Raw genomic sequence first — 72,089 nt, forward strand, 5'->3', positions numbered from 1 at the left:
TTTGCCATTTGATATTAAAAGGACTTTCAGTTTTTAATTTTCATTGGAGTTCGGTACTTTTGTTATTTTACTTTTCACATAGCCTTTTTGGGTAGGTTCACAAAAGGGTCCATATTGATCTTAAAATTCTGTGAAATTTAACTTTAATGAAAACAATAAAAATTTAATGCCAAAATATGTAAAAATATCTAAGAAATAAAAATTAAACAAGCTCTGACCCATTAGAACGATTGTGATGTCATTACAACCTCATAATTGTGCACTCTGATGAAGAAAATCTTAATTCTGACTATTTTTTCCTTGATTTTAATAGTTTTCTTCGCTTCAAACAACATTGGCCACATGCAAAGGCCACCATAATATTTTGTAAAAATGTGTATCTGATCCACATACACCTTTTTATAACAATTAGAAGGATGTGACCAATGTTTATCAGAAGGAAATAGACCTTCCAAATACATTAAAACAGGCAATTTGGCTAAAAACTGGTAAAATATCATACTTTTGAAGCTGTCAACATTGTTAAAATGAACAGCAGACAACCACAGTGTCTAGTTTATCTAAATTTACATATTTAAGATCATAAATATAGGTTTTTACATATGATATTACAAAGTATGTTTTTTTGGACCAAATTAAGGCCTTTGTGGCCATACTCCTTTCAAAGATATATTATTAAAAAAAAATTAGCAGATAACCTTAAGTATTGATTTGCTTGACCTACCTTTATGAAACATAAGTTTTACTTCACAATATGAGTTTACCTAGAAAAGACCTTGAGCTTAAAATATGATATAGCGATTTCCATTCACATGAAAAATATATATATAAAACAGTTTCCAATTTAGTCATTATTTCGATGTTTAAATCTCATTAATAAAAAATTCATTGCAAAACAATTAATGCATTTTGTAAGGATTATACATGTACAGGGAAAAAGAATTATTGTGAGAAATGAAAGAAAAACTAAATGACAGAATTTTGAAATGAAATAATGGAATATACAAAGTAAAATGTATTTATATGTAGACATTGCTACAATAAACTTGAGGTGCTAAAGAGCCTGGGTCTTCAACAATGGCCACTTTTTAGTAAAAACCATCATTATAGGGGAATAACTCTATTAAGAGCCAACTCACAATTTCAGTCATGTTGATGTATTTATAGATCTTATCCTGCTGATCATTTTCCTTTATAAGTTTCTGTTTATCTATTATAGTTTTCAAGATAATAACTTCAATAAGGAGTCCTCTAATGGTTTCGGTCATGCTGACATACTTGTAGATCTTGTCTTGCTGATCATTTTTGCTATTTAATGTTTTATTTATCTTTTATAATTTTCAAAATATTAGCCAAAATTGAGAAGAAAAATCGTCATTTTAAAAGGGCAATAACTTCTAACAATTTCCGTCATGAGACTTGTTGGAAGATGCTGTCTTGCTTATCATTTTTGATTTTTAAAGTTTCTATCTATCTATGAAAGTTTTTAAGAAAGTAGGCAAAAATGCAAAAAAAAAAAAATGGGAAAAATCGTCATTTAAGGGCAAAAACTTAAATAAAGTGACAAAAAATTGGAAAAATTTGTCTTTTAAAGGTAATAACTCCTATGAGAAGTTGTCTGACAGTTTTGATGTCATTATGTAGATCTCACCATTCTTAACATTTTTGCACCTTTCATATTTTCTATATATATATATGTCATTCTGAAGCAGTTTCCAAGATAATAGACAAAAATTGCTTTTACCTCTATGTTCTATTTTTAGCCATGTTGGCCATCGCAGGGGGGGTCATAAAACACATTTTTTAAAAGTTTGGTTAAATTTGGCCCAGCAGTTTCAGAGGATATGAACTTTGTAAAAGTTAATGGACGACGATGACGAGGGAAGATGAGGGACACCTTTGGGCCATGGGATCTAAAAATAGAAAAAAATAATTGCTTCAACGAGCGCAGCTGGATACAACTGCAGAGGTCCAACCCTGAACAGTTGGGGCAAAAATGGACACAATATTCGCGCTTGATACAGCTCTGAATTTGGATTGTAATTCAATATTTGACACATAATAGGTTTCTGACACAGAATAACTGTAGTCAAAGAACTTAGAATTGGTTATATGATTTGAATTTATATTTAATTTTTTGCTATAGTGCAATACACTATGCTGTTGCGAATTGACCCCCCACCTCCCTTTTAAAAAAAAATTAAAAAAAATTGAAGGATTTTCTTTTTGATTTCTGAAATCGTGAGGAGAAAAAATTGTCCCCCCCACCAAATTTTTTTTTGTACTCCCCCCCCCCCCCTTTTTTCCCAAAAAAATTCTTTCCCTCAGTCATGGTCATAATTTCAATTCAAATTTCCAATGGAGTTTGCAAACATAATAACCCATTTAAATACATCATAAAAGTCTTAAAATAGAAAATGACATACGTAATCATAGCTAAAATTAATTTACCTTAATCAGCATTTTTAAAATTATTAAAATAGTAACTTCTAAAAATGAATTGACAGCTAATCACCTCAAGACAATACAAAAATTCTTTATACATAATTTAAAAGCAGTGTAAGGGAGGTAATTCAAAGTTGTGTTTGAATTACCTCCCTTACACTGTAATATGTACTTAGGTAATTGTCCATTAACCAGGACACCCTTCTTTTTTCTCACTTTTTTTCCCCTAATTCCTAGACGGTTTGAGCCATTACCCCCCCCCCCCCCCCCCCCAAAGCCAATCCTAACCATCCCTTTGTGGTATGGAAACTTGTGGTATAATTTCAGAGAGATCCATACACTGTTCCACAAGTTATTGTCTGGAAACTAGAAAAATGCTTATTTAGGCCCCTTTTTGGCCCCTTATTCCTAACTGTTGGGACCATAACCCCCAAAATCAAATCCCTACCTTCCTTTTTTGGTTATAAACCTTATGTTTAAATTTCATAGATTTCTATTTACTAATACTAAAGTTATTGTCCGGAAACCAAATGTCTTCAGACGACGACGACGTGATACCAATATACGACCTCAAAATTTTTTGCTGTCGTATAAAAACTTACTGAGGTTCCTGAATAAAATAAAATAATGTCAGAGTTATCTCCCCTTATAAGGCTAAATTTATTTGTTTAATCAATCAAAAAATGTTCAGACTTTGTAAAAAGAGTCATAATAGTAAGAATAAACCACATTATTTGCTTCATTTAAATGAAAGTCTTACAATAGTTGGCACTCTAGCCTCAAATTTGTGTTTAGTTCATTAAAAATCTAGACCAGGTGTTTTATGCTCTTTTACAATCAACGATGGCAGACATTGCCTGTACCACCTAAAGCTCTCTAAGTATATGTTTTCAAAATCAAAATTGTCACTACAAATGAATGCAAATTCTTCTGGACACCGGAGACGGTTAAAAATAGGGGTCTGAGTCTTGTATTCTATCTGCAACCATTATGCATGGATGCTTATGCTACACAATAAGAAATACAAGAATGCACACCCTGAAATGTCTCACCTGATTTACTTATCAATGAATTTATTTTGAAAGTCTGTAATATGAAGGTTTAACTACAAGAGAGGTGAAGGATACCAAAGGGACACTTAAACTCAAAAACAAACCGACAATGCCATGGCTAAATAAGACAAAAAACAGCACACAAAACAACATAGAAAACCAAAGACTGAGCAACACAAACCCCATCAAAAACTGGGGGTGATCTCAGGTGCTCTGGAAGGGTGAGCAGATCCTGCTCCACATGTGGCACTCGTTGTGTTGCTCATGTTAATACAAACCCAGTGAGATGGCTAATTCAGTAGGTCAGATTCGGGGGTAGGGGACGAGATTGTAGTTACAACAATTAGAACATATCTGTCGTCATCTGTGAAACAGATATTCCATAACGGTCAACCAACTCGTGATGGCGTCCGTAAAATTTACGAAGGGATGACTTCAACTTCACCACTTAGAACTCTTGGTTTAATAGCTTCCTTGTGAGCAGCTACCCTCTATCAAGGACATCATGATAGGAAACACAAGCCCTGGAATATCATATCAACTGGGAGATATATACTCCGTATGTAGGCACTGTTGGAATGTTGCTTCATAGAAATGGAAAGTTCACAATTGGGAAGCTGAAATCATCTCTTTTGTTGTAAAGTTAAATGTTTTCAACCGACCCTCATTGTCAATTTCTAGATGTAAGTCAAGATATCATCTCTTTTGTCGTAAAGTTTTGTTTTCAGCCAACCCTCATTGTTAAATTCTAGATGTAAGTCAAGATAAGAGGCAAACTTAACTGTATCTGGTGTATCCTTTATCTCAAGTTCGATGGGATAGATGTGTTCAACATAGTCACAAAATTTTGAATTATTTAGTGAGAGAAAATCATCTATATAGCGGAGATGTATACAAGTATCACATAAACTTATTATTATCAATGTTCTATGAAAATGAATTCACAGCAAGATGAACCATGCCAGACAGACATGCACACCTTACAATCATTCCATACACCAAATATAGTGGTCCTATCACTAATAGTATCTGAGAATAAATCGCTTCGCCGAGCGCAGCTGGATACAACCGCAGAGGTCCAACCCTTAACAGTTGGGGCAAAAATGGACACAATATTCACGCTTGATACAGGTCAGAATTTGGATTGTAATTCAATATTTGACACATAATAGGTTTCTGACACAGAATAACTGTAGTCAAAGAACTTAGAATTGGTTATATGATTTGAATTTATATTCAATTTTTTGCTTTATTGCAATACACTATGCTGTTGCGAATTGACCTCTCCCCTCTATTTTTCAAAAAAAAAAAAAAAAAATTTGAAGGATTTTCTTTTTGATTTCTGAAATCTTGAGGGGAAAAATTGTCCCCCCCCCACAATTTTTTTTACCCCCTCCCCCAATTTTGTTTAACCTCCTCCTCCCCCTTTTTCCAAAAAAAATTCTTTCCCTCAGTCATGGTCATAGTTTCAATTAAAATTTCCAATGAAGTTTGCAACCATAATAACCCATTTAAATACATCATAAAAGTCTTAAAATAGAAAATGACATACATAATCATAGCTAAAATTAATTTACCTTAATCAGCATTTTTAAAATTATTAAAATAGTAACTTCTAGAAAGGAATTGACAGCTAATCACCTCAAGACAATACACAAATTCTTTATACATAATTTAAAAGCAGTGTAAGGGAGGTAATTCAAAAATGTGTTTGAATTACCTCCCTTACACTGTAATATGTACTTAAGTAATTGTCCATTAACCAGGACACCCTTGTTTTTTCTCACTTTTTTGCCCCAAATTCGTAAACGGTTTGAGCCATTACCCCCCAAAGCCAATCCTTACCATCCCTTTGTGGTATGGAAACTTGTGGTATAATTTCAGAGAGATCCATACACTGTTCCACAAGTTATTGTCTGGAAACAAGAAAAATGCTTATTTGGGCCCCGTTTTGGCCCCTAATTCCTAAACTGTTGGGACCATAACCCCCAAAATCAAATCCCAACCTTCATTTTGTGGTTATAAACCTTATGTTTAAATTTCATAGATTTATATTTACTAATACTAAAGTTATTGTCCGGAAACCAAATGTCTTCAGACGACGATGACGACGTGATACCAATATTATAATCAAAGAGCTGAAAGCTCTGAGGAAAAATGACGCCACTGTCTCTAATATTGTGATATTTTTTATGCAAGTCTTGATTTTCACATACCGTAATAAGTTTAACATTGCAACATGTCTCGTAAGCATATAATTGATATTCGTATATGTGTCTGTTTTTTCAGTACAAATGAATAGGTCAAGACTACCTGAATGATCTACAGTATCCAATTACTACTGGCTGTTTTTTTGTATAAATAAATAGGTCAAGACTACCGGAATGATCTACAATATCCAATGACTACTGGCTGTTCTTTTGTACTAATAAAAAGGTCAAGACTATTTGAATGATCTACAATATCCAATGACTACTGGCTGTTCTTTTGTACATATAAATAAAGACTATCTGAATGATTTAAAGTATTCTAAGTAATGTGATTTTTTTCTTGCAATTACATTTTTCTAAATCAAGAATATAGACTACTACATATAGTATCCTTTTCAAACCAAATGATTATGAAGAGCCTGTTGTAAGCAAGCTCTTATACCCCACATACTCATTAAATAAGTTACTAGTGACCTAGTTATTTCTGTTACTTGAAGCAAATTATATTTCTGTATATTTAGACAATAGTATAATATTGTTTTACTAGTTTTATTTCAGATTGAAGATTAGATAAATAGGGATACTCCTTCGATTTTTTATTTCATGTCAGTCAGGTCGCTTTATATGAAACTTGAAACCACTTCTCTGCCATATTGTTATTTTATAACAACTCTGCCCTTGACCATGTTGACCCATGTAATTGATATTCATTCTTTAACCATATATCATAGTCAGTTAGTTTTTGATTTTGCACTCCCACACCACCTTTCATGTCTTTCAGGTCAAATGTCTGTCTCCATTTAAGTTAATGACATTGAACAATCATGGTATTAAACACAATTTCAATAGTGATAATGCTGTTCTCGTGGGTCACCATATATTCAACTTGGGTAGCATTCCAGTTATTGAAATTTGTGTCAGATTAGAACAATGATCTAGATCTTTAGGAATGGATCTTATAATTTAATATGGAGCCATAGTATGGGACCCCTACACGGTAACAAAAAAAAAAAACAAGCTTGAAAGGATACAATGTCAAGCGGCAAAATCTATCACCAGAGATTACAAGTCAAAAGAGGATGGACGGGATACGTCTCTAAAATGCTTGCTGAACTGGAACTACAGCAAGATCTCTAGACAAGACGAACAAAGCGTTGAAGCCAGAAGTTAATATTTATGTAAAAAGTAGTTGAGGGGCTGATTCCCGTTATTGAACCATACTGTCATTCTATAATATCATTGCGTAAGTATTTCTGTATTGGCCTTGTTATTGGTCCATGGCTTGCATTGGGTGTATTGGTCTGAGGCGAAGCGGAAGGCCAATACTGCTGGCCGAGGACCAATAATAAGGCCAATACAGAAATACACGTAATAGTATCTTTATTAATTAACTACAGTGTTACAATATTTTTTTTATTTCATTTCACAAGAGATAAACATTTTTACCTTGAAGAGGAACTATCCAAATCTCAGTTTCCTTTTATAAGATGCAATATCTAATGATTTGGTGCCGTTTGACTGCTGGCCGAGAACCAATAATAAGGCCAATACAGAAATACACGTAATAGTATCTTTATTAATTAACTACAGTGTTACAATATTTTTTTTATTTCATTTCACAAGAGATAAACATTTTTACCTTGAAGTGGAACTATCCAAATCTCAGTTTCTTTTTATAAGATGCAATATCTAATGATTCGGTGCCGTTTGAAGTATCTTCAGCCTTTTCTAATCTGATGAATTTTTCTACCCTTTCCAGTCACTATAAAGTGTTACAACTTTAATTTAGACACAACACATAAATAGTAATTGGAAAGGTATTGCTATTGCATGTGTAATGCAAATATATTTAAAAAAAAAATAATATAAGAGTTGAAATTGATACAACTATCCATAAGCCAATTGAAAAAGAACGAAGCTTAATTACAGAATGCCTGGTTCGGGTTTAAAAATAAACGACCGTTTAAATACAAAACATGAGAAGCGACAGTAAACAGTAAAAATCGATTTGTACCATCGACATGATGAAATTATGAGGTCGTCAAGAAATGAACTTTGTGATAATTTACTCGTTCCCCAAACCTGAAATAATCCCATCGTCTACTTTCAAAATGCTTTTTAAATGAATGGGACCGTCTTTAACCTAAAATATATGCTATACTGAACGTTTCAGCTTGTTTATGGTGAGTAAACCTGCGTCTTACAAACAACTGTTTACTTTCAGTTTGAGTTTATCGTGACTTACAATCTCAAAACTAGAGACGTTCCGAAATCCTGTTTTGTTAACAAAGATTCATTCGCACCGCGTGGTTATAACCGTATTACTAATTTCCGATTTTTAAAATCTTCGTAAATCTGGATAAAGACCAGTTTCTATCCAATGGATATCAAAATGATTCTGATTTTCACTTTTTTTTAATGATTGTAAAGTTGAAATGGCATGAAAGGCTGACATTATTTAGGAGAACTATTTTGTCTAGCAATTGCTGATCATTGGAGGGTAAAAAGTCCAACACCATATCAAAACGGATCTATTTATCATGTATACATACCGATTGTTTACGATTGTAAGACATGTGCATAAAAGTGAAAGCTCGAATAAATATGAAAAATATAACAAAGGGATAGCTCCAAATACCATTTAATAACAAAAAAACATATGGACAGGTCAAGATATCTTTTTGGTAAATAAAATAAAGTATGTAAACTGGTTCCCGTCCGACTACAACACTTTGTTCGAGTGTAGCGTAATACAAGCAGATTCCAGTTAGTATGTAAAATAGTAAATATGAAACCGAGTGCGGTAGGCGGAGGCAATAATCGACTTCCGTAAGTTCTGGTCAATGGTATCGGAAACATGCCGCTGATAGCGTCATTTTCCAAAAACAGATCAAACCACAAAATCTTAACAATGACCAATGAACCATGAAAATGAGATCAAGGTCATATAAACCTTGCCAAAAGACATGTACACCTTATAATCATTCCATTCACCAAATATAGTTGACCTAATGCCTATAGTATCTGATAAACTGTCAAAATTATGTAAAACCTATCATTGTCCAATGAACCATGAAAATGAGGTCAAGGTCATATGAACCCTGCCAAACAGACATGTGCACCTTACAATATTTCCATACACCAAATATACTTGACCTACTGCTTATAATATCTGAGGATAAACCAAACCAAAATAAATTGCTTCGCTGAGCCCAGCTGGATACGACCCTGAAAAGTTGGGGCAAAAATGAACATAATATTCGGGCTTTTTACAGGTCTGAATTTGGATTGTAATAAAATATCTGACACACAATAGGTTTCCGACACAGAATAACTGTAGTCAAAGAACTTAGAATTGGTAATATGATTTGAATTTATATTCAGTTTATGCTTTTGTGCAATACACTATACTGTTGTGTATTGACCCCCCCTCCCTTCCCATCTTTTTTTTGCAAAAAAAAATAATATTTGAAGAAATTTTTCTTTTTAATTTCTGAAATCTGAAATGAGAAAAATTGTCCCCCACCCACAACTTCATATCCCCCCCCCCCCCAAATTTAGTTTTTCATTCCCCCTTTCCCTTTTTTCCAAAAAAAATTCTTTCCCTCAAGATAAGGTCATAATCTCAATTCAAATTTCTAATGGAGTTTGCAACCATAACTACCCATTAAAATACATCATAAAAGTCTTAAAATAGAAAATGACATACATATTCAAGGCTAAAATTAATATTAATTACTGTAACATTAAAAATAAATTGACAGATAATCACCTCAAGACAATACAGCATTTCTTATACATAATTTACAAGCAGTATAAGGGAGGTAATCCAAAACATACACAACATTGTATATTAAATATGATTGGATTACCTCCCTTACACTGCTTTAAAATTGTCCATTAACCAGGAAACCCTTTTTTTTCCCCTTTTTTTGCCCCTAATTCCTAAATGGTTTGAGCCATAACCCCCCCAAAGTCAATCCTAACCATCCCTTTGTGGTATGGAAACTTGTGGTATAATTTCAGAGAGATTCATACACTTAAACACAAGTTATTGTCTAGAAACTACAAAAATGCTTATTTGGGCCCCCTTTTTTGCCCCTAATTCCTAAACTGTTGGGACCATAATCCCCAAAATCAATCCCGATCTTCCTTTTGTGGTTATAAACATAGTGTTTAAATTTCATAGATATCTATTTACTTATACTAAAGTTATTGTCCGGAAACCAACTGTCTTCGGCAACGACAACAACGTGATACCAATATACGACCAATATGCGGTCGTATAAAAACTAACATGGTCCAATAAACCATGAAAATGAGGTCAAGGTCAGATGAAACCTGCCAGACGGACATGTACACCTTTCAGTCATTCCATACACCAAATATAGTGGCCCTATTGCTTATAGTATCTAAGAAATGGACCAAACCACAAAAACTAAACATTGTCCAATGAACCATGAAATTGAGATAAAAATCAGATGAAACCTGCCAGTCAGACATGTACACCTTACAATCATTTCATTCACCATATATAGTTGACCATGTAACTTCAACCTTGATCACTGATCCATGAAATGGGGTCAAGGTCAGGTGAACCCTTCCAGATGGACAGTCAGGAGCCTGTTATTTAGTGGTTGTCGTTTGTTGGTGTGGTTCATAAGTGTTTTTGTTTTTCATTTTTTTATATAGATTAGACTGTTGGTTTTCCTGTTTGAATTGGTTTACACTAGTCATTTTAGGGCCCTTTATAGCTTGCTGTTCGGTGTGAGCCAAGGCTCCGTGTTGAAGGCCATACTTTGACCTATAATTGTTAACTTTTTATACATTGTGACTTGGATGGAGAGTTGTCTCATTGGCACTCATACCCCATCTTCTTATTTATATGTAGACGTTGCAAGGAATCCATATACCAAATATAATTATCCTATAACTCATAATAATTGAGTATTTCACTTGACAAAAAGAAAGTCATTTTTTCAAGCAGTCACTGAACCATGAAAATGAGGTCAAGGACAATAGACATATGACAGATGGAAACTTCGTAACATTAGGTATCTGTATACATGGTATGAAGCATCCAGGTCTTCTTCCTTCTGAAATAAGAAGCTTTAAACAAATAGTGAACTCTGTTGCCGCATTGTAATCCTTTGTCTCGCATTCTGCGACTTTCGTTGTGGGCGAGACAATAAATGATATATTATCATGGATCTCTCAGAAAAATTCACCACAATTTGTTGACAAAGATAACATTTATAATTCTTCTACTTCTTCTTTGGAGTTTTGAGAGGTGGCTTTCTTGGTGTGGAACTTGCACCTTTAATAAACCTTCATAGTATGTCACACTTTAAATACAGGTATGATAAAAATCTCATATTGATTACACTAAACAATAAGCAACTGCACTTGTAGATAAAGGTAAAAGATTATATTTATCTAATCAAACTATAAACATCATTCAGATATCACTGACAATGTATTCATCAGTCCTATGGCACGTTAAAATGTGTTTAAAGAGAAACTTATGAAAATGTACATATGAATCAAATTCAAGAACCATTTTTTACTGGCATTGTAAACATGAACATATTCTAATAAAACTTCTAAACCTATCTTCAAAACAACAGAAATGAGTCCTGCTTCGAAGAATATATTTGAAACTTCAACTTCCTTCCTTGTTCAATCAGTTATTTCTTACTTTCACACTTCACTTCATATGAGAGTTTATCATGTGTTCGGTGGTCCAAATTGTTCGATTGTCTGTACAACAAGGTTAAAATGGTCAAAAAAGTTGTTTACACTAACTCTCATCATCTTGGCTTCTGTAGCTTCAAAATGGCTGAAAAAAGAAAGAAAGATTTCACATGAATGCTGAAACATCTTGTCTGCTTTACTGCCAGATTCAATTTTATACTGAAAGTCTTAAGATCAAGTTTTACAGTAGATATCATATAAACTTTACTTCATCAATGATTAGTGAAAATTAGGTAAAGGTCAGATGAAACTTGTCAGGCATAAAAAATGCTTGAGCTGCTAATATTTTCTTCAGAATCAAAATAAAATTCTACATAACTTGATTTTATTGTATGTAATTTTTTTTAAACTAAAACTATTGATTTTATTGTCATGTCAAATGTGAATATCCTTTCACGCCTTTAATCAGAATAAAATATTTTTCAAATTCTCTTGTACACAGTGCAATCACCTTATACACCTAATATAGTTGCCTCGTTACTTAAAGAAACTGACTTATGGAAAGGTTTAGTTCTGACCAATGAACCATGAAAATGAGGTTAAGGTCAGATGAATACTGTCAGGTTGACATGCACATGTTATAATTCTTTTATACACCAAATATAGTTCACCTGTTAGTTACAGAATCTAGGTAACCAACCTATTCTAGAAAACTTATATTGACAGATGAAACATGAAATGAATTCAAGGTCAGATAAACCTTGCCAAATAGAAATGTACACCTTAAAATCTTTCGATACATCTAATACATTTGATCTATTAGCGATAGTAATGTATCTGAGAAAATGACCTTGTTACAAAAAAGTGGCATTAGTCACTAATCCATGAAATGAGGTCAAGGTCAGGGGAACTGGTTTTTAAGCAGTATTTCAACCAGGGTCAAAAACAATTGACATAAGCCTGGCTAAAACTTCATACCTACCATAAGGCATCTTTATACCAGAAGTATAAATTTGAATTATCTAGTTCTCCTGCCTTGAGATGTGTCTAACGTCTTTCTTAGTTGATCTGATTTACATGTACACACCTTGACTTATGTATAATGTCTGTCTATGCTGATCTTACTTGCACCTTGACTTGTGCCTAACTTTGTGCTTAGCTGATCTAACTTTCACCTTGACTTTTGTCTCATGTCGTTCTTAGCTGATCTGACTTACACCTTGACTTGTGTCTAACTTCTTGCTTAGCAGATCTGACTGAACCCTTCAGTTATGTCTAACTTTTTGCTTAGCTGATCTGACTTAACACTTGAGTTTTGTCCAACTTTGTGCTTAGCTGATCTGACTAAACCCTTGACTTGTGTCTAACTTTTTGCTTAGCTGATCTGACTTAACACTTGAGTTTTGTCCAACTTTGTGCTTAGCTGATCTGACTTACCCCGGTACACCTTGACTTTTGTCTAATGTCTTTCTTAGCTGATCTGACTGACTTGATCTGACTTACACCTTGACTTGTGTCAAACTTTGTGCTTAGATGATCTGACTTACACCTTGACTTTTGTCTAACTTCTTGCTTAGCTGATCTGACTTAACCCTTGACTTTTGTCTAACTTTTTGCTTAGCTGATCTGACTCACTTGAGTTTTGTCCAACTTTGTGCTTAGCTGATTTAACTTACTTGATCTGATTTACACCTTGACTTTTGTCTAACTTCATTCTTAGCTGATCTGACTTACTTGATCTGACTAACACCTTGACTTGTGTCTAACTTCTTGCTTAACTGATCTGACTTACTTGATCCAACTTGCACATTGACTTTTGTCAAATGTCTTTCTTAGTTGATCTGATTCACATGTACAAACCTTGACTTCTTGCTTAGCTGATTTAACTTACTTGATCTGACTTACACCTTGATTTTTGTCTAATATCTTGCTTAGTTGAACTGGCTTACTTGCTCTGCTTTACACCTTGACTTTTGTCTAACATCTAGCTTAGTTGATCTGACTTACACCTTGACTTTTGTCCAACTTCTTGCTTAGCTGATCTGACTTACACCTAGACTTGTGTGTCTAACTCTGTGTTAAGCTGATCTGACTTACACCTTGACTTTTGTCTAACATCTTGCTTAGTTGATCTGACTTACACCTTGACTTTTGTTCAACTTCTTGCTTAGCTGATCTGACTTACACCTTGACTTTTGTCTAACTTCTTACTTAGCTGATCTGACTTAAACCTTGACTTTTGTCTAACTTCTTGCTTAGTTGATCTGACTTACACCTTGACTTATGTCTAATGTCTTTCTATGCTGATCTGATTTACTTGGTCTGACTTACACCTTGACTTGTGTCTTACTTCTTGCTTAGCTGATCAGAATTACACCTTGACTTATGTCTAATGTCTTTCTTAACTGATCTGACTTACTTGATCTGACTTACACCTTGACTTGTGTCTAACTTTGTGCTTAGCTGAGCTTACTTACACCTTGACCTATATCTAATGTCTTTCTTAGCTGATCTGACTTACTTTTGTCTAACTAGAATGTCTTTCTTAGCTGCTCTGACTTACTTTTGTCTAACTAGAATGTCTTTCTAAGTTGATCTGATGATATTATTACTTACACATTGAGATGGCTTCCATCCAAACAAATGTTCCTTGTTACTCCTCCTCGTTTTGGTTCTTTGTCTACACTAAGTGTTCTATAAACAATTTCTGCTTCTTTTTCTGTTGCTAATGGTACTGTTAAATCCCTAGAAAAGTCAACAAATGAAATTATTCTGATCACAGGTCAATAATATAAACTAAAGGCTCAACAAAATGATTCTGATTAAAGTCCAAGAATATAAACTAAAGGCTCCACAAAATGATTCTGATTAAAGTCCAAGAATATAAACTAAAGGCTCCACCATCACTTATTTATGAGTAATGCCAATAATAGCCATATATACGTCATCTATAACAAATATACAGAAAGACCATTTTCAACCTGATAAAACCTAATTAAACTTGACAGAATACACAAATTTGATTTTCTGGGGGTGAGGGTCAGGAGGTTTTGAAAATGAATATCCTGGACTATTAAAACTGAAAATAAATAAACTTGCCTAAGACAGGGATGAAAATGAATATTCTGCAACACAAAATGCAGGATATAATTGTGAACAAAAGTTAAATAAATTTTCACTGAAAAAAAATTAGCATGCATAGCAACAGCTGCAAAAGATCGAAAATGATAATCAAATCCACCAAAAATCTTCCTGGCACCCACCAGAATATCAAATTGTCGTCCCTTAAAGCACTTTCAAAGGTAGTTATCATTCAAAATTGACATAGATGATGATTGTAACTGATACAATATATCATATGCAGTGGATAATATTTGCTCCAAGGTTGTGAATTTTTTCTTCCGTTTAGAGTTAGGGTAACGAACTTCCAATCATCGAGGATATATATATTAAGATGATTAGAATAAAATGCTTCGCTGGGGCGCAGCTTGATACGACCGCAGAGGTCGAACCCTGAACAGTTGGGGCAAGTATGGACACAACATTCAAGCTTGATACAGCTCTGAATTTGGATTGTTATTAAATATTTGACACAGCATAGGTTTCTGACACAGAAAGAATGTGGTCTAAGAACTTGAATTTTTTTAATTTACCTATTATGGTCCAATGTCCAAAATCAAAATACATGGTTAGATTCAGCATATCAAAGAACCCCATATATTTAATTTTTGTTAAAATCAAACAAAGTTTAATTTTGGACCCCAACTTGGACATACTTGAAAACTGGGCCCATAATCAAAAATCTAAACACATGTTTAGATTCAGCATATCAAAGAACCCCAAGAATTCAATTTTTGCTAAAATCAAACTAAGTTTAATTTTATTCCCATTGGACCTTAATGTAGACCAATTTAAAAAACGGGAATTAAAATTAAAAATCTAAATACACGGTCAGATTTGGAATATCAAAGAACCCCAATAATTCAATTTTTGATGAAATCAAACAAAGTTTAATTTTGGACCCTTTTGACCTCAATATGAACCAATTTGATAGCGGGGCCCATAAATAAAAAATCTAAATTCATGGTTAAATTCAGCATATCAAAGAACCCCATATATTCAATTTTTGTTGAAATCAAAAAAAGTTTAATTTTGGACCCCAACTTGGACCAACTTGAAAACTGGGCCCATAATCAAAAATCTAAACACATGTTTAGATTCAGCATATCAAAGAACCCCAAGAATTCAATTTTTGTTAAAATCAAACTAAGTTTAATTTTGGACCCTTTGGACCTCAATGAAGACCAATTTAAAAAACGGGACCCAAATTAAAAATCTAAAAACACGGTTAGATTTGGCATATCAAAGAACCCCAATAATTCAATTTTTGATGAAATCAAACAAAGTTAAATTTGGACCCTTTTGACCTCAATATGAACCAATTTGATAGCGGGGCCCATAAATAAAAAATCTAAATTCATGGTTAAATTCAGCATATCAAAGAACCCCATATATTCAATTTTTGTTGAAATCAAAAACAGTTTAATTTTGGACCCCAACTTGGACCAACTTGAAAACTGGGCCCATAATCAATAAAATGCTTCGCTGGGGCGCAGCTTGATACGACCGCAGAGGTCGAACCCTGAACAGTTGGGGCAAGTATGGACACAAAATTCAAGCTTGATACAGCTATGACTTTGGATTGTCATTAAATATTTGACACAGCATAGGTTTCTGACACAGGATGAATGTGGTGTAAGAACTGGAAAAAATTTAATTTACCTATTATGGTGGAATATCCATAAACTAAATTGTTTGTTAATTTCAATATATCAAAGAATATGTAGAATTCAATGTTTGATGTAATGTAATAAAGTTGAAATTTGGACCGTTTTTGTTCAATGTGGACCAATTTGGTAACATGTATAAATAATCAAAAATCTAAATACATGGGAGCCCATTTAAATACATCATAAAGGTATTAAAATAGAAAGTGACATCATAGTCATGGCTAAAAATAAACAAAAATCCTTAATCAGCAACATTTAAAGTAATATCTAAAAATAAAATTCCTTTGTAACCATAAAAGCCCATTTAAATACATCATAAAGATATTAAAATAGAAAATGACATCATAGTCATGGCTAAACATAGCAAAAAACCCTTAATCAGCATCATTTAACAGTAATATCTAAAAATGGAAATTACATCATAAAGGTATTAAAATAGAAAATGACATCATAGTCATGGCTAAAAATAAACAAAATCCTTAATCAGCATCAGCAACATTTTATAGTAATATCTAAAAATAAAATTCCTTTGGAACCATAAAAGCCCATTTAAATACATCATAACAGATATTAAAATAGAAAATGACATCATAGTCATGGCTAAACATAGCAAAAACCTTAATCAGCATCATTTAACAGTAATATCTAAAAATAAAAATTTCTTTGCAACCATAAAAGTAAAATAGAAAATGACATCATAATCATAGCTAAAAATAAACAAAAATTTTTTTTATTGGCAAATTTTAAATGGAGTTTATTATACTAAAACAATAAATTTGCAACCATAAACATGATAAAACCCCATTTAAACACATCATAAAAGTATTAAATAATTCAACTACATCATAAGGCTATAAAAATAGAAAATGACTTCATAGTCAAGGCTTAAGGTAAACAAAAAACCTTCATCAGCAAAATTTTATATTGGCAAATTTCCAATGAAGTTTATTACACTAAAATTGTTGGCAAATTTCCAATGCATTTATTAACAATAAAGTTATTGGCAAATTTCCAATTTACATAATTTAAAAGCAGTGTAGATGAGATATTTAAATGAGTTTGAATTACCAACCTTACACTGCTTTTAAATAATGTTCTTTACTCAATTATTTGTCTATTAAAATGGAAACCCTTGTTTTTTAACCTTTTTTCCCCTTATTCCTTAAACATTAGAGCCATAACCACCACCCCCCCCCCAAAGCCAATTATTACATTCCAATGTAACCTAAATTTCCAATATACATAATTTTAAATTTCAATTCCTCATGATATATAACCGTATCATTATTATTTTCTTTCATATATAAATCTGAAACAACCATCTTTAAATGGAAAATTTTAAAGAAAAAAAAATGAAAAAAAAAAATCCTACCTCCCACACATTTTTTCAACCCCCTTTTGATTCATCATCCCCCACCTCAATCACAACCTTCAATTTGTGGTATGGTACATTGCAATACAATTTCACAGAGATCCATACACTTGAACACAAGTTTTTGTTGCAAACTAAAAAAATCCTTATTTTTGACCAATATTTGGCCCCTTATTCATAAATGTTTGAGCAATTAACCCCAAAACTCAATTCCTACTTTCTCTTCGTGATAAAAAAATAACTAACTTAAAATGTAGATTTTAAACCAAAAAAAAATGAAAAAAAAAATTACCCCTTTTTTGACCCCGCCCCCCTTATGATTCATCACCCCCACCCCCCTTTCCCCCCAAACCAAGCTCAATAACAGCCTTGCCTTTGTGGTATGGTACCTTGTAATACAATTTTAGAGAGATCCATACACTTGAACACAAGTTATTGTCTAGAAACTAAAAAATGCTTATTTTAAACCCCTTTTTAGGCCCCTTATTACTAAACGTTTTGGGCAATTACCACAACACTCAATTCCAGCTTTCCCTTTGTGAAATGGAACCTTGTAGTAAAATTTCAGAAAGATCCATACACTTACACACAAGTTATTGTCATGAAACTAGAAAAATGCTTGTTTTTTGCCCCCTTTTGGCCCCTTATTCCTAAAATTTTGAGGCAATTAACCCCAAAATCAATCCCAGCATTGACCCTTTGTGATATGGAATCTTGTGGTACAATGTCAAAGAGATCCATATGCTAACACACAAGTTATGTCTGGAAGTTACAAAAATGCTTATTTTTGGCCCCTTTTTGGCCCCTAATTCCTTAACTGTTGGTACCATAACCCCCAAAATCAATCCCAACCTTCCTATTGTGGTATTGAACCTTATGGTAAAATTTCATAGAGATCCATTCACTTAAACTAAAGTTAGAGTGCGAAAACCATTGTGTATTCGGACGACGACGACGACGACGACGACGCCAACGTCATACCAATATACGACCTCAAAATTTTTTTGCAGTCGTATAAAAATCTAAACACATGTTTAGATTCAGCATATCAAAGAACCCCAAGAATTCAATTTTTGTTAAAATCAAACTAAGTTTAATTTTGGACCCTTTGGACCTCAATGAAGACCAATTTAAAAAACAGGACCCAAATTAAAAATCTAAAAACACGGTTAGATTTGGCATATCAAAGAACCCCAATAATTTAATTTTTGATGAAATCAAACAAAGTTTAATTTGGACCCTTTTGACCTCAATATGAACCAATTTGATAGCGGGGCCTACAAATAAAAAATCTAAATACATGGTTAGATTCAGCATATCAAAGAACCTCATATATTCAATTTTTGTTGAAATCAAACAAAGTTTAATTTTGGACCCCAATTTGGACCAACTTGAAAACTGGGCCCATAATCAAAAATCTAAATACATGTTTAGATTCAGCATATCAAAGAATCCCATATATTCAATTTTTGTTGAAATCAAACAAAGTTTAAATACTGGACCCTATCTTGGACCAACTTGAAAACTAGGCCCATAATCAAAAATCTAAACACATGTATAGATTCAGCATATCAAAGAACCCCAAGAATTCAATTTTTGTTAACATCAAACTAAGTTTAATTTTGGACCCTTTGGACCTTAATGTAGACCAATTTAAAAAACAGGACCCAAAATTAAAAATCTAAATACACGGTTAGATTTGGAATATCAAAGAACCCCAATAATTCAATTTTAGATGAAATCAAACAAAGTTTAATTTTGGACCCTTTTGACCTCAATATGAACCAATTTGATAACGGGGTCCACAAATAAAAAATCTAAATACATGGTTAGATTCAGCATATCAAAGAACCCCAATAATTCAATTTTTGATGAAATCAAACAAAGTTTAATTTTGGACCCTTTTGACCTCAATATGAACCAATTTGATAGCGGGGCCTACAAATAAAAAATCTAAATACATGGTTAGATTCAGCATATCAAAGAACCTCATATATTCAATTTTTGTTGAAATCAAACAAAGTTTAATTTTGGACCCCAATTTGGACCAACTTGAAAACTGGGCCCATAATCAAAAATCTAAATACATGTTTAGATTCAGCATATCAAAGAACCCCATATATTCAATTTTTGTTGAAATCAAACAAAGTTTAAATACTGGACCCTATCTTGGACCAACTTGAAAACTGGGCCCATAATCAAAAATCTAAACACATGTTTAGATTCAGCATATCAAAGAACCCCAAGAATTCAATTTTTGTTAACATCAAACTAAGTTTAATTTTGGACCCTTTGGACCTTAATGTAGACCAATTTAAAAAACAGGACCCAAAATTAAAAATCTAAATACACGGTTAGATTTGGAATATCAAAGAACCCCAATAATTCAATTTTAGATGAAATCAAACAAAGTTTAATTTTGGACCCTTTTGACCTCAATATGAACCAATTTGATAACGGGGTCCACAAATAAAAAATCTAAATACATGGTTAGATTCAGCATATCAAAGAACCCCATACATTCAATTTTTGTTGAAATCAAACAAAGTTTAATTTTGGACCCCAATTTGGACCAACTTGAAAACTGGGCCAAAAATCAAAAATCTAAATACATGTTTAGATTCAGCATATCAAAGAACCTCATATATTCAATTTTTGCTAAAATCAAACAAAGTTTAATTTTGGACCCTTTGGACCTTAATGTAGACCAATTTGAAAACTGGACCCAAAATTAAAAATCTAAATACACTGTTAGATTCGGCATAACAAATAAATAAATGTGATCAAAGATTTTACAAATCTAATGCGCCATACTCATGGGTAGTAACCTCGTCATATCGAGAAGCGTTTAGTACAGTGATTTTGTCATAGTTTGGTTAAGATGAACATGGTTGTGTTAAGTGTTTTTGATGACAAACAGTGTCAAAATATAAACATTCGAATAGTTTGTAAAAGGAACTAATGACAACAAATTCAAGCTGGTAAGTATCTTTGTATATAGCTAATATGTTAGTACATCAAAATTTGTATCATATAGTTATTAATTTGACACAGAATAATGCTTGCGTATGTCAACATTTAAAAGTTGTGATTCGTTTCAAATGCATAAAGAAAAGTGGTTTGCTTACTGTCTGCTACATCACATATTTTGTTATGATATAAAACTGCCGTCAATTTTCCCGAAAAACAGCCCCTAGTGCACACAATTTGAGATTGCAGAATATTTGGTGTCATGGTTTGGTTCATTCGTGTCATGGTTTATTTCATGTTAAACATGGTTCAGTTATGTGATTCTATTCGTGAATGAAGGACGAGTAACGATCAAAATAAACAGACATTATATATATTGAAATACACTTTTTTAAATCGTTTTATTTGAAATACAAAAGGACATATATACGTACATTCAATGTAGTATTATATATATTAAGTACATGCGGTCTGATTGCCAATTAGATAACTATCCACCCGAGACCAAAATGACGTAGATGTAAGCAACTATTTGTCGTCGTACGGCCTTCAACAATGAACAAAATTCATACCTTTTAGCATGCTATAAAAGGCTCCAACAAAATTATATGTAAATAAAATGTAAATGAGAAAACCAATGTATTATACAATATTACAAAAACATAATCATTTTTATTCGTTCGTAATAATAATTGATAAAAGTGGACATTAAATCGGCTTCATTCTAATTCGGAATTGTGATTTTTCATATATTTAAATTCTGAACTTGTGTGTATTTTTTTTTTTATTTTAATTTTACTAATAGTTTATAAAACAAATAAGTTTTAACTGTTGTCCATGTCACGCGTTAACATTTTGTTTCGTGGATAGTTGAAGACTTATTGTGTCCTCTTGATATTGTTTGGTTAGTTTTGTAGTAGGGAAACTAACCCCACATCTCCTTTTATTCATCATAGACTGGTTCAAAATAAAACAACAGATATATAGTTTAGTAGAAAAAAAGTAGAACAAAAATTACTTTTTGACTAGCTGATACGTTTTGCGACTTGAAGTAGACGTTTTTACAAATTTTACAAGTGATGCCGCTCACGATATCATCGACAGAGTCAATCATGGACATACGTAGAAAATAATCTATTTGAAACAGAAGCAGCGCTTTCTGTTTTTGTAATTATTATCTCAAAAGTTAGTTTAAAAGAGCAGTGTCTATTTAAATTATAAAAGCAAAATAACAAAAATGCGAGACTTCGAGGAAAATTCTAAACGGAAAGTCCCTAATCAAATGGCAAAATCAAAAACTGAAACACATCAAACGAATGGATAACAACTGTTATATTCCTAACTTGGTACAGACATTTTTTTCTGTAGAAAATGGTGAATTAAACCTGGTTTTATAGCCAGCTTAACCTCTCACATGTATGACAGTCGCATAAAATTCCATTATATTGACAACGATGTGTGAACAAAACAAACAGACATAATAGGTAAAAATGTCAACAAATAAGGGTACAGCAGGCAACATTGTGTTATCATCTTAATCACTATAAAAACAAAACAAATATTTCAACAAAGAAAAACAAAAAGGCATATAGACAAAGCACATAAGCAAAAACGAAAGACAAAAATACAAAAATTTATCATAGCAAATTAACACAATGACGGGGTGTATAAGTGCCGAGCCACGTCAAATGGATTGGGCCAAAAATAGACTAAACAGTTAAAGTAATAATTTACAAAGATAAATAAAAGAGTACCATAACACTTCATTAAGATGACAAACAACGTCAGAACTTAGAATCCTTACTTAAAGACCATCGTTTATTATTTGTGAAGTTGAAAAGGAATATTTACCCACAACTAAAGGTCTTCCGATGAACTTTTTTGGAAAAAGGAAGAGACGTTCTTTGACATACCACTGGTTCATCAACTTTCTGCTCAGACACTGGTGACGGTTTACAAAGTCTGAGTAGCATCTGCAAGCTCTTGAATATCGAATGAGTTGGGAAATGTATATCCCATATGTAGGAGAAGTTGGTATATTGCTACTAAGATTGGAGAAACTGAGAATTTTAAAATTAAAATCGTCTCGTTTGTCATAGATTCTGATACTAAGATGACCGCTCATGTTAAACTCGAGGTATAAGTCTAAAAATGAGGCAGAGGAAGCCGTGTCTGTTGTTCCTTTAATTTCTAGTTCTGGGGGATATATTAATGGAATTCAACCAGAAAAGTCAGGATTGTTATTGGAAAGAACGATATATATGAATGTGAAATTAAATTATCTGGCTTTTTTGGTCTTCTTTTTTTTTACAAATGTCTGAAGGAACTCCGACTAATATGAAGATAAGAAGAGGTTGCTGCCGCACAGTTCGCTCCCATAGAAATACCGACAATTTAGTGAAAAAGTCTACCTCCAAATTCAACAAATATTTTGTCAATAAGAAACTCCATCATACTGGTCACTTATTCCTCTGTGTAGCATGTTTTATTTGTTTGTTCACTATTAACAAAATATGCCGTATGGTATCCAAAAGTAATAAATGTATAGCGTGTGCTACCATTTTTATTTTGAAAAGCAATGTAGATTTAAATTATTTCTTTTAGACGATTATTCAATTACACATAGGGAATGGTGATACACAGGGTTGAAAAATTAAACGTTTTAATAGAACTAATTTCTGAGAAATATCAAGATTTACATTTATTCAGAAGTTCTTTAAGAGTTTTTTTTTAAATCCATATATGGTTAATACCACTACGCGAGTAAACAGTTTCACGGTATTTCTGAAAACTCTCTTTCATTGCGGAAAGAATCTTTGTCAATCTAATCTGCCTATTAACGCATATAATTTTGGTTTAAAAGGCTTTTTTTCTTCTTAGTCAGTTGGTAAATTGTGTAACTTCGTTTAATTACAAGTGTTTTTAAACAAACTATCAATATTGAGCTGAAACACGTATATATTAACTTGGATCTAAACCATGACAAACTTGATCAAAACCATGACGAATTTCTAGACACTTAACCGAACCATGTCATAACTTAACCAAACCATAGCAATTTCGATAGTTTGCCTATTCTGCGTTAGTTTCTTGAAAACAACAATTCCAATGTAGATCGTTTGACTAACAATGCAAATTAAAACATCTTATTTGCTTTTTATTTGCTCGTTTGAATAGAACTGAGGCAATCGTTCGGGGAAGTAACTTAACACAACCATGTTCATCTTAACCAAACTATGACAAAATCACTGTACTAAACGCCACCCGATATGACGAGGTTACTACCCGTGATACTGTGCAATTAAAGATTACTTCTTGAAATTTTTCAATATTTGAAATTTGAAAAAAAAATAATATTTGAACAATAATTCTTTTTAATTTCTGAAATCTGAAATGAGAAAAAATTGACTCCCCACAATTTCTTTTTATCCCCCCCCCTTTTTTCCCCCAAAAAATTCTTTCCCTCAAGATATGGTCATAATCTCAATTCAAATTTCCAATGGAGTTGGCAACCATAATTACCCATTTAAATTTACCATAGTGCTATCTTAATCTATTTTATAATAGAATTAAAAATATAGTGTCAAATCTTTCATATGGATTTTTTTGTAAAAAAAAAAGATGCAACATTTGCAGATATTTTTACTGGTCTTCCTTTATAAATATGCATTTCTTTAAACATAATTTAAAAGCAGTGTAAGGGAAGTAACCAAAACGTTGTATTTGGATTACCAATGTGTCTTCGGACGACGACGCCGGACGACGACGACGACGACGCCAACGTCATACCAATATACGACCACAAATTTTTTTTGCGGTCGTATAAAAACTAACATGCAAAATCCATGTCAAAAACCAATTATCTGCCCCATATCAAAATGGAGCACGGTTTGGTGTTTTTATTACACAAGCAATTGTCTAGGTACAAAAAAAATGTACATGTATACATACCTTCCAACTTTCACGATTTAGGCGTGTACTACACGATTTTCACCCCTTGTCACGATTGTGAAAAAAGCTCTAAAACACAATTTTGTGAAAATCTATATGAAAAAAAATTATTGTTCCCGATTTTGAACTGTTCCCAAGGGAAGACAATCGTGATCAGCCAATCAAAGTCTGTGTCTCTCATGATTAGATTAATAAGCAAATCAAAAACGTTTTCTCTCATGATTTTTGGGACATGCTAAATTTTGTATTCCATTGTGTGTTAGTCAGAATTGTAAAATCGTGAACATGGCAGGTGAATTTTCTTCTGCAAGGAGGTTCTTAGAAGCTTAAGAATAAAGGGATGGCTGATTGACAAAATTCAATGACGCAGTACTACCATAAAGATAATAATTAGTAGTTTATTCACTAACTTATTGACATCACACTTGCTGTAACATATCATACACTACAGTTGTCATTTTTGTATTAAATTAAATTTCCAAATCATTTAAAGTACAATGTACTATTCTTTTATTTTTCACAAGGACCAAATAAATGTCCTTCTTTGTACAAAATTTTAAATTGGAAAAGTCAACAATCATTTAGAGTGGGTGGGGCGTATTCGCCTTGGACACATTTTCGCCGTTTTGCTATTTTTTCTGTAAAATTTGTGTGCCTTTACCAAATACTTGCCTAAATAGATGGTAAAGGCTGTTTGTAATGTTACAACTGTTGATATTCCTCTTTACCCCATTTCCAAGGTTATTCGCACATATTGAGAAATACGCAGGTGTTTTTAAATGATTTTGGCAATTATGTAAGATTTATATGGCAATCATGCGCAGTCTTAAAGTAAATATTTGTGAGAAAAATCGTATAGGAATGATCTCTGAAGCTTATTCATGTAATTGCAAACATTCGTTTTTATAATATACCAGGATAGTGAGGATTGTCATATCATACATTGCGGCGAAAATGTGTCCCCCATAGTACACGAACAACTTGATTTCCTCTTTAGTTTGCGTTCGTTTTTAGAACAATTAACCAATGTTTTGAAGATAATTTCTTTATCAAACATTTTTTTCATATAGTTAAATTTCTGAAACCTTCATAAAAAGTTCCAAATATTCGAATGTAGGTCGGATGTAAGCGGAAATGAACGAATTATGCGGCGAATATGGGTCTCCCACTCTAATATTCTTACACAAGAAAATAAATCCTGGTATTCTAGCTACATGTTCATCTTTTCTACTGATATAATAACTAGAACCATGCAAATAAACAGAAGAAAAAGTCTTGTAAGCTCATCAGAGATACTAATATGACACTTTTTCTATACCACAAAACAGCACACGCAAAAAACACATCAAGGAATTGTAACCTTTGAAATTGTTGTCGCGCACTTAAACCCCCCATTGGGATTTTCAAAAGTTGGTTACGTATGTGTATAATTTGTTTATGTATCCTACTGTAGTGTAAGTTTAATGCCTGTGTTTTGTTACCCTATTCAAGTTTTTAGTGTTTGGTGGTCCTTTTCCGTGAAACAGGCCTATGAATTATTTGAATATGTAAATATTTTTGCTTTTCAAAGAAAGGTAATCTATGATGTTTATACATTTTCAACTTTTCTGTGTTTCCACACATGTTTTCATTTCATCCGGAATTACCTACTTTCGAATTGAAGCGCTTGCGTCAAAATTGGAAAATTAAATCATGCACTTCCGGTGTCTCGTGTCAACAGACTGACTCACACACAAAGCGAAATATTTTTGGATAATTTGGGGTTTTCTTAAATGTATTTTAGCAAATGGAAAGTCACAGAGAAGAAGGGTGATTGATGTGATTCTTCATAATTGAAAATCTTCCACAGAGTACTTAATTTTTCAGATTATGGGTTTATTATTTTCAAGGCTGTGGAGTTTATTCACCAACGAAGGTAGGTTAACAAACATTATATACGTTATTTTAGACAATGTGGTTTTCACATTAAAGAATTTATATTTATCTCTTGTTTAAACTTTAGGATATAATTTTGTTTCAGTTTTGGTTTCTAACACCACTGTACACGAATATTTAAGTAAATAATTTAAGATGAGAGTGACTCTCAGAATCATTCAAATGTTTATATGATCTGCTTGCATACTTTGTCATGTACATGTAAATAATAACATAACAGAAGTTTGTTAATATGAGGCAGGTGTTATGTGTGAACTTTGAGGACTAAGTTTGTATATAACTAATTATTTAGAAATACTGAATTTTGCAAATTAAAACTACAGTAAGATATACTTTGTACCTGAGACATACCACATGTGTATACTGTATGGATTCATTTATTTTCGTAGGTACCAATTTTCGTGGATTTAGGAAAACTTACATGTTTGTTGATATTTAATTTCGTGGTTTTTGACAATGTCTGCATACAAGCCTATATTAAATTTGCCATTCGTTGAACATTTAATTTCGTGGTTAACCTATAACCACGAAATCCACGAAAATTGGTATCCACTATCCAACGAATAATGAATCCACAGTATGTCTCTGGATATACATTTTGTACAATGTATACCAAGGCCAGCCCATCAATGTTAAGACAATATATAAAACTTTACCAGCTGCAAAAAGAATTCCCAGCATACATTGTTGTAATTTGTATTAAAAAGGTAACTGATGAATTACAGAAATGTGTCAGATGTTGGTCCTGTTTTTAGGAATTTTATTATGACATCATTTTCAGAGTAAACAAAGAAATGCTATCTTCATGTAATATTTTTTCATTAAAGTATTATGATAAATTTAAAATATAATGATTTATACCTTTCATGGAAAACAATCATGACAATGAAGATACATGTACATGTACACAGTTAGCTTATTATTAATCTTGTGTATCTGGAGTCGATTTCTCATAGAAACTTACAACTAAGATTGGTTGTAAGTATACTGAATTGTTCATGACTTACGATTAATCTTAGTCTCTTAGTCGTAAGTTTTTTTGTGAAACAGACTGCTGATTCCTTTGCTAATCAGATACAAAAATCTGAATGATTGATCAGGTGAGTTTCCTCACAGCAGTGATCTCATTTTGTTTCTTATAAAATCGTATGTTGAATAAGCACTAGACTAATTTTTTAATGATACATAATTTATTTTCATTGTTTTATAACTAGTATTCTTATGGTAATCAGATACAGCAAATTTGTGGGAAGTGACAAAGTCATATGATGCTCTTTCCTTATATTTAACGCAAAGTCATGAGAGTAACAATACAGGAAAAAAATAAAACAAAAATACCTAACTCCAAGTGAAATTCAAAAAGGGGGAGTCCTTCAAAACTGACAAAGTCAAATGCTATAGAGTAAAGTTTTGGTATTAGTACATGTAGTAAGTAAAGTTTTGGTATAAGTACATGTAGTAAGTCAAGTTTTGGTATTAGTACATGTAGTAAGTAAAGTTTTGGTATTAGTACATGTAGTAAGTTTAGTCACATCACCTTGAAACTTGGTACAGTGACAAATGATGACATTTTTATTATGATGTGAAATTTTATAAATATATATGCAAAACTAAGGTTTTCAAACAGATTTTGCAGTTCACCAAATATATATTAGTGTGTGCAGGGCTTCTTCACTTTTTAAGTTTCAGATTTGTTCATTTGTTCTGAACTTCATTGGTTGAAATGTAAAGAGGGACACGTGTACATTTTACATGTATCATTTATGTGCATTTTTAGGTCTCATAAATGCACATATACATTGTAATTTATTCATTATGAAAAATAAAGCATAATGCATATGTAGCAAAGATAGTTCAGAAAATGATGAGTCCAGTCTGATTCCATGATTCCAAGACGCATTGACTCATGTTAGTTAGACTCCTGAGTGCAAAGATGTTTTTCTGATTTAGGTGGACAGCCAAATCAGAAAAACAGCTCTGAACTCTAAAATCCTAAGATTTAGGATGTGTGTATACAATGTATGTATTTTTGAGTGGATCTGCTCCTGAGACTGGTCAAAAACATTCTCTAGGGTGCTATTTTCAGTCTTTTGGCAGAAAGAACTTTACTTAAAATAGATTAAGAACATTCACGCATATATTAAATATCTTAATAAGACCGTGAAGCTTGATTTTTAACATGTGCATATACATTTGAATTTACATTGTACAAAATACTCTTTAATAATTCCAAAAGCAAAATTGAGCAAGTTAAAAAAATGTTTTTTCTTTGCAGTATTTGCTGCCTTTGGTGGTGTAACTTTTACTGTTCTAGAGTTATGCCCCTTTACAAATGGAAAAATTGCTGAATTTTTCGTTTCTGTTCTCTAACTTAAGTTAGCCTCAACCAAATTTTATGAAACTTATACACAATTCTTATTACCACAAAACTCAGATCAAGTACAAATTTGGGTAGGGTCACTTTTACCGTTCTTCAGTTATGTCCCTTTATAACTTTATATGATATGGAAGTGGGGGCATCATCTGTGTCCCATGGACACATTCCCCATTTATTTTATAAGCAACTTAATTTAATTTGATTTGTACATGTATTTGGAAACTTTATGAATTATAATAATGATAATATACACAACATCATGAACATATACAAAATGTAATCCTGATCAAATTTTACATGAAACATACATTGTATTTCATTTCTTTTCAGAACATAAAGTTATCATAGTTGGTTTAGATAATGCTGGAAAAACAACTATTTTATATCAGTTGTAAGTACAATAATAATATACATATGTCAAATTATAGTTAATCTATCCATTTGTTATAAAAGTACATGGACAATGTATTTGCTGCTGTCATATTTAGGTGTAGATAGACCAATCACTATAATGTCTATACTGTGAATTGCACATGTAACCCATAAAGATCAGGAAGCAATATAAATATATGAAAAGAATTTATATAGAGGTGCTTCTTTTACCATGGCATGATTTAATTTTGATAGTTCCTTAAAAATGTGAATGCAATACTTTCATTTCCTTTCAATTTCAATGTAATTTTTTTGTTGTTTTTTTTACAAAATTATAGTCAGTGATAGTGTATTATTTTTGTGTGTATAAACATGATAAATGTCATGTATATGCTGCCCATCATGGGGCCTTAATTGGAAAAATGAATATTCTTATTCTTATTCCTACATGATAAAAATAGTCTCTAGCTTCAACATTGATTTGACAAACAGACAACTTGTGTAAAGGCCTATAATTATAAGATAGCGAAACTACACATGAACATTTTTTTTATCTATGATCAAATAATTATTAGATTGGACCTTATAATTATTATTTGACAGTAAAAAAAATATGACCATTCCATATCATTATATCAAATTATCTGTAATATCTGGTAAGCACAGAAAAAATTAATAAGATGTGGTATGAGTGTCAATGAGACAACTCTCCATCCAAGTCACAATGTATAAAAAGTTAACAATTGTAGGTCAAAATACGGCCTTCAACACAGAGCCTTGGCTCACACAAAACAGCAAGCTATAAAGGGCCCCAAAATGACTAGTGTAAAACAATTCAAACAGGAAAACCAACAGTCTGATTTATACAAAAAACGAGAAACGCCTATGAACCACACCAACAAACAACAACCACTGAACAACAGGCTCCTGACCGAGGACAGGTGCATAAAAATGCAGCGGGTTTAAACATTTTAACAGACACCAACCCTGTAGCAAAACTATGAGTTTGACCATGAAATTAGGAAATTGACAGAGTTTATGTTTGATTATATTGCATACATCTAGATGGGGTTCTTCATTTCTCTATTCTTTAATTTTTTAGGCCATTTTTAAAGGCAGTGCTTTAATGCCTTTCTGGTTGCCGGGTTAATCCTTCCTTCCGCGATATCCAACTTATCTACGTGGGGGGTCATTAGGCTCCAAGTAGATCCGGAAATGTTGAATTCTCTCCTCTTCTTATTGTGATATAAAATGTTTTTTGTTTCATTTCATTTACATTGGGAAATAGAGAAACGATCATTGTGTTTTGTTAGTTTTAAAAACTTTTGATATTTTTGTATTTTGCATTATAAGCAGTCAACCGATTGACAAACTAGAATTATTTGAATTCCGTGTGGTAAGAGCTCGGGTTAATTTCGAGTGTTATCTGCAATCTATATGTTTATAAATCATTTCAGTCGTTGATATAATAATTAAAGGTCGACTGAACATGAATTATATTATACAATTTAAAGCGCATTTCTGTTTATGCACGTGAACCCGTCTAACTTTATTGTTATTTCGCAGTTATATAAAGTAGCAAATTATCGTTCCTGAATAGGTGGCGCCGTGGTAGCCGATCCTGTTCCTCAACTTCTGGTTTCTGCACTGTGCAACTATTTCAGTAACCCGAATAATTCAGTCGTTATATTCCACTGCTCTACGATGGCTACAGTAACAAAGGTTTAAATGTGCAAGATTTGTTTGCTAACTTTAAAAAAAAAAAAACCAGAATTAGTTCCAAAACTCTTATACGGGATAGAAAAGTCTCCAATTAACATGTGCACATAGAGCGAATTATTGGACTTGGCAAAACATACAAAATTCTAATAAATCCTATGAAAGGAACTGAAACAATACTTTCATCTGAAATAACATTTAGTTGTTTTATGTTGTGTAATTTAAGAACTTGTATTGTGCCAAAGGATGCATAAATAAAAGTGACGCAATGAAATTTGTTCTGATATATATATATTTATAATTACATGCACATGTAAATTGTAATGCATATAAAAATAAGGAGATGTGGTATGATATTCAGTGAGTTTATCGAACTAAAGTGCATAAGAAATGGGTTTAAGCAGTTACAGGTGTTACTGTCACCGTACAATCTCCAACAATGAGAAAAACTTGTACCGTGTAAAAAATTTCAGAGATCTTACCACTAAGTTTTGTTGTCTCACCTTGACTTTGGTGAATTGTTTATATCTGTTGATGTAAATATAAAAAAGAAGATGTGGTATGATTGCCAATGAGACAACTCTCCACAAGAGACCAAATGACACAGAAATTAACAGCTATAGGTCACAGTACGGCCTTCAACAATGAACAAAGCCCATACCGCAGTCAGCTATAAAAGGCCCCGAAATGACAATATAAAACAATTTAAACAAGAAAACTAACGGCCTAATTTATGTACAAAAAATGAACGAATATAACAAATATGCAACACATAAACAAACAACAACCACTGAATTACAGGCTCCTGACTTGGGACAGGCACATACATGTACATACAGAATGTGTCGGGGTTAAACATGTTAGCGGGATCCCAACCCTCCCCCTAACCTGGGACAGTGGTGTAACAGTACAATATAAGAACGAACTATAAAAATCAGTTGAAAGAGGCTTAACTCATCAGATGGATAAATACAAATACAAGTGGACGTGGTCGGGTAGTTGTACATCCAAACAACAAAAAGACACTAAGTACAGATCTGAGAGTACTCACAGTTACTGACAGCTAGTTCAAAGCCACTAACAACTGATAAAAAAATCTTGCATCTAAGACTAAATTATCAATCCATAAGCTCCCTTTAGAATTTTATAAATTTTGGATTTTACATTTCTGAGTTGTGGGGTTTTATTCATTAAAAAAGGGGGGATTTTCCAGTTTTTGTCGAGCCTGCGACTTTTGTCGCAGAAAGCTAGACATAGGTATAGTGATGTGGCGGCGGCGTTAGCTAACTTCTTAAAAGCTTTATATTTTAGAAGGTGGAAGACCTGGATGCTTCATAATTTGTATATAGATGCCTCATGCTACGAAGTTTCCGTCAGCCACATGTCCAATGTCCTTGACCTCATTTTCATGGTTCAGTGACTACTTGAAAAAAAAGTTAACATTTTTTGTAATGTTAAATTCTCTCTTATTATAAGTAGTAGGATAACTATATTTGGGATGTGCGTACCTTGCAAGGTCCTCATGCCCGTCAGACAGTTTTCACTTGACCTCGACCTCATTTCATGGATCAGTGAACAAGGTTAAGTTTTGGTGGTCAAGTCCATATCTCAAATACTATAAGCAATAGGTCAAGTAAATTCGGTGTATGGAAGGACTGTAAGGCGTACATGTCCAACTGGCAGGTGTCATCTGACCTTGACCTCATTTTCATGGTTCAGTGGTTATAGTTAAGTTTTTGTGTTTTGGTCTGTTTTTCTTATACTGTATGCAATAGGTCTACTATATTTGGTGTATGGAATGATTGTAAGGTGTACATGTCTGGCTGGCAGGTCTCATTTGACCTTGACCTCATTTTCATGGTTCAGTGGTCAAAGTTAAGATTTTGAGTTTTGGTCTTTTTTTCTAATACTATATGCAATAGGTCAACTATATTTGGTGTATGGAAATATTTTATGATCTATATGTCAGTCGCGCAGGTTTTATTTGACCTTGACCTCATTTTCACAGTTCATTGCTCAGTGTTAAGTTTTTGTGTTTTGGTCTGTTTTTCTTAAACTATAAGCAATAGGTCAACTATATTTGTTGTATGGAAGAATTGTTAGCTGTACATGCCTGCCTGGCATGGTTCATCTGACCTTGACCTCATTTTCATGGTTCATTGGTCAATGTTTAGTTTTCTTGGTTAATGTTAAGTTTATGTGACAGTTGTAATAAAGCTTTATATTAAGGACTATCAACATAATATCAGTGATTAGTAAAGAAGGCGAGACATTTCAGCGTGTGCACTCTTGTTGGACAACAACTCAAAAATGCTTTAAGCAGTTCGCATGAAACTTTGGTGAATTATTTATAGCTATTGATGTAATCTCCCTATAGATTTTCATAAATTTCAAATATGACATTGAGAAGAAATTGAACTTTATTTGTTTATAGTCTGGCAACAGATTTATTAAGTATTTCGCAACAGCACAGTGTATTGCACAACAGCAAGAAATCTTTAATTGAATATAAATTCAATTCATATAACCGATTTCAAGTTCTTTGACTACATTTATTCAGAAACTATAATATGTCAAATATTTAATTACAATCCAAATTCAGACCTGTATCAAGCTTGAATATTGTGTCCATTTTTGCCCCAACTGTTCAGGGTTGGACCTCTGCGGGTGTATCCAGCTGCGCTCAGCGAATCAGTTTATTTCTTAATTAAGAACTCCTTTTTTCATTCATAAATTACTTTAAATTTGGAAATATAATTTTGCTTGGAGTTATAGTTTCTAAAAAAAGTATTGTCATTGAAAGAGTTGACATGTTGCAATGTACATTTATTCTACATAGTTCTATGGTACCAAATCAAAAGTTTATATAAAAGAAAGAAGTCAAAGGTTTCCCATCATAGTTAAGTTACATACATTTGTTTTGTACCTGAGGTCGTTGAATAGAGATCATTATATAAATAAGGAGATGTGTTATGATTGCCAATGAAACAACTATCATCCATACTTAACAGTAACAAACCACATTTGCAGAGTTGAATAAAATACAGTTGATAACATTTACTTATTACTAAAAAGAAAATGCCTAACTATTTTAAACAGTATTTGAATATCAATTATATGGTCATTTTTATAAACTTCCTGTTACAAAACTTTGAACTTTTCGAAAAACTAAGGATTTTCTTATCCAAGGAATAGATTACCTTAGCCGTATTTGGCACAACTTTTTGGAATTTTGGGTCCTCAATGCTCTTCAACTTTGTACTTGTTTGGCTTTATAACTATTTTGATCTGAGCGTCACTGATGAGTCTTATGTAGACGAAACGCGCGTCTGGCATATTAAATTATAACCCTGGTACCTTTGATAACTATTTACACCACTGGGTCGATGCAACTGCTGGTGGACGTTTCGTCCCCGAGGGTATCACCAGCCCAGTAGTCAGCACTTCGGTGTTGACATGAATATCAATTATATGGTCATTTTTATAAATTTCCTGTTACAAAACTTTGAATTTTTCGAAAAACTAAGGATTTTCTTATCCAAGGAATAGATTACCTTAGCCGTATTTGGCACAACTTTTTGGAATTTTGGGTCCTCAATGCTCTTCAACTTTGTACTTGTTTGGCTTTATAACTATTTTGATCTGAGCGTCACTGATGAGTCTTATGTAGACGAAACGCGCGTCTGGCGTATTTAATTATAATCCTGGTACCTTTGATAACTTATTTGACTATAAACATAGATAAAAAAAGGTACAAACTGGACATAATGCACTAGTTCATAAACAAGACTTAGTGAGAACAATCACCTTCATATAGTGCTCAGAATATGACATTCATATAACTTGTTCAATATCATTAGAGAACTCTAAATCTTAAATACTGAAAGCCACCTCTGATAAGTACACTGTACTATGCAAGATAATGATATAACTGGACTAAACATACACACAACCTGTAATTAACTGCCTTTACAGCGCTTTCGTGCTTTGATTCTCTATTCTTTATACCTTTTGCCCATTATTCTTTATTCTGTAAAACCCCATCCACACCCTCATAGATATATACTTCTCTATTCTATTGTTGAAGAAGATAAATGTGTTAACATTTAGATGTCTTTTGGTGTGGTTGGATTAACGTTGCTGTCTTTTTTTTCATGTTTACCTCTATCTCCTTTTTTTTTTCTTATTATTTGCCAGTATATTTAAACCTACATACATGTATCTGTGTACATGTAGTAAGTGGTATATTATTATTTTTGTTGTAGTTTAATGAATGAGGTTGTACACACATCACCAACAATAGGGAGTAATGTGGAGGAGGTTGTGTGGAAGAATATTCACTTTTTAATGTGGGATATTGGTGGTCAAGAAAACCTGCGTACCTCATGGAATTCTTATTACAGTAATGTACAGGTAGGTTATAATATAATGGATAGGTGTATGTATGTTATTATATTTCTATTGTTTACTAGCTTGCCCTATGTCCAAAAGTTTTATTATTACATTTAGCTCACATTAATTTGCTCTCTTTAAACACTGAATATAATTGTCAGTACAGATTCAGTCTTACTTTTTCACAACAATAAAAATATGTTTTTGCTAAGCTAAAACAGCAGTGCTTTCTTGGCAAAAACGTTATAAAGCTGTGTTTTCTTGGCAAAAACCTAATGTAGCAGTGTTTTCTTGGCAAAAACCTAATGTAGCAGTGTTTTCTTGGCAAAAACCTAATGTAGCAGTGTTTTCTAGGCAAAAACCTAATGTAGCAGTGTTTTCTTGGCAAAAACCTAATGTAGCAGTGTTTTCTAGGCAAAAACCTAATGTAGCAGTGTTTTCTAGGCAAAAACTTAACATACCAGTGTTTTCTTGACAAAAACTATGAAGGATGATGAAAAGAAATAAGCATGGTTGCTCCAGATATTGAAGCATGATTTGTACTAAGGTTTTTACGAAGGAACTACAAATGAAATTTTTAAAAAGTATGGTGGTAAAAATATGAAGGATGGAGTGCTCCATCATTGTAAAGTTCTTTGCTGAAATCACTACCCACATTTATAACTTTAAAATCCATAGACAATATTCAGCTTTATGGGAAAAGAAATCCGTAGGAGTATGTAGCAATCAATGGTAGCTCCATAACAACATGCTTATAATACATGAAATGTTACAGTAGTGAAATTGAATGAATTCTGGTGCAAAGTCTATAGAAAGGTCCTTCTACTTACAATTGTTGAATGTAAGGATATTAATGCCACTTGATTGAAATTTGGATTTTTGCTCATTTCAGTATGTGATCATGGTTATTGATAGTACTGATAGAGAAAGATTATCTATTACCAAAGAAGAACTGTATAAAATGTTAAATAATGAGGTAAGAGCTATATAGAGAGATTATCTATTACCAAAGAAGAACTGTATAAAATGTTAGATAATGAGGTAAGAGCTGTAGAGAGAGGTTATCTATTACCAAAGAAGAACTGTATAAAATGTTAGATAATGAGGTAAGAGCTGTAGAGAGAGGTTATCTATTACCAAAGAAGAACTGTATAAAATGTTAAATAATGAGGTAAGAGCTAAAGAGAGAGATTACCTATTACCAAAGAAGAACTGTATAAAATGTTAGATAATGAGGTAAGAGCTGTAGAGAGAGATTATCTATTACCAAAGAAGAACTGTATAAAATGTTAAATAATGAGGTAAGAGCTATAGAGAGAGATTATCTATTACCAAAGAAGAACTGTATACAATGTTAGATAATGAGGTAAGAGCTATAGAGAGAGATTATCTATTACCAAAGAAGAACTGTATACAATGTTAGATAATGAGGTAAGAGCTATATGTACAACAGAGAGGTTTATTCTTCATAGCACCAAAGGAACCTTTAGAATTAGTTATCCTGATAACCCCCAAAAAGCAGTGTCAAATTTAAATAACTAGGTAATTGACTAAGGTTTCTACTACCTTTGTAATTGAAGAAGAAATTTAATGATTCATTGATCATGAGTTTATGACTATATAGGTCAGGGATCTCCATGGAGGAACTTTCACCATGACAAAACCCCATGTCTACTGCACATTCCTCCATTTTTATGTAAGGAATGGTGAACAGACTGATATATTGCTTACTATATTTATTTCATTATAAAATAACTAATATTTTCATTAATTGTCATTTGTCATAATTCCAATGTCAAGCCTGTTTGGCTCTCCCTTAATCAAGAATGACCACAAGCTATTCTTTAGGTTCCCAAGTCGTTTTCTAGCTATTGTTGGTAATTGTTTAGGACTTGAAAATGGGGGGATCTTTTTTTCACTATCAAATTCAGAAGTTGTGAACTGGTATCTACGTTTGCAGCATCAACAACAAGAACTTTCGTACCCGTTTTTGTAAAACGTTGAAGAAAGATTTGGAGGGCAAATGATTACAACTTAAATGGTTTGAATGACTTTAAATTGTAAATTTCATAGTAATAGACTATGCAGCATGCATCTTTCGATTCTGAATGTAAACTGGATGTATTAATTTGATTGTAAACTATGAAATGAATTTGGAATTACGATACGAAATTTCTTCAACTTATCAAGTTGCAGTTAATATTCATGTATTTACTTTCAAACCTGTAAAGTGATTCAATATTGTCGATAATTGTTGTACTCATGTTATTTGGCATGGAATTATGTTCTGTTTTACATCTTATTTTGTACTCTTTTGAAAAGGATGATGCTGATTGCGTAAGTCAATATAAAAGCACGAGTTCAACTTGTTAAACTTTTTCCTTCGTAACTGGATTTAAAATTTTTTAATCTAAATTTTCATCACTATTTGCTGAAACGTAACCGTAATTAAATAATGCAATAAATCGTCTAGCTTGATCAAGTGATCTCCTGTCAGGTGTGTCAATCTACCTGTACAAGTGATGAGCGATCTTTAGCCAGAAATCCTTCAGGGGTTTAAACTGTAATCAGGAGGACCCTTTGGATTATAATACAATAAGGGTTATGCAATTACATTGCGGGGATCATTTGACTGTGGCGGAAGATAATTTAACGATCGCGGTGCACCATCATAAAACAGGTCATGGAGATCCCTGTATAGGTATTGCAGATAAATGTTTCTCTAATTTTTTCACTATTTTCACATTTCCCAACCGATTGTGAAAAAATTGTTTTCATGGGGAAAGGACTACATATAGACTATACATTTTGTAGTACTTGAGAGATATTGTCAGGTTTCTACTACCCTTTGTACACTACAAATCAAACCTTTAGATAAGAAAGTTACGTCTAATCTCTTTACAAAGGAAAATCTGTTTATAATGTTAAAGACAGAACTATTATCTTCTATGTATAAACTGCTCAGTCACTCGGTTTTATATCACTGTCAACATAAGTTTAACAATAGAGATAGGTGTGGAGGGAGCGTACCACCCATGTATGGTAGGGTTGAGAGAGGAGAGTACACTGTATATAACTACTCAGTCACTTGGTTTTATTTCACTGTCGACATAAGTTTAACAATAGAGATAGGTGCGGAGGGAGTATACCCACCAATGTATGGTAGGATTGAGAGGGGACAGTACTCTGTATAAACTGCTCAGTCACTTGGTTTTATTTCACTGTCAACATAAGTTTAACAATAGAGGTACATGTAGGTAAGGAGGGAGTGTACCACCCATGGATGCCAGGGTTGAGGGAGGACAGTACATAGTATTTTCCTTTCCTAGTTGTAAAGATTGCTTCTGTGACTTCCATTACTGTAAAACATTTTTTCCCATAAGTTTACCATTAAATACAATCAGCTGAACTAAATACGGTGAAATTATTGCCAGCATTACTTAATGCAATTTCAACATGACCAATGAAATTTCAAGATTAATTATTGCAATTTCAGGAAAATCTGCATACAATAATATGTATCACATATCAGAATGCAAGTTCTGATTATTGTAATATTCACCTAGTCTCATATTTGTATTAATAAAAGTCTACATAAATTCAGACACAGATACACCAACATTTATATACTGAAATGTAAACCTGTGGATGAAAAACACTCCACATCAATGACAAACGATTGACTATTCACTATGTACTGTTGATTTATGTTTGGTATTTTAGGTACCAATGAAGTAATTATTTACATAGGCAACAATGGTAGTCTTTTTGGGTTCTGCATTTTCACTAAAAATAAAATCATGCAGTTGAAAAAACTGTCAAATTCTGAATTTTCAACACCTTTGGGTGTGAATAAAACTACAAAACACATACAGTGCCAAAGCTTTTTTTATTAAAAAATTTCGTTTTTTAATTCTTTATGGTTCTTGAATTTTTAAAATGGTATGAACGAAGAACACCCGTAATGTTGCACACAAAGTTTTGCCCATCATAAAGAGTTTCCTCCAAAACTACACCTATAGCCCACATTCATTTCTCACTATTTTAATTTTTTTTTCTAATTAACAACAGGGCAGCAGAAAATAGATTTACTTCTAGCTATTATCTTGAGGTAAAAACTAGGGGGTCCCTTCATATTTATTTACTTCCTTTTAACCTAAACGGCATGGTGTAGATGTTGAACATGTAATCTTTGTAAATCTGCAGACCCCCTCCTCCAAAACATATTAATATAGCAATAACAAATAGACCAATAAATATATTAATAGGTAAATTAATAAAAAAAAATAATGAGCTTGTTAATAGCTTCTCTTACTATATTTCTTCAATGTACCAGTAATATAATTGAGGATATATCTCAGACAAAGTTACATAACACTATTATATATAGTTTACCAAGGACCTACATACTAAGTAAGCTATGAACATCCTTGGGTGTACATATATGTATGTAATAATAATTTTCATGACCTCATTCATTTATATCTATCCATCATTATAGTGTGATATATGATAGGTCGATCTACCTTGACTAATCATGATTGATATCTGTTTCCTCACAATGTTTCCTGATCTATTTCAATCATTCAAGTATTTTAATTGCTTCAGGAAAAATGTTGAGCAACTTTTATACAGATTTGTCATGTTACTAGTTTCAAATGTAATACAAGTTTAATATATCCTGAATTTGCTTCATAACTTTATATAATCAATAAACTTTTATTTTACTTTGTATTCCATTGTGACATTTACATTAACCATGTTAACATTGTGATACAGCATGTACAACTTTACAAGTATTAAACAAGTGTCTAACAATGAAAGCAGTCAGTAATACATGACTCTACACATGTAGGTGAAATCAAGTTGTTTTCTTATTTGTAAAAACTTTAAAATACCAATTGCATAATTGATTGTAGATTAAAACATTCACTACAATACCTTAGCTTTAAGTTGCACAGTTTAAATTTTGTATGAAAATATTTAAGCATTAACAAATAAAAATTATCCTATAACTAAAAGATGTAGTGTTAAAATGTTATAAAGTACAGACAGTTTGGCAAATGAAGTAAGGTATAAAATAGTTTCATGAAGGGAGCAGTTACCATGGGGATAATATTCTGGACTAGAATGTCCTGTGATTTTCTTGTTATTTTTGTCAACTGAAAATAACACTTTATAAATTTGGTGCATCAGCATATGTTTTTATACGCCCGTTTACGGGACGTATTATGGTATACCGTTGTCCGTCGTCAACATGTAAGACATAAGCTCAAAAACGCTTTAACCAATTTGCATAAAACTTTGGTGAATTGTTTATATCTATTGACGTGAGCTCCCTTTCGTTTTTTATACGACCGCAAAAATTAAAAATATTTTGGTCGTATATTGGTATGACGTTGGCGTCGTCGTCGTCCGGCGTCGTCGTCTGGCGTCGTCCGGCGTCGTCCGAAGACACATTGGTTTTCGCACTCTAACTTTAGTTTAAGTAAATGGATCTCCATGAAATTTTACCATAAGGTTCAATACCACGAAAGGAAGGTTGGGATTGATTTTGGGGGTTATGGTACCAACAGTTAAGGAATTAGGGGCCAAAAAGGGGCCAAAAATAAGCATTTTTGTAACTTCCAGACAATAACTTGTGTGTAAGTGTATGGATCTCTGACATTGTACCACAAGGTTCCATATCACAAAGGAAAGGCTGTAATTGATTTTGGGGGTAATTGCCTCAAAATTTTAGGAATTAGGGGCCAAAAAAGGGGCAAAAAACAAGCATTTTTCTAGTTTCATGACAATAACTTGTGTGTAAGTGTTTGGATATTTCTGAAATTGTACTACAAGGTTCCATATCACAAAGGGAAAGCTGGAATTGAATTTGGGGGTAATTGTCCGAAACGTTTAGGAATTGGGGGCCAAAAAGGGGCCAAAAATAAGCATTTTTCTAGTTTCCAGACAATAACTTGTGTTCAAGTGTATGGATCTCTCTGAAATTGTACTGCAAGGTACCATACCACAAAGGGAAGGCTGGGATTGAGTTTGGGGGTGATGAATCATAAGGGGGTTCAAAAAATTTGGGGGGGGATTTTTTTTTTTTCTTTTTTTCCTTTTTTTTTTCTTTTAAAATTTTCCATTTTAAGTTGGTTATTTCTGATTAATATTTAAAAGCAAATAATAATGATATGGTAGGAGATACACACCAAACAGGATGTGTAAATTATTATCTAATAAGTATTGTGCAATAGCAAGAAATTTTCAATTGCACAGTATTGCACAATAGCAAGAAATCTTCAATTGCACAGTATTGCGCAATAGCAAGAAATCTTCAATTGCACAGTATTGCGCAATAGCAAGAAATATCCAATAGCACAATATTGCGCAATAGCAAGAAATTGTCAATTGTACAGTATTGCGCAATAGCAAGAAATATTCAATTGCACAGTATTGTGCAAAAGAAGATACTTCGTATAAATTGCTTATTTCTTGATCAATTTCAATGGGGTTTTATTCTTGAATTCTTGGGGTTCTTTAATATGCTGAATCTAACCGTGTATTAAGTTTTTGGATTTTGGGCCCCGTTTTTAAATTGGTCCACATTGAGGTCCAAAGAGTCCAAAATTTAACTTTGTTTGATTTCATCAAAAATTGAATTATTGGGGTTCTTTGATATGCTGAATCTAACCGTGTATTTAGATTCTTAATTTTTGGTTCCGTTTTCAAATTGGTCTACATTAAGGTCCAAAGGGTCCAAAATTAAACTTAGTTTGATTTTAACAAAAATTGAATTTTTAGGGTTCTTTGATATGCTGAATCTAAACATGTATTTAGATTTTTGATTATGGGCCCAGTTTTCAAGTTGGTCCAAATCGGGGTCCAAAATTAAACTTTGTTTGATTTCAACAAAAATTGAATATATGGGGTTCTTTGATATGCTGAATCTAACCATGTATTTAGATTTTTGATTTTTGGGCCCTGTTATCAACTTTGTCCACATTGAGGTCAAAAGGGTCCAAAATTTAACTTTGTTTGATTTCATCAAAAATTGAATTATTGGGGTTCTTTGATATGCCGAATCTGACCGTGTATTTAGATTCTTAATTTTTGGTTCCGTTTTCAAATTGGTCTACATTAAGGTCCAAAGGGTCCAAAATTAAACTTAGTTTGATTTTAACAAAAATTGAATTTTTAGGGTTCTTTGATATGCTGAATCTAAACATGTATTTAGATTTTTGATTATGGGCCCAGTTTTCAAGTTGGTCCAAATCGGGGTCCAAAATTAAACTTTGTTTGATTTCAACAAAAATTGAATATATGGGGTTCTTTGATATGCTGAATCTAACCATGTATTTAGATTTTTGATTTTTGGGCCCTGTTATCAACTTTGTCCACATTGAGGTCAAAAGGGTCCAAAATTTAACTTTGTTTGATTTCATCAAAAATTGAATTATTGGGGTTCTTTGATATGCCGAATCTAACCGTGTATTTAGATTCTTAATTTTTGGTTCCGTTTTCAAATTGGTCTACATTAAGGTCCAAAGGGTCCAAAATTAAACTTAGTTTGATTTTAACAAAAATTTAATTTTTAGGGTTCTTTGATATGCTGAATCTAAACATGTATTTAGATTTTTGATTATGGGCCCAGTTTTCAAGTTGGTCCAAATCGGGGTCCAAAATTAAACTTTGTTTGATTTCATCAAAAATTGAATATATGGGGTTCTTTGATATGCTGAATCTAACCATGTATTTAGATTTTGGATATTGGACCATAATAGGTGAATGTCCAATTTAAAATTTTTAAGTTCTTAGACCACATTCATTCTGTGTCAGAAACCTATGCTGTGTCAAATATTTAATCACAATCCAAATTCAGAGCTGTATCAAGCTTGAATGTTGTGTCCATACTTGCCCCAACTGTTCAGGGTTCGACCTCTGCGGTCGTATCAAGCTACGCCCTGCGGAGCATTTTATTATAAATTTTAGATTTTACATTTCCAATTAATGGGGTTTTATTCATTAAAAAAGGGGGATTTTCCAGTTTTTGAACAATAACTCAAGAATGCTTTCACCAACTTGCAAGAAATTGTGGTGAATTGTTTATATCTATTGACATGAGCTCCCTTTCGATTTTTATAAATTTTAGATTTTACGTTTCCAAGTTACAAGGTTTTATTCATAAAAAAAGGGGGATTTTCCAGTTTTTGGACAAAAATTCAAAAATGCTTTCAGCAGTTCTTATGAAACTTTGGTGAATTGTTTATATCTATTGATGTAAGCTCTATAGAATTTTATAAATTTTACATTTTACATTTCTGAGTTATGGGGTTTTATTTATTAAAAAAGGGGGGATTTTCCGGTTTTTGGACAATAACTCAAAAATGCTGTCAGCAATTCTCATGAAACTTTGGTGAAATGTTTATATCTATTGATGTAAGCTCCCTTTACATTTTCATAAATTTCTAATATGACGTTGAGAATTAGTTGAAATTTATTTGTTTATAGTCTGACAACAGATTTACGAAGTATTGCGCAACAGCACAGTGTATTGCACAACAGCAAGAAATCTTTAATTGAATATAAATTCATTTCTTATAACCAATTCCAAGTTCTTTGACTAAATTTATTCAGAAACCTAAAAAGTAAAATATTTAATACAATCCAAATTCAGCCAAATTCAGACCTGTATCAAGCTTGAATATTGTGTCCATTTTTGCCCCAACTGTTCAGGGTTGGACCTCTGCGGGCGTATCCAGCTGCGCTCAGCGAAGCAGTTTATTGGATTTATCTTCATTAGGAGTATACAAACCCAAAATTTAAAAGCCAAGGATGTATAAACATGTGATGTGCTATATGATCAAGAGGTCATTATATAGTACTCAAAATATGTTTATTTTAAAGCATGTCAAGATTATCTTTTATCATTTATTGAGGTTTATTATTCATCCCTCACAGCCATGATAATATAATACAGAGGGTTTTGTTTGAGTGTGAAACAGATGTCAATATGTCAATTATCAATATCTGATTATTGTAGATCAAAAGTATGAAATCAATAATTTGGGTATTTAACATTTATATAAGACAAACTGTTGCTATTTTACCTAATAGTACTTTAAATCTTACATTTATATAATATAAGTCCTTAATCAGTTGTTAATTGAGTGAAAATTTGTATGTAATTTTATATATACTGGTTTTATAATTAGCTTTGTGTGTCCAATAAGCCCTTTGGTCCACATGTTGCTACCATGTCTTAGTTATATAAATGACCACTATAATGTGTTTACTTATGATCAGTTATTGACATACTGTACAGGTGAGAAGACTATTAGTCATGTATTACATAGATTATAATGAGGCATTACATAGATGGCGTGAACAAAGATTGAAGTGATGATTTGTTTCAGAATAGATTTATCAAAATTCTTTATCTGAAAAATAAAAAATGCTCTTCTACAGATTTACTGTTTTCTAGTCCTGGATAAATATCAATTATGAATTGAAATAGTGATGTAGTATTAAAGATTAATTGTAACTAATACCTGACTTTGTTTGAGAAAAGTAGAGGTATCTAATTATTATCCACAAGTATAGTTACAATCAATGTAAACAAAAATGTCAAATATCAATTGTGTGGCAATTTTGTACCTCTTACCATGGACTGACTCAAGTCTCTGTGTAAAGGTGGTACCAAACACCTTGACTAAAATTAATTTAGCTCCTTTAATTTTCATAGAATTTTGACAAATATTTACTTTGACCCTTTGACAGAAATATAAAAATTTCAAAAAACTTGAACCACACACTTTATCGTAAAAATTTCATTGGATATATAACAGTTTGACAAACACTTATTTTGATTATTGAGAAGCTTTGTTTTTCCTTAACTATAGAACGTGATTAAAACGTTCAGCTGAATTTTACAGAGTTATCTCCCTGTAGTGTTATGTACCACCTTAAGCAATATTTAAGTTTCTGTGTTAAGCTATATTTTATTCTGTAGCATTTACTGGAAGCAGTAATTTCTATAGGAGTTTACCTGACTGGGAACACTAAAGGAATATTGTTTGTCTTTCAGGACCTAAGAAAATCTGCAGTATTAGTTTATGCTAATAAACAAGATATCAAAGGTTCAATGTCTGCAGCAGAAATTTCTCAGCATCTCAACTTAACATCAATCAAAGATCATCCTTGGCATATACAAGCTTGCTGTGCTCTCACAGGGGAAGGGTAAGATCTAAATCCATTCTATGTATATTCTATGTGTATTGTCAATATCCACAGCAAAATATTTATATCTTTTGGTTACTTGGACTATCTTGGAAAGTAAAGACTAGCAAGATGACCCAACAAATTTCCTAAATGTTGTGTATAATTTATATGAAGAAAACATTTTTATGGCCCCGCCACTGAGTGGTCAGGGCCATATAGTTTTACCTTGTCTGTCATGGACTTTTTTCTAAAAGCCTTCAGATGTTGAGCTGATTTGTAGTTTGTGAGTCTACTATGAATGATGAGTTGGTTCTACTCCGCTGTTTTTTGCTGAAATTACAGGCTTTGGACTTTGAAAATAACAGTTATACTGACTTTTTTCTAAACGCCTGATTTTTAGTTTGTGAGTCTACTATGATGTGTTACCTGATTTTTAGTTTGTGAGTCTACTATGATGTGTTACCTGATTTTTAGTTTGTGAGTCTACTATGATGTGTTACAGATCAAGTGTATGTTCGGTTCTGCTTTGCTAATTTTTGCAGAAAATTATGAGTCAATTTTTGTAAAAATTATCAACAATTTGTCAATCTTTCATTATCAAATTTCCACTCCTAAAAATTGCTTAAAGCTTCTGTTTTTTTAGAGCAGGGCCATTTGTGTTGTTCTGGCACATCTAGTTTTTTTCTAAAAAATCTAGGATTTTTATTAAATTTTAGTTGTATGGAAATGAAATCCCATATTAATTCAGACTTTTGACATGGCAAAGCCCAGGTAGATTTTTTTCTGTAAAACTAATATTCATATAAAAAATATATTTTTATTATCCTCTTTAACCAAAATTTGAATGGGAATGTGTTTATTCACTTGCCTGTGAATCCAACAACAGTACATTATCAGTTTAACGCAATGACAAGAACTTAGATCAAAGGTCAATATATAATGGAAATGATAATGAAGTAGCTTTGAAAAAAGAGCTTTACACTTCCCTCTTAAACATTTTTCCTGAAGCAATTAAAATATTTTGATATAAAATGAGGAGATGTGGTATGATTGCCAATGAAACAACTATCCAGGTATCTACCAGAGTTAATCTGAAGTGGTAGTAAGCAATTGTAGACCGCTGAACGGCCTTCAACAACGAGAAAAACTCTTACTGTATAGTCTGCTAAAAAAGGTCCTGACATGAAAAATGTGAAACAATTCAAAAAGAGAAAACTAATGGCCTAATTTATAACAAAACAATTAACAAAATTAATATATGTGTTATACTTAGGCTAAAGTCATCTCACTGAATTATGTTAGTAAATTCTTGGCTTTACGATGCCTTTGATATATAATTAAAATTAGACCTAAGACATCTGCTTTTTCAATAGCATTACACATTAGCCAAATATTGTAAAACATGCAGGTTAACATTAGTTCAGCAAATATATGACCTTTATTGCTCTAACTAAAGGACATGTTCAATGGAATATAACAAATATATGACCTTTATTGCTCTAACCAAAGGACATGTTCATTGGAATATAACAAATATATGACCTCTATTGCTCTAACCAAAGGACATGTTCATTGGAATATAACAAATATATGACCTTTATTGCTCTAACTAAAGGACATGTTCATTGGAATATAACAAATATATGACCTTTATTGCTCTAACCAAAGGACATGTTCATTGGAATATAACAAATATATGACCTTAATTGCTGTAACCAAAGGACATGTTCATTGGAATATAACAAATATATGACCTTTATTGCTCTAACTAAAGGACATGTTCATTGGAATATAACAACTTTTTTTCCATTTTCAGATTATACCAAGGATTAGAATGGATAACAAATCAACTAAAAAGACGGTGATAGTTGTATACTTTAGTACTTATCTATAAGCCAAAATACAATATGTCATTAAGTATTCTGATTGCTATTATTTACTAGTGAACATTTTCATTGACAAGGTTACCAGAGACACAATATATTTTTTTCAAGGTCACATATTAACTTTGTTGAACAAGCTATATTTTGTAAAATAAAAGGTAAATATGAAAAACAGAACAACACAATGTAAGAATTAGCTACGAAGTGGCACATGGTAGAAATTTACTCTACATAAATGTCTTTGAATCTAAATGTTCTGTTACTTTTAACTTGTTTCAATAATAATTAAGTAATATCTATATGTATTACCTGGGAATACAATTTAAATTTATTTGTAAGAAGAGATATTAGGTTACAATAGACATGGATAGTTTGAGATTTATAATTGTGCCACATTAAATGGTTCTTACATGGAAAAGGAGTTCAAAATAACTTCTAATTGTGAAAAGTCTTAAGGCTGCTCTGTCCTAACTGATACTCCTTAAGTCATAAGTTATGACAGTACTTAAGCTAGTATGACCATAAATTGATATCACTTCTTTACAAATGTTTAAAATCCCAAGGTAAATTTATACTTAACTGGTCATTGCAAGAAAATTAATAAACATCTATATAAAATGACTTTAACATATTATATTGGAAATAGTTGACCAAATCAAAAAACACAAAAAAGACATTAAAAATGGTGCAGTTACTGAATTTGTTCACCTTTTAAAAGATATGTGAGTATCATTGTTGTGATTATAACTCTGTCAAAGGGTAAATGATTTGTTTGAGTCATGAACATTTTACTTTTTGTATGAACGAAAAAAAAATAAGTGCTTTTGTTGAATGATATTTTATTATTGTAAATACATAATTGTAGTAAATTGTAAATATAACATTTTTTTATTGTCTGGTCCTTTTTTAATGTTTAGAATTTAACCTTAAAAAACTACCTATTTTTATACGCCTGTTTACGGGACGTATTACGGTATACACGTTGTCCGTCCGTCATCCACTTGTCGTACAATAACTCAAAAACGCTTTAACCAATTTGCATGAAACTTTAGTGAATTGTTTATATTTGTTGACGTGAGCTCCCTTTCGTTTTTTATAAATTTTAGATTTTACATTTCAGAGTTATGGGGTGTTATTCATTAAAAAATGGGGATTTTCCAGTTTTCGGACAATAACTCAAAAAATGCTTTATGCTGCTTTCATGAAACTTTGATGAACTAAACATCTATTGAAATGAGCTGCCTTTCGATTTATATTTTTAGATTTTACGTTTCCGAGTTATGGGGTTTTATTCATTAAAAAAGGGGGGATTTTCCATTTTTCAGACAATAACTCAAAAGTGCTTTGAGCAGTTTTCATGAAACTTTGGTGACTGCTTTATTTCTATTGACGTGAGCTCCCTTAAGTTCTTTTATAAATTTCTGATATGACATTTAGGAGTTATGGAATATTATTCTTTGAAAAAGCGACGGGCGTATCATGCGCTCATGGCGCAGCTGTTTATTGCAATTCCTGTCAGTATAATTTAAGTCAGTGGCATACACATGACTGGTTGAAATTAATAAAACAGAGAAATTAAAAATCTAGCAGTTATTATTCTATTTAATATCATGATTACTATATGTTCTAATTGACAAAAAGGAAATTTCGTGCAGCATTCATGTTCGTACCAACTAGTAACCAGATTCTTCTTGTCATTTTTTGATAATCTAATTTTTGTTACAAACAGAATTATCATTTGATCTAATATGTGTACGTCATGTACCAAGTATTAGCCATAAGTAATGCGATGATTTACAACAATACAGGCTGTTGAATCTTAAGTTTGTCTCAGGAATTGCTGTGAAATTGCATGTAGTATTAAGGTTACCGTGTACATAGAACTTTCTTGATAATATTTTTTTTTTCCTTTTTAAACTGTAAAAGAAATTTTATTTGTGGGTGTTTTGGAAAAAAGCTTGTTCTTTATAGTTGACATGTAACTAACGATACAATAGAAAATAAATCTATTTATTTGTATTAAATTTCAAATGAATAACATAACTGTACCAATGCACATTTGTTAAGAACTATTTAAATGAATATTCTTTTTTATGTGATAATTTTCCATCTCAAGCTGCTGAGCTGAGATTGGTTTTCTCAGTCAGGTTTATTGACATCATAGATGGTGGATAGTTGTCTCATTGACAATCATACCACATCTTCTTATGTTATTATGGTGACACTGACATTAGAAATAGCTATAAATAGATTATCTTTGGTCAATCACACTTAGGGAAATTGTAGTCTAGATAGTTCCTCTTATTTTCATAACCATAGATAAGCTATATTTATAAGGCCAGTATGAAGAGAGACTGCTCACTCACTTTGCTTTTCTGTACATTGTTTTTTAAAGAACTTATCTCAGAATTATAAGCATTCTTTGTGTAGTTGTAAATAGATTTCATTCAAGAAGTGTTGCATGTTCTTAAGATATGACCTATAAGCTGTATATCAGGTTTTTTCTACATGGTTTTAAAAAGTCCTCAATTGTTTAGCCTCTCCTGTTATATTTGATAACGGGATTGTATTTATTAGTGAACTAGAAACATACATCATTGTAAAAAAATATCATCAATTGTTTAGACTTCTAATATATTTAATTTCTTGTTCGTATTAGATAGTGAACTATTTTTTAGAAATAAACATTAATAATTGGATAAACATGGACATTTACTATAAAATGTTGTGTATAAAATAGTGCTTTGAATTTGATGTAGCTTTCATAAAAAAAGAAGAAAATACTGTAGTGATGATACCTATAAAACATTTGGTAATTTCAGAAAAAAATAGATAAAAAAAAATGAATTAGAATTTTGACTGATTTTTAAGTGTGAATGTTATATGCCATTAAATCACCATTGATGTTATCAGAATTATAATAAATAAACCACCAACATATATCAAAATAGAAACATATCTCTTGTCATTCTCATTGGAATACATGAATGGAACACTTGTGTGATATGTGAGTCATGATGTGCAAATGTATATGCAAGTTTTAGTGTGTGAGATATTACATTGGACAATAATAAGTTAGTAGCTGTATATAAAAATATGAATAAAAGGAGATGTGGGTATTGTATGAGTATGAATATTTTTACTTTGAAAACAAAGATATCTTAGCAACATGTTTAGAGACATGATTTTCCCCTCTTTATTTTAAAGGAGGAGGTATGGAAAGAGCCATTATTTGGCCCCTGAAATTGTCAAAATAGTTAAATTATTCAAGCCTTTCAAAATTATGTTAATGTTATTTATAAATGAACAGGTTAATACAATCGGGACACTCTAGAGCAAAGATGTCACTTTTGAAGTCACTGTGACATCATAAACATGTTAAAAGTTACGCATTTGAATTAAAATGGGCGTTTCACCCACAATTTTGAGTCAAACTATGAGAAACAGCTTTTCCCAAAAAAGATATTTTACAAACATAAACATCTTTGAATAAAATACATGGTGTAGCAAAATATCTTTTTTGGTAAAGATAATGCTCATATCTTAATATTAACAACTATATTTTGAAATGAGGCTATTTTGGCAGTTATTGCTGTTTTATGCTAAATGTAAGAAGTTTGAAGCTCTAATACCAATGTGTAAGACAAAATTTAAAAATATAAAAACAGGAGTCTTATGCTCATCTGAAAGATAATATTTGGTAGATTTATAATAATTTCAAGGGTCCAAAAAGTGGCCTTATCATCATACTTTCTCCTTTACTTAAATTTAGAAAAAATCCTATTTTTCTATAACATACTGATTTTTTCTGATATCAATAATCTTGTCTATTTTTTTTAAGTATTTTACAGACTATTTAGTTATGTATTTAAGGAAAACAATTTTGAAATCTAAATCTTGTTTTTATGCCTAGCCTACAATAGTAGCGTTATGGTTTCATGGCTTTTTGTCATTGCATTCCTCCTCTAAGTTTAAACTGTTTGTCTATTTCAGTTTTCCGTGAATTTGTGGTCATATCAACTTAAAAGGTAATACAGGTGTTCTATAAGATGTTAAGATTTTAAAATGTATGCCAAATTAGGGTTCGACCCATATTTCATGGTTCACTGGACAAGGTAATTTTGATAGTGCAAGCATGGCATGGACACACATTCTTGTTTTTAATAGGTAAGGAGGCATTTAAGTGTTGAGTAGTCAAATTTAGGAAATGTAAATTATTCTGTATTGTGTCTTGTTGTTAAGTATTGTAAATTCCACATATTTGCATAGATTACAGTGCTGTAAATGTCAATGGAAAACAGTCTCTGTACAGCTTCCACATTTAAGTTTTATTTTTATTTTTTTGTAAAATTACACTTGCTTGTTGTAGCAACAAGCATTCAATAACTTATTATGTTATTATTAATTTTTGTACAGATTTAAGAAATTTGAATGTTTTATACAAAAACCTAATGTTATCTGAAAAACTAATTTTAAGATCCCATTATTTTGTAAATGAACAGAACAAACAACAGTAAGTTTTATTTGCGGAATTTGCAGATTAAAATATATTTAATGAATTACCCCATGATTTGATTTCAACAAAAGTCTTTTTGAATCAAGTCTGAAGCAAAGAGTATGTTTAATTCAGTAGATATTACAGTTCCATTTTGTCAGAAATGTGTTTTTATGTAACTATTGCATTCACATATTGTGTGGATGCTTGTATGAATTTCAGTGACTGTATTGTTATAATATTGAAAATAAAAATCAATTATAAATCCTACTTATTTTCTGTATATAAAAGAACACTTATGGTCTTTCAAATCTTCTCAACATGAATACTTAGTTTTTCTTTGTCTTTGTTTGAACATCTATTGTTTGAGAAGAGTATTGGCAGGATGTTGGTTATCTTTCACCTTATGGTAACCCTGTTCTATCAGGAGTTTGAGAGGAGTATTGACAGGAGGTTGGTTATCTTTTACCTTATGGTAACCCTGTTCTATCAGGAGTTTGAGAGGAGTATTGACAGGATGTTGGTTATCTTTTACCTTATGGTAACCCTGTTCTACCAAGAGTTTGAGAGGAGTATTGACATGATGTTGGTTATCTTTTACCTTATGGTAACCCTGTTCTATCAGGAGTTTGAGAGGAGTATTGACAGGAGGTTGGTTATCTTTTACCTTATGGTAACCCTGTTCTATCAGGAGTTTGAGAGGAGTATTGACAGAATGTTGGTTATCTTTTACCTTATGATAACCCTGTTCTATCAGGAGTTTGAGAGGAGTATTGACAGGATGTTGGTTATCTTTTACCTTATGGTAACCCTGTTCTATCAGGAGTTTGAGAGGAGTATTGACAGGATGTTGGTTATCTTTTACCTTATGGTAACCCTGTTCTATCAGGAGTTTGAGAGGAGTATTGACAGGATGTTGGTTATCTTTTACCTTATGGTAACCCTGTTCTATCAGGAGTTTGAGAGGAGTATTGACAGGAGGTTGGTTATTACCTTATGCTAACTCTGTTCTATCAGGAGTTTGAGAGGAGTATTGACAGGATGTTGGTTATCTTTTACCTTATGGTAACCCTGTTCTATCAGGAGTTTGATAGGCGTATTGACAGGAGGTTGGTTATCTTTTACCTTATGGTAATCCTGTTCTATCAAGAGTTTGAGAGGAGTATTGTCAGGAGGTTTGTTATCTTTTACCTTTTGGTAATCCTGTTCTATCAAGAGTTTGAGAGGAGTATTGACAGGATGTTAGTTATCTTTTACCTTATGGTAACCCTGTTCTATCAGGAGTTTGATAGGCGTATTGACAGGAGGTTGGTTATCTTTTACCTTATGGTAATCCTGTTCTATCAAGAGTTTGAGAGGAGTATTGACAGGAGGTTGGTTATCTTTTACCTTATGGTAACCCTGTTCTATCAGGAGTTTGATAGGAGTATTGACAGGAGGTTGGTTATCTTTTACCTTATGGTAACCCTGTTCTATCAGGAGTTTGATAGGAGTATTGACAGGAGGTTTGTTATCTTTTACCTTATGGTAATCCTGTTCTATCAAGAGTTTGAGAGGAGTATTGACAGGAGGTTGGTTATCTTTTACCTTATGGTAACCCTGTTCTATCAGGAGTTTGAGAGGAGTATTGACAGGATGTTGGTTATCTTTTACCTTATGATAACCCTGTTCTATCAGGAGTTTGAGAGGAGTATTGACAGGAGGTTGGTTATTACCTTTAGCTAACTCTGTTCTATCAGGAGTTTGAGAGGAGTATTGACAGGATGTTGGTTATCTTTTACCTTATGGTAACCCTGTTCTATCAGGAGTTTGATAGGCGTATTGACAGGAGGTTGGTTATCTTTTACCTTATGGTAATCCTGTTCTATCAAGAGTTTGAGAGGAGTATTGTCAGGAGGTTTGTTATCTTTTACCTTTTGGTAATCCTGTTCTATCAAGAGTTTGAGAGGAGTATTGACAGGATGTTGGTTATCTTTTACCTTATGGTAACCCTGTTCTATCAGGAGTTTGATAGGCGTATTGACAGGAGGTTGGTTATCTTTTACCTTATGGTAATCCTGTTCTATCAAGAGTTTGAGAGGAGTATTGTCAGGAGGTTTGTTATCTTTTACCTTTTGGTAATCCTGTTCTATCAAGAGTTTGAGAGGAGTATTGACAGGATGTTGGTTATCTTTTAACTTATGATAACCCTATTCTATCAGGAGTTTGAGAGGAGTATTGACAGGATGTTGGTTATCTTTTACCTTATGGTAACCCTGTTCTACCAAGAGTTTGAGAGGAGTATTTACAGGAGGTTGGTTATTACCTTATGCTAACTCTGTTCTATCAGGAGTTTGAGAGGAGTATTGACAGGATGTTGGTTATCTTTTACCTTATGCTAACTCTGTTCTATCAGGAGTTTGAGAGGAGTATTGACAGGATGTTGGTTATCTTTTACCTTATGGTAACCCTGTTCTACCAAGAGTTTGAGAGGAGTATTGACAGGAGGTTGGTTATCTTTTACCTTATGGTAATCCTGTTCTATCAAGAGTTTGAGAGGAGTATTGACAGAATGTTGGTTATCTTTTACCTAATGATAACCCTGTTCTATCAGGAGTTTGAGAGGAGTATTGACAGGATGTTGGTTATCTTTTACCTTATGGTAACCCTGTTCTATCAGGAGTTTGAGAGGAGTATTGACAGGAGGTTGGTTATTACCTTATGCTAACTCTGTTCTATCAGGAGTTTGAGAGGAGTATTGACAGGATGTTGGTTATCTTTTACCTTATGGTAACCCTGTTCTATCAGGAGTTTGATAGGCGTATTGACAGGAGGTTGGTTATCTTTTACCTTATGGTAATCCTGTTCTATCAAGAGTTTGAGAGGAGTATTGACAGGAGGTTTGTTATCTTTTACCTTTTGGTAATCCTGTTCTATCAAGAGTTTGAGAGGAGTATTAACAGGATGTTGGTTATCTTTTACCTTATGGTAACCTTGTTCTATCAGGAGTTTGATAGGCGTATTGACAGGATGTTGGTTATCTTTTACCTTATGGTAATCCTGTTCTATCAAGAGTTTGAGAGGAGTATTGACAGGAGGTTGGTTATCTTTTACCTTATGGTAACCCTGTTCTATCAGGAGTTTGATAAGAGTATTGACAGGAGGTTGGTTATCTTTTACCTTATGGTAACCCTGTTCTATCAGGAGTTTGATAGGAGTATTGACAGGAGGTTGGTTATCTTTTACCTTATGATAATCCTGTTCTATCAAGAGTTTGAGAGGAGTATTGACAGGAGGTTGGTTATCTTTTACCTTATGGTAACCCTGTTCTATCAGGAGTTTGATAGGAGTATTGACAGGAGGTTGGTTATCTTTTAACTTATGATAACCCTATTCTATCAGGAGTTTGAGAGGAGTATTGACAGGATGTTGGTTATCTTTTACCTTATGGTAACCCTGTTTTACCAAGAGTTTGAGAGGAGTATTTACAGGAGGTTGGTTATTACCTTATGCTAACTCTGTTCTATCAGGAGTTTGAGAGGAGTATTGACAGGATGTTGGTTATCTTTTACCTGATGCTAACTCTGTTCTATCAGGAGTTTGAGAGGAGTATTGACAGGATGTTGGTTATCTTTTACCTGATGGTAACCCTGTTCTACCAAGAGTTTGAGAGGAGTATTGACAGGAGGTTGGTTATCTTTTACCTAATGGTAACCCTGTTCTATCAAGAGTTTGAGAGGAGTATTGACAGAATGTTGGTTATCTTTTACCTTATGATAACCCTGTTCTATCAGCAGTTTGAGAGGAGTATTGACAGGATGTTGGTTATCTTTTACCTTATGGTAACCCTGTTCTATCAGGAGTTTGAGAGGAGTATTGACAGGATGTTGGTTATCTTTTACCTTATGATAACCCTGTTCTATCAGGAGTTTGAGAGGAGTATTGACAGGAGGTTGGTTATTACCTTTAGCTAACTCTGTTCTATCAGGAGTTTGAGAGGAGTATTGACAGGATGTTGGTTATCTTTTACCTTATGGTAACCCTGTTCTATCAGGAGTTTGATAGGCGTATTGACAGGAGGTTGGTTATCTTTTACCTTATGGTAATCCTGTTCTATCAAGAGTTTGAGAGGAGTATTGTCAGGAGGTTTGTTATCTTTTACCTTTTGGTAATCCTGTTCTATCAAGAGTTTGAGAGGAGTATTGACAGGATGTTGGTTATCTTTTACCTTATGGTAACCCTGTTCTATCAGGAGTTTGATAGGCGTATTGACAGGAGGTTGGTTATCTTTTACCTTATGGTAATCCTGTTCTATCAAGAGTTTGAGAGGAGTATTGACAGGATGTTGGTTATCTTTTACCTTATGGTAACCCTGTTCTATCAGGAGTTTGATAGGAGTATTGACAGGAGGTTGGTTATCTTTTACCTTATGGTAACCCTGTTCTATCATGAGTTTGATAGGAGTATTGACAGGAGGTTGGTTATCTTTTACCTTATGGTAATCCTGTTCTATCAAGAGTTTGAGAGGAGTATTGACAGGAGGTTGGTTATCTTTTACCTTATGGTAACCCTGTTCTATCAGGAGTTTGATAGGAGTATTGACAGGAGGTTGGTTATCTTTTAACTTATGATAACCCTATTCTATCAGAAGTTTGAGAGGAGTATTGACAGGATGTTGGTTATCTTTTACCTTATGGTAACCCTGTTCTACCAAGAGTTTGAGAGGAGTATTTACAGGAGGTTGGTTATTACCTTATGCTAACTCTGTTTTATCAGGAGTTTGAGAGGAGTATTGACAGGATGTTGGTTATCTTTTACCTTATGCTAACTCTGTTCTATAAGGAGTTTGAGAGGAGTATTGACAGGATGTTGGTTATCTTTTACCTTATGGTAACCCTGTTCTACCAAGAGTTTGAGAGGAGTATTGACAGGATGTTGGTTATCTTTTACCTTATGGTAACCCTGTTCTATCAGGAGTTTGATAGGCGTATTGACAGGAGGTTGGTTATCTTTTACCTTATGGTAATCCTGTTCTATCAAGAGTTTGAGAGGAGTATTGTCAGGAGGTTTGTTATCTTTTACCTTTTGGTAATCCTGTTCTATCAAGAGTTTGAGAGGAGTATTGACAGGATGTTGGTTATCTTTTACCTTATGGTAACCCTGTTCTATCAGGAGTTTGATAGGCGTATTGACAGGAGGTTGGTTATCTTTTACCTTATGGTAATCCTGTTCTATCAAGAGTTTGAGAGGAGTATTGTCAGGAGGTTTGTTATCTTTTACCTTTTGGTAATCCTGTTCTATCAAGAGTTTGAGAGGAGTATTGACAGGATGTTGGTTATCTTTTAACTTATGATAACCCTATTCTATCAGGAGTTTGAGAGGAGTATTGACAGGATGTTGGTTATCTTTTACCTTATGGTAACCCTGTTCTACCAAGAGTTTGAGAGGAGTATTTACAGGAGGTTGGTTATTACCTTATGCTAACTCTGTTCTATCAGGAGTTTGAGAGGAGTATTGACAGGATGTTGGTTATCTTTTACCTTATGCTAACTCTGTTCTATCAGGAGTTTGAGAGGAGTATTGACAGGATGTTGGTTATCTTTTACCTTATGGTAACCCTGTTCTACCAAGAGTTTGAGAGGAGTATTGACAGGAGGTTGGTTATCTTTTACCTTATGGTAATCCTGTTCTATCAAGAGTTTGAGAGGAGTATTGACAGAATGTTGGTTATCTTTTACCTAATGATAACCCTGTTCTATCAGGAGTTTGAGAGGAGTATTGACAGGATGTTGGTTATCTTTTACCTTATGGTAACCCTGTTCTATCAGGAGTTTGAGAGGAGTATTGACAGGAGGTTGGTTATTACCTTATGCTAACTCTGTTCTATCAGGAGTTTGAGAGGAGTATTGACAGGATGTTGGTTATCTTTTACCTTATGGTAACCCTGTTCTATCAGGAGTTTGATAGGCGTATTGACAGGAGGTTGGTTATCTTTTACCTTATGGTAATCCTGTTCTATCAAGAGTTTGAGAGGAGTATTGACAGGAGGTTTGTTATCTTTTACCTTTTGGTAATCCTGTTCTATCAAGAGTTTGAGAGGAGTATTAACAGGATGTTGGTTATCTTTTACCTTATGGTAACCTTGTTCTATCAGGAGTTTGATAGGCGTATTGACAGGATGTTGGTTATCTTTTACCTTATGGTAATCCTGTTCTATCAAGAGTTTGAGAGGAGTATTGACAGGAGGTTGGTTATCTTTTACCTTATGGTAACCCTGTTCTATCAGGAGTTTGATAAGAGTATTGACAGGAGGTTGGTTATCTTTTACCTTATGGTAACCCTGTTCTATCAGGAGTTTGATAGGAGTATTGACAGGAGGTTGGTTATCTTTTACCTTATGATAATCCTGTTCTATCAAGAGTTTGAGAGGAGTATTGACAGGAGGTTGGTTATCTTTTACCTTATGGTAACCCTGTTCTATCAGGAGTTTGATAGGAGTATTGACAGGAGGTTGGTTATCTTTTAACTTATGATAACCCTATTCTATCAGGAGTTTGAGAGGAGTATTGACAGGATGTTGGTTATCTTTTACCTTATGGTAACCCTGTTTTACCAAGAGTTTGAGAGGAGTATTTACAGGAGGTTGGTTATTACCTTATGCTAACTCTGTTCTATCAGGAGTTTGAGAGGAGTATTGACAGGATGTTGGTTATCTTTTACCTGATGCTAACTCTGTTCTATCAGGAGTTTGAGAGGAGTATTGACAGGATGTTGGTTATCTTTTACCTGATGGTAACCCTGTTCTACCAAGAGTTTGAGAGGAGTATTGACAGGAGGTTGGTTATCTTTTACCTAATGGTAACCCTGTTCTATCAAGAGTTTGAGAGGAGTATTGACAGAATGTTGGTTATCTTTTACCTTATGATAACCCTGTTCTATCAGCAGTTTGAGAGGAGTATTGACAGGATGTTGGTTATCTTTTACCTTATGGTAACCCTGTTCTATCAGGAGTTTGAGAGGAGTATTGACAGGATGTTGGTTATCTTTTACCTTATGATAACCCTGTTCTATCAGGAGTTTGAGAGGAGTATTGACAGGAGGTTGGTTATTACCTTTAGCTAACTCTGTTCTATCAGGAGTTTGAGAGGAGTATTGACAGGATGTTGGTTATCTTTTACCTTATGGTAACCCTGTTCTATCAGGAGTTTGATAGGCGTATTGACAGGAGGTTGGTTATCTTTTACCTTATGGTAATCCTGTTCTATCAAGAGTTTGAGAGGAGTATTGTCAGGAGGTTTGTTATCTTTTACCTTTTGGTAATCCTGTTCTATCAAGAGTTTGAGAGGAGTATTGACAGGATGTTGGTTATCTTTTACCTTATGGTAACCCTGTTCTATCAGGAGTTTGATAGGCGTATTGACAGGAGGTTGGTTATCTTTTACCTTATGGTAATCCTGTTCTATCAAGAGTTTGAGAGGAGTATTGACAGGATGTTGGTTATCTTTTACCTTATGGTAACCCTGTTCTATCAGGAGTTTGATAGGAGTATTGACAGGAGGTTGGTTATCTTTTACCTTATGGTAACCCTGTTCTATCATGAGTTTGATAGGAGTATTGACAGGAGGTTGGTTATCTTTTACCTTATGGTAATCCTGTTCTATCAAGAGTTTGAGAGGAGTATTGACAGGAGGTTGGTTATCTTTTACCTTATGGTAACCCTGTTCTATCAGGAGTTTGATAGGAGTATTGACAGGAGGTTGGTTATCTTTTAACTTATGATAACCCTATTCTATCAGAAGTTTGAGAGGAGTATTGACAGGATGTTGGTTATCTTTTACCTTATGGTAACCCTGTTCTACCAAGAGTTTGAGAGGAGTATTTACAGGAGGTTGGTTATTACCTTATGCTAACTCTGTTTTATCAGGAGTTTGAGAGGAGTATTGACAGGATGTTGGTTATCTTTTACCTTATGCTAACTCTGTTCTATAAGGAGTTTGAGAGGAGTATTGACAGGATGTTGGTTATCTTTTACCTTATGGTAACCCTGTTCTACCAAGAGTTTGAGAGGAGTATTGACAGGAGGTTGGTTATCTTTTACCTTATGGTAACCCTGTTCTATCAAGAGTTTGAGAGGAGTATTGACAGAATGTTGGTTATCTTTTACCTTATGATAACCCTGTTCTATCAGGAGTTTGAGAGGAGTATTGACAGGATGTTGGTTATCTTTTACCTTATGGTAAACCTGTTCTATCAGGAGTTTAAGAGGAGTATTGACAGGATGTTGTTTATCTTTTACCTTCTGGTAACCCTGTTCTACCAGGAGTTTGAGAGGAGTATTGACAGGATGTTGGTTATCTTTTACCTTATGATAACCCTGTTCTATCAGGAGTTTGAGAGGAGTATTGACAGGAGGTTGGTTATCTTTTACCTTATGGTAACCCTGTTCTATCAGGAGTACTGTTTGAGAGGAGTATTGACAGGATGTTGTTTATCTTTTACCTTGTGGTAACCCTGTTCTACCAGGCGTTTGAGAGGAGTATTGACAGGAGGTTGGTTATCTTTTACCTTATGGTTACCCTGTTCGATCAGGAGTATTGACAGGAGGTTGGTTATCTTTTAACTTATGGTAACCCTGTTCTACGAGGAGTTTGAGAGGAGTATTGACAGGAGGTTGGTTATCTTTTAACTTTTGGTAACCCTGTTCTACCAAGAGTTTGAGAGGAGTATTGACAGGATGTTGGTTATCTTTTACCTTTTGGTAACCCTGTTCTATCAGGAGTTTGAGAGGAGTATTTGCAGGATGTTGGTTATCTTTTACCTTATTGTAATCCTGTTCTATCAGGAGTTTGAGAGGAGTATTGACAGGAGGTTGGTTATCTTTTACCTTATGGTAACCCTGTTCTATCAGGAGTTTGAGAGGAGTATTGACAGGATGTTGGTTATCTTTTACCTTATGGTAACCCTGTTCTATGAGGAGTTTGATAGGAGTATTGACAGGAGGTTGGTTATCTTTTACCATATGGTAATCCTGTTCTATCAAGAGTTTGAGAGGAGTATTGACAGGAGGTTGGTTATCTTTTACCTTATGGTAACCCTGTTCTATCAGGAGTTTGATAGGAGTATTGACAGGAGGTTGGTTATCTTTTAATTTATGATAACCCTGTTCTATCAGGAGTTTGAGAGGAGTATTGACAGGATGTTGGTTATCTTTTAACTTATGGTAACCCTGTTCTATCAAGAGTTTGAGAGGAGTATTGACAGGAGGTTGGTTATTACCTTATGATAACCCTGTTCTATCAGGAGTTTGAAAGGAGTATTGACAGGAGGTTGGTTATCTTTTACCTTATGATAACCCTGTTCTACCAAGAGTTTGAGAGGAGTATTGACAGGATGTTGGTTATCTTTTACCTTATGGTTACCCTGTTCTATCAGGAGTATTGACAGGAGGTTGGTTATCTTTTAACTTATGGTAACCCTGTTCTACGAGGAGTTTGAGAGGAGTATTGACAGGATGTTGGTTATCTTTTACCTTATGGTACTCCTGTTCTATCAAGAGTTTGAGAGGAGTATTAACAGGAGGTTGGTTATCTTTTACCTTATGGTAACCCTGTTCTACCAAGAGTTTGAGAGGAGTATTGACAGGATGTTGGTTATCTTTTACCTTATGGTAACCCTGTTCTATCAGGAGTTTGAGAGGAGTATTGACAGGAGGTTGGTTATCTTTTACCTGATGGTAACCCTGTTCTATCAGGAGTTTGAGAGGAGTATTGACAGGATGTTGGTTATCTTTTACCTTATGGTAACCCTGTTCTATCAGGAGTTTGATAGGAGTATTGACAGGAGGTTGGTTATCTTTTACCTTATGGTAATCCTGTTCTGTCAAGAGTTTGAGAGGAGTATTGACAGGAGGTTGGTTATCTTTTACCTTATGGTAACCCTGTTCTATCAGGAGTTTGAGAGGAGTATTGACAGGATGTTGGTTATCTTTTACCTTATGGTAACCCTGTTCTATCAGGAGTTTGATAGGAGTATTGACAGGAGGTTGGTTATTTTTTAATTTATGATAACCCTGTTCTATCAGGAGTTTGAGAGGAGTATTGACAGGATGTTGGTTATCTTTTACCTTATGGTAACCCTGTTCTATCAAGAGTTTGAGAGGAGTATTGACAGGAGGTTGGTTATTACCTTATGCTAACTCTGTTCTATCAGGAGTTTGAGAGGAGTATTGACAGGATGTTGGTTATCTTTTACCTTATGGTAACCCTGTTCTATCAGGAGTTTGAGAGGAATATTGACAGGATGTTGGTTATCTTTTACCTTATGGTAACCCTGTTCTATCAGGAGTTTGAGAGGAGTATTGACAGGAGGTTGGTTATCTTTTACCTTATGGTAACCCTGTTCTATCAGGAGTTTGAGAGGAGTATTGACAGGAGGTTGGTTATCTTTTAACTTATGGTAACCCTGTTCTATCAAGAGATTGAGAGGAGTATTGACAGGAGGTTGGTTATTACCTTATGATAACCCTGTTCTATCAGGAGTTTGAAAGGAGTATTGACAGGAGGTTGGTTATCTTTTACCTTATGATAACCCTGTTCTACCAAGAGTTTGAGAGGAGTATTGACAGGATGTTGGTTATCTTTTACCTTATGGTTACCCTGTTCTATCAGGAGTATTGACAGGAGGTTGGTTATCTTTTAACTTATGGTAACCCTGTTCTACGAGGAGTTTGAGAGGAGTATTGACAGGATGTTGGTTATCTTTTACCTTATGGTACTCCTGTTCTATCAAGAGTTTGAGAGGAGTATTAACAGGAGGTTGGTTATCTTTTACCTTATGGTAACCCTGTTCTACCAAGATTTTGAGAGGAGTATTGACAGGATGTTGGTTATCTTTTACCTTATGGTAACCCTGTTCTATCAGGAGTTTGAGAGGAGTATTGACAGGAGGTTGGTTATCTTTTACCTGATGGTAACCCTGTTCTATCAGGAGTTTGAGAGGAGTATTGACAGGATGTTGGTTATCTTTTACCTTATGGTAACCCTGTTCTATCAGGAGTTTGATAGGAGTATTGACAGGAGGTTGGTTATCTTTTACCTTATGGTAATCCTGTTCTGTCAAGAGTTTGAGAGGAGTATTGACAGGAGGTTGGTTATCTTTTACCTTATGGTAACCCTGTTCTATCAGGAGTTTGATAGGAGTATTGACAGGAGGTTGGTTAATTTTTTAATTTATGATAACCCTGTTCTATCAGGAGTTTGAGAGGAGTATTGACAGGATGTTGGTTATCTTTTACCTTATGGTAACCCTGTTCTATCAAGAGTTTGAGAGGAGTATTGACAGGAGGTTGGTTATTACCTTATGCTAACTCTGTTCTATCAGGAGTTTGAGAGGAGTATTGACAGGATGTTGGTTATCTTTTACCTTATGGTAACCCTGTTCTATCAGGAGTTTGAGAGGAATATTGACAGGATGTTGGTTATCTTTTACCTTATGGTAACCCTGTTCTATCAGGAGTTTGAGAGGAGTATTGACAGGAGGTTGGTTATCTTTTACCTTATGGTAACCCTGTTCTATCAGGAGTTTGAGAGGAGTATTGACAGGAGGTTGGTTATCTTTTACCTTATGATAACCCTGTTCTATCAGGAGTTTGAGAGGAGTATTGACAGGAGGTTGGTTATCTTTTACCTTATGCTAACTCTGTTCTATCAGGAGTTATAGAGGAGTATTGACAGGATGTTGGTTATCTTTTACCTTATGGTAACCCTGTTCTATCAGGAGTTTGAGAGGAGTATTGACAGGAGGTTGGTTATCTTTTACCTTATGGTAACCCTGTTCCCTCAGGAGTTTGAGAGGAGTATTGACAGGATGTTGGTTATCTTTTACCTTATGGTAACCCTGTTCTACCAACAGTTTGAGAGGAGTATTGACAGGATGTTGGTTATCTTTTACCTTATGGTAACCCTGTTCTATCAGGAGTTTGAGAGGAGTATTGACAGGATGTTGGTTATCTTTTACCTTATGGTAATCCTGTTCTATCAAGAGTTTGAGAGGAGTATTGACAGGAGGTTTGTTATCTTTTACCTTTTGGTAATCCTGTTCTATCAAGAGTTTGAGAGGAGTATTAACAGGATGTTGGTTATCTTTTACCTTATGGTAACCTTGTTCTATCAGGAGTTTGATAGGCGTATTGACAGGAGGTTGGTTATCTTTTACCTTATGGTAATCCTGTTCTATCAAGAGTTTGAGAGGAGTATTGACAGGAGGTTGGTTATCTTTTACCTTATGGTAACCCTGTTCTATCAGGAGTTTGATAAGAGTATTGACAGGAGGTTGGTTATCTTTTACCTTATGGTAACCCTGTTCTATCAGGAGTTTGATAGGAGTATTGACAGGAGGTTGGTTATCTTTTACCTTATGATAATCCTGTTCTATCAAGAGTTTGAGAGGAGTATTGACAGGAGGTTGGTTATCTTTTACCTTATGGTAACCCTGTTCTATCAGGAGTTTGATAGGAGTATTGACAGGAGGTTGGTTATCTTTTAACTTATGATAACCCTATTCTATCAGGAGTTTGAGAGGAGTATTGACAGGATGTTGGTTATCTTTTACCTTATGGTAACCCTGTTTTACCAAGAGTTTGAGAGGAGTATTTACAGGAGGTTGGTTATTACCTTATGCTAACTCTGTTCTATCAGGAGTTTGAGAGGAGTATTGACAGGATGTTGGTTATCTTTTACCTGATGCTAACTCTGTTCTATCAGGAGTTTGAGAGGAGTATTGACAGGATGTTGGTTATCTTTTACCTGATGGTAACCCTGTTCTACCAAGAGTTTGAGAGGAGTATTGACAGGAGGTTGGTTATCTTTTACCTAATGGTAACCCTGTTCTATCAAGAGTTTGAGAGGAGTATTGACAGAATGTTGGTTATCTTTTACCTTATGATAACCCTGTTCTATCAGCAGTTTGAGAGGAGTATTGACAGGATGTTGGTTATCTTTTACCTTATGGTAACCCTGTTCTATCAGGAGTTTGAGAGGAGTATTGACAGGATGTTGGTTATCTTTTACCTTATGGTAACCCTGTTCTATCAGGAGTTTGAGAGGAGTATTGACAGGAGGTTGGTTATTACCTTTAGCTAACTCTGTTCTATCAGGAGTTTGAGAGGAGTATTGACAGGATGTTGGTTATCTTTTACCTTATGGTAACCCTGTTCTATCAGGAGTTTGATAGGCGTATTGACAGGAGGTTGGTTATCTTTTACCTTATGGTAATCCTGTTCTATCAAGAGTTTGAGAGGAGTATTGTCAGGAGGTTTGTTATCTTTTACCTTTTGGTAATCCTGTTCTATCAAGAGTTTGAGAGGAGTATTGACAGGATGTTGGTTATCTTTTACCTTATGGTAACCCTGTTCTATCAGGAGTTTGATAGGCGTATTGACAGGAGGTTGGTTATCTTTTACCTTATGGTAATCCTGTTCTATCAAGAGTTTGAGAGGAGTATTGACAGGATGTTGGTTATCTTTTACCTTATGGTAACCCTGTTCTATCAGGAGTTTGATAGGAGTATTGACAGGAGGTTGGTTATCTTTTACCTTATGGTAACCCTGTTCTATCATGAGTTTGATAGGAGTATTGACAGGAGGTTGGTTATCTTTTACCTTATGGTAATCCTGTTCTATCAAGAGTTTGAGAGGAGTATTGACAGGAGGTTGGTTATCTTTTACCTTATGGTAACCCTGTTCTATCAGGAGTTTGATAGGAGTATTGACAGGAGGTTGGTTATCTTTTAACTTATGATAACCCTATTCTATCAGAAGTTTGAGAGGAGTATTGACAGGATGTTGGTTATCTTTTACCTTATGGTAACCCTGTTCTACCAAGAGTTTGAGAGGAGTATTTACAGGAGGTTGGTTATTACCTTATGCTAACTCTGTTTTATCAGGAGTTTGAGAGGAGTATTGACAGGATGTTGGTTATCTTTTACCTTATGCTAACTCTGTTCTATAAGGAGTTTGAGAGGAGTATTGACAGGATGTTGGTTATCTTTTACCTTATGGTAACCCTGTTCTACCAAGAGTTTGAGAGGAGTATTGACAGGAGGTTGGTTATCTTTTACCTTATGGTAACCCTGTTCTATCAAGAGTTTGAGAGGAGTATTGACAGAATGTTGGTTATCTTTTACCTTATGATAACCCTGTTCTATCAGGAGTTTGAGAGGAGTATTGACAGGATGTTGGTTATCTTTTACCTTATGGTAAACCTGTTCTATCAGGAGTTTAAGAGGAGTATTGACAGGATGTTGTTTATCTTTTACCTTCTGGTAACCCTGTTCTACCAGGAGTTTGAGAGGAGTATTGACAGGATGTTGGTTATCTTTTACCTTATGATAACCCTGTTCTATCAGGAGTTTGAGAGGAGTATTGACAGGAGGTTGGTTATCTTTTACCTTATGGTAACCCTGTTCTATCAGGAGTACTGTTTGAGAGGAGTATTGACAGGATGTTGTTTATCTTTTACCTTATGGTAACCCTGTTCTACCAAGAGTTTGAGAGGAGTATTGACAGGATGTTGGTTATCTTTTACCTTATGGTAACCCTGTTCTATCAGGAGTTTGAGAGGAGTATTGACAGGAGGTTGGTTATCTTTTACCTGATGGTAACCCTGTTCTATCAGGAGTTTGAGAGGAGTATTGACAGGATGTTGGTTATCTTTTACCTTATGGTAACCCTGTTCTATCAGGAGTTTGATAGGAGTATTGACAGGAGGTTGGTTATCTTTTACCTTATGGTAATCCTGTTCTGTCAAGAGTTTGAGAGGAGTATTGACAGGAGGTTGGTTATCTTTTACCTTATGGTAACCCTGTTCTATCAGGAGTTTGATAGGAGTATTGACAGGAGGTTGGTTAATTTTTTAATTTATGATAACCCTGTTCTATCAGGAGTTTGAGAGGAGTATTGACAGGATGTTGGTTATCTTTTACCTTATGGTAACCCTGTTCTATCAAGAGTTTGAGAGGAGTATTGACAGGAGGTTGGTTATTACCTTATGCTAACTCTGTTCTATCAGGAGTTTGAGAGGAGTATTGACAGGATGTTGGTTATCTTTTACCTTATGGTAACCCTGTTCTATCAGGAGTTTGATAGGAGTATTGACAGGAGGTTGGTTATTTTTTAATTTATGATAACCCTGTTCTATCAGGAGTTTGAGAGGAGTATTGACAGGATGTTGGTTATCTTTTACCTTATGGTAACCCTGTTCTATCAAGAGTTTGAGAGGAGTATTGACAGGAGGTTGGTTATTACCTTATGCTAACTCTGTTCTATCAGGAGTTTGAGAGGAGTATTGACAGGATGTTGGTTATCTTTTACCTTATGGTAACCCTGTTCTATCAGGAGTTTGAGAGGAATATTGACAGGATGTTGGTTATCTTTTACCTTATGGTAACCCTGTTCTATCAGGAGTTTGAGAGGAGTATTGACAGGAGGTTGGTTATCTTTTACCTTATGGTAACCCTGTTCTATCAGGAGTTTGAGAGGAGTATTGACAGGAGGTTGGTTATCTTTTAACTTATGGTAACCCTGTTCTATCAAGAGTTTGAGAGGAGTATTGACAGGAGGTTGGTTATTACCTTATGATAACCCTGTTCTATCAGGAGTTTGAAAGGAGTATTGACAGGAGGTTGGTTATCTTTTACCTTATGATAACCCTGTTCTACCAAGAGTTTGAGAGGAGTATTGACAGGATGTTGGTTATCTTTTACCTTATGGTTACCCTGTTCTATCAGGAGTATTGACAGGAGGTTGGTTATCTTTTAACTTATGGTAACCCTGTTCTACGAGGAGTTTGAGAGGAGTATTGACAGGATGTTGGTTATCTTTTACCTTATGGTACTCCTGTTCTATCAAGAGTTTGAGAGGAGTATTAACAGGAGGTTGGTTATCTTTTACCTTATGGTAACCCTGTTCTACCAAGAGTTTGAGAGGAGTATTGACAGGATGTTGGTTATCTTTTACCTTATGGTAACCCTGTTCTATCAGGAGTTTGAGAGGAGTATTGACAGGAGGTTGGTTATCTTTTACCTGATGGTAACCCTGTTCTATCAGGAGTTTGAGAGGAGTATTGACAGGAGGTTGGTTATCTTTTACCTTATGGTAACCCTGTTCTATCAGGAGTTTGATAGGAGTATTGACAGGAGGTTGGTTATCTTTTACCTTATGGTAATCCTGTTCTGTCAAGAGTTTGAGAGGAGTATTGACAGGAGGTTGGTTATCTTTTACCTTATGGTAACCCTGTTCTATCAGGAGTTTGATAGGAGTATTGACAGGAGGTTGGTTATTTTTTAATTTATGATAACCCTGTTCTATCAGGAGTTTGAGAGGAGTATTGACAGGATGTTGGTTATCTTTTACCTTATGGTAACCCTGTTCTATCAAGAGTTTGAGAGGAGTATTGACAGGAGGTTGGTTATTACCTTATGCTAACTCTGTTCTATCAGGAGTTTGAGAGGAGTATTGACAGGATGTTGGTTATCTTTTACCTTATGGTAACCCTGTTCTATCAGGAGTTTGATAGGAGTATTGACAGGAGGTTGGTTATCTTTTAACTTATGATAACCCTATTCTATCAGGAGTTTGATAGGAGTATTGACAGGAGGTTGGTTATCTTTTACCTTATGGTAACCCTGTTCTATCAGGAGTTTGATAGGAGTATTGACAGGAGGTTGGTTATCTTTTAACTTATGATAACCCTATTCTATCAGGAGTTTGAGAGGAGTATTGACAGGATGTTGGTTATCTTTTACCTTATGGTAACCCTGTTTTACCAAGAGTTTGAGAGGAGTATTTACAGGAGGTTGGTTATCTTTTACCTTATGCTAACTCTGTTCTATCAGGAGTTTGAGAGGAGTATTGACAGGATGTTGGTTATCTTTTACCTGATGCTAACTCTGTTCTATCAGGAGTTTGAGAGGAGTATTGACAGGATGTTGGTTATCTTTTACCTGATGGTAACCCTGTTCTACCAAGAGTTTGAGAGGAGTATTGACAGGAGGTTGGTTATCTTTTACCTAATGGTAACCCTGTTCTATCAAGAGTTTGAGAGGAGTATTGACAGAATGTTGGTTATCTTTTACCTTATGATAACCCTGTTCTATCAGCAGTTTGAGAGGAGTATTGACAGGATGTTGGTTATCTTTTACCTTATGGTAACCCTGTTCTATCAGGAGTTTGAGAGGAGTATTGACAGGATGTTGGTTATCTTTTACCTTATGATAACCCTGTTCTATCAGGAGTTTGAGAGGAGTATTGACAGGAGGTTGGTTATTACCTTTAGCTAACTCTGTTCTATCAGGAGTTTGAGAGGAGTATTGACAGGATGTTGGTTATCTTTTACCTTATGGTAACCCTGTTCTATCAGGAGTTTGATAGGCGTATTGACAGGAGGTTGGTTATCTTTTACCTTATGGTAATCCTGTTCTATCAAGAGTTTGAGAGGAGTATTGTCAGGAGGTTTGTTATCTTTTACCTTTTGGTAATCCTGTTCTATCAAGAGTTTGAGAGGAGTATTGACAGGATGTTGGTTATCTTTTACCTTATGGTAACCCTGTTCTATCAGGAGTTTGATAGGCGTATTGACAGGAGGTTGGTTATCTTTTACCTTATGGTAATCCTGTTCTATCAAGAGTTTGAGAGGAGTATTGACAGGATGTTGGTTATCTTTTACCTTATGGTAACCCTGTTCTATCAGGAGTTTGATAGGAGTATTGACAGGAGGTTGGTTATCTTTTACCTTATGGTAACCCTGTTCTATCATGAGTTTGATAGGAGTATTGACAGGAGGTTGGTTATCTTTTACCTTATGGTAATCCTGTTCTATCAAGAGTTTGAGAGGAGTATTGACAGGAGGTTGGTTATCTTTTACCTTATGGTAACCCTGTTCTATCAGGAGTTTGATAGGAGTATTGACAGGAGGTTGGTTATCTTTTAACTTATGATAACCCTATTCTATCAGAAGTTTGAGAGGAGTATTGACAGGATGTTGGTTATCTTTTACCTTATGGTAACCCTGTTCTACCAAGAGTTTGAGAGGAGTATTTACAGGAGGTTGGTTATTACCTTATGCTAACTCTGTTTGATCAGGAGTTTGAGAGGAGTATTGACAGGATGTTGGTTATCTTTTACCTTATGCTAACTCTGTTCTATAAGGAGTTTGAGAGGAGTATTGACAGGATGTTGGTTATCTTTTACCTTATGGTAACCCTGTTTTACCAAGAGTTTGAGAGGAGTATTGACAGGAGGTTGGTTATCTTTTACCTTATGGTAACCCTGTTCTATCAAGAGTTTGAGAGGAGTATTGACAGAATGTTGGTTATCTTTTACCTTATGATAACCCTGTTCTATCAGGAGTTTGAGAGGAGTATTGACAGGATGTTGGTTATCTTTTACCTTATGGTAAACCTGTTCTATCAGGAGTTTAAGAGGAGTATTGACAGGATGTTGTTTATCTTTTACCTTCTGGTAACCCTGTTCTACCAGGAGTTTGAGAGGAGTATTGACAGGATGTTGGTTATCTTTTACCTTATGATAACCCTGTTCTATCAGGAGTTTGAGAGGAGTATTGACAGGAGGTTGGTTATCTTTTACCTTATGGTAACCCTGTTCTATCAGGAGTACTGTTTGAGAGGAGTATTGACAGGATGTTGTTTATCTTTTACCTTGTGGTAACCCTGTTCTACCAGGCGTTTGAGAGGAGTATTGACAGGAGGTTGGTTATCTTTTACCTTATGGTTACCCTGTTCGATCAGGAGTATTGACAGGAGGTTTGTTATCTTTTAACTTATGGTAACCCTGTTCTACGAGGAGTTTGAGAGGAGTATTGACAGGATGTTGGTTATCTTTTAACTTTTGGTAACCCTGTTCTACCAAGAGTTTGAGAGGAGTATTGACAGGATGTTGGTTATCTTTTACCTTTTGGTAACCCTGTTCTATCAGGAGTTTGAGAGGAGTATTTGCAGGATGTTGGTTATCTTTTACCTTATTGTAATCCTGTTCTATCAGGAGTTTGAGAGGAGTATTGACAGGAGGTTGGTTATCTTTTACCTTATGGTAACCCTGTTCTATCAGGAGTTTGAGAGGAGTATTGACAGGATGTTGGTTATCTTTTACCTTATGGTAACCCTGTTCTATGAGGAGTTTGATAGGAGTATTGACAGGAGGTTGGTTATCTTTTACCATATGGTAATCCTGTTCTATCAAGAGTTTGAGAGGAGTATTGACAGGAGGTTGGTTATCTTTTACCTTATGGTAACCCTGTTCTATCAGGAGTTTGATAGGAGTATTGACAGGAGGTTGGTTATCTTTTAATTTATGATAACCCTGTTCTATCAGGAGTTTGAGAGGAGTATTGACAGGATGTTGGTTATCTTTTAACTTATGGTAACCCTGTTCTATCAAGAGTTTGAGAGGAGTATTGACAGGAGGTTGGTTATTACCTTATGATAACCCTGTTCTATCAGGAGTTTGAAAGGAGTATTGACAGGAGGTTGGTTATCTTTTACCTTATGATAACCCTGTTCTACCAAGAGTTTGAGAGGAGTATTGACAGGATGTTGGTTATCTTTTACCTTATGGTTACCCTGTTCTATCAGGAGTATTGACAGGAGGTTGGTTATCTTTTAACTTATGGTAACCCTGTTCTACGAGGAGTTTGAGAGGAGTATTGACAGGATGTTGGTTATCTTTTACCTTATGGTACTCCTGTTCTATCAAGAGTTTGAGAGGAGTATTAACAGGAGGTTGGTTATCTTTTACCTTATGGTAACCCTGTTCTACCAAGAGTTTGAGAGGAGTATTGACAGGATGTTGGTTATCTTTTACCTTATGGTAACCCTGTTCTATCAGGAGTTTGAGAGGAGTATTGACAGGAGGTTGGTTATCTTTTACCTGATGGTAACCCTGTTCTATCAGGAGTTTGAGAGGAGTATTGACAGGATGTTGGTTATCTTTTACCTTATGGTAACCCTGTTCTATCAGGAGTTTGATAGGAGTATTGACAGGAGGTTGGTTATCTTTTACCTTATGGTAATCCTGTTCTGTCAAGAGTTTGAGAGGAGTATTGACAGGAGGTTGGTTATCTTTTACCTTATGGTAACCCTGTTCTATCAGGAGTTTGAGAGGAGTATTGACAGGATGTTGGTTATCTTTTACCTTATGGTAACCCTGTTCTATCAGGAGTTTGATAGGAGTATTGA

At 33.8% G+C, this 72,089-nt stretch overlaps 2 protein-coding genes across 2 annotated transcripts; one reads left to right on the top strand and one right to left on the bottom strand.

Annotated features, from left to right (window-relative positions):
- Positions 1 to 11,113: 11,113 nt before the first annotated feature.
- Positions 11,114 to 26,314, bottom strand: LOC127727832 (EKC/KEOPS complex subunit LAGE3-like). Its single transcript, XM_052234947.1, has 4 exons — positions 26,283 to 26,314; positions 26,135 to 26,149; positions 14,018 to 14,146; positions 11,114 to 11,546 (listed from the first exon to the last, which is right to left on the bottom strand). The coding sequence occupies exons 1-4, from the start codon at positions 26,312 to 26,314 to the stop codon at positions 11,435 to 11,437; spliced, it is 288 nt and encodes a 95-aa protein (XP_052090907.1). The 3' UTR covers positions 11,114 to 11,434.
- LOC127731141 (ADP-ribosylation factor-like protein 5B) lies at positions 26,188 to 52,133 on the top strand. Its single transcript, XM_052240077.1, has 6 exons — positions 26,188 to 26,399; positions 29,127 to 29,187; positions 35,153 to 35,300; positions 36,172 to 36,255; positions 45,352 to 45,503; positions 47,302 to 52,133. Exons 1-6 carry the CDS (start codon positions 26,354 to 26,356, stop codon positions 47,348 to 47,350), a joined length of 540 nt encoding a protein of 179 aa, XP_052096037.1. The 5' UTR covers positions 26,188 to 26,353; the 3' UTR covers positions 47,351 to 52,133.
- The last annotated feature ends 19,956 nt before the right edge of the window (positions 52,134 to 72,089 follow it).

This window comes from Mytilus californianus, unplaced genomic scaffold, assembly GCF_021869535.1.
Source record: "Mytilus californianus isolate M0D057914Y unplaced genomic scaffold, xbMytCali1.0.p SCAF_2, whole genome shotgun sequence".
Taxonomy (NCBI): domain Eukaryota; kingdom Metazoa; phylum Mollusca; class Bivalvia; order Mytilida; family Mytilidae; genus Mytilus; species Mytilus californianus.

Bases quoted from the DNA above. Each gene is read 5' to 3' on its own strand.
- LOC127731141 (XM_052240077.1), top strand. From the start codon at position 26,354: ATGGGTTTATTATTTTCAAGGCTGTGGAGTTTATTCACCAACGAAG. The intron at 26,400-29,126 runs GTAGGTTAACAA...ATTTCTTTTCAG, and splicing joins GAGTTTATTCACCAACGAAG to AACATAAAGTTATCATAGTT. The intron at 45,504-47,301 runs GTAAGATCTAAA...TTCCATTTTCAG, and splicing joins TGTGCTCTCACAGGGGAAGG to ATTATACCAAGGATTAGAAT.
- LOC127727832 (XM_052234947.1), bottom strand. From the start codon at position 26,314: ATGAAGAATCACATCAATCACCCTTCTTCTCT. The intron at 11,547-14,017 runs GTAAGTAATAAT...TTCTTTTTTCAG, and splicing joins GATGGAAGCCATCTCAATGT to CCATTTTGAAGCTACAGAAG.